A 58913-nucleotide genomic window follows, 5' to 3' on the forward strand; every position below is an offset into this window, starting at 1 on the left:
GAGCTACATGTGGAGCAAAGTTTCAGGGCGAGGCCACCAAGGGGCTCCTGAGGAAGACTGACCCTTGAGGAGGGTCCCTCCCAAGGCCAGAAGGCAGAGGGTCTGGAGAGCAGCAAGTTCCCTTGAAGAAGAGCCAGAGACTGGCGGCTCTGGGTGAGTGTGACGGGAGACTTGGCAGCGAGAGGGGAAGGCCTAGGGGATAAGGGGCTCTTGGGGGGGCACCTGAGAGGAAGTGACAGGCAGAGAGATGACGGGAGGGCGGCTAACAGGAGGGGAGGTGGCAGGAGAGGGGCTGACAGGAGAGGAGGTGACAGATGAGGTGACAGGTGAGGAGGTGACAGGAGGGGAGATGACAGGTTAGGGGTCAGTGTATCTTCAGGGAGGCTGAGTCTAGGGAGGGCTTCACTTGTGGGACTTGGGAGGCTGAGATGCCAAGCACCTGCCAGCCCAGGGGAGGGACCCACATTGGGAGAGCTTGGGCCACTTAGAGGAGACCCAGCAATTTTGGGGTCCCTGGTATAAGTAAAGGTGGAAGGCCTGAACTCTATGGGAAGGGAAAGAAAGTTGGAGACCCTGCTTATAGGACTGGGGTTGGGATTGGGGGGCAGGTAAAGTGGTCAAAGGGTGTGCAGCAGGAACCAGGGACTCAGCGGAGTTGGAGGAAACAGTGTGGACATTGAGGTCCTGAAAGTGGCTCTCCAGAAACCCACAGACAGCCTCATATCTTCATCTTCCACAGAAGCCCTGACATCAGGTCACAGCTTTCCCAGTCAGGTGAGTGTTTTTGTATCAATCCCTTGAGTCCTATCCCCATGCCAGGAACCCAAGGAAGCCAGAGAGAAAGAGGGGCTTGCAAAGGAAAACACATGTACATCTTCCCCCTAGTGGAATATCAGGCTGTTAGATGGTCAGTAAAGGACACTTAACTCTACCTAGCCTAGTTCAGAAACCAATGAAGAAGATACAGCAATAAGATGAATATATAGCAAATACCAGCCTTGCTACAGAAAAAAGGCTAGTCTGGAGGATGTGGTTTAGATGGACAATCAAGAGCACTAGTTACTTCCACCCATAAATCAGACACCGATACTTCCTAGTCTCTGCCCCAGGGGTAAAACTGCAGCCTCCACAGAGCTGCTGCATCAAGCACGCGCAGCCAAGTGCAAATGGGAACACGCCTGTCAGCCTGCTGACCCCAGAGAGTGTACCAAGAGGAGACTGAGCACACTTGACCTTGTCTGTTCTCCAAAATTCACCAATTCACACTTCCCTGGGAGTGTAAAAAAGGCTGGAAATTTTTCTCCAGGGATGTCCCACCATGTGGAAACACAAAGCGTAGGAGTAACGGTTCCACGTGGACATCTCAAACTCTTGACTCTGGCAGAGCTAAGGAAGGAAAGAGGTTTCAACTGAAGCAGAGTTTGAGTTTGGGTATTTTACTGGACTGGACTTTTATGAGCAAAATGATGATTCTCTTTTTTTAATTTCTGAGAAGAAAAGGGAAAAACTGTAAGATCTATCTGAGAAGTCACAGATAAGATTTTCTGGGGACAGTCATGAGAAAAAACAATGCTTCTCTCTACTTGCACCCTACCAATTCCAACTTGTTCAATAAACAGGACACAGAAGACTCTGAGGTTCTTGGCATGGACAACTGGGCATATTTACTAAAATAGAGGTTTGGAGGAAATTGTCAACTTAGGTTAGGAACATGTTAAGACAGAGATACCCATAAAACATTTAAGTAGACAGGTTGAGTGGGCTGGTGTTCAAGAGAGAGGACAAGACTAGAGAGAGGAATTTGAGAGTCATCTGTTTTCAGGTGATGTTTGAAAACAGTATTGGATGAACTCAACTAGGGAGTGAATATTCCAAACAGAAGAATTTCCAGGATGAGCCTTGGGACACCAACCATTTCCAGTCTAGAGAGGAAGGAGTGGCCAGAGCGAAGAGAAAAAGTAGGGGAATGTGGAGTTAGGGAAGCCAGTGAAGACAAAGGTGATCTGTGCAGAGGTTTTAAAAGGATTGTAAAATGAGGTCAGAGAATTGGTGACTAGATGTGGAAAGACAGTTTACTAGTGACTGACAAGAGCATCTCAGGAGATGTGAGGAGAAAATCCTAGTGGCAGTTAAAAAGGGTGGAGAGGATTTCCAGTTAAACATGTTAGACTGAGCACAGGCATTGACTTCTATTTCCCACCTAAACTAGACTTACGTAAAGTAATAAAAGAGATAAAAACACACAGTGAAAGAATGGGAGTGGAAGCACCAGTAAACAAGAGAGGTCAACAAAATATAGAGGCTGGAAATGTAAGGAGGAGTGATAACTGACTTAACAAGCCAGAGAAAGCTGAAACCCATGTGTAGGGGTGAAGCGATTAAGAAAAGAGACCCCTCTTGCAAGTGAACCCCAGGAAGGTGCAGAAATTAGAACTGGTGAAAAGTTTGAATAAGAAGCAGTGTGACAACAGATCCCTTCCCCTACCTGCATGGAAGCCTACAACAGTTGAGTAGAGCAGGTGTGAACTCAGGCACAAGACACAGCTGAGGGCCACTGAAAGCAGGGGAGTTGAGTGAAAGTCTACATTCATGTGGGAGTCCCACTTCTCCCACTCAGCTATATATCTTCAGGCAATAGAAGGAGGATTTCTCTGGTGAAAATGGCTCCCACAAAAGACCTGCAAACATTGGCAACTGGGACCCAGCAGAAAAGCAGAAAAGCCTATCAGCCGGCAGGCTGTATCTGTTAGCATAGAGCATCCAGCAAGCTCTTCAGAGCCCCATCATCAACAGGAGCCAGACATTTGAGGAAAATCTCTACCATGAAAGACAAGAAAACATAGAGAAAAAGGAAATTTTTTTAAAATGGAGGCGATTGAAAGTTATGGAAGACGATTTTGGCGAAACATGTCCTCACGTTTTGGATGTTATACACATGAAACAAGAACCATCTGACATACTCTTTCCCTCCCTGCCTTATTTTTCTGCTTATCATCAATTAGCATGCCAAGTGTTTTGCATATTTATCTTGTTTATTGACTATCGCTCCATTAAAATATAAGCGCTATTCATTTGTTGTCATATCCCCAATACTTGGAATAATGCCTGGCACATAGTGAATACTCCAAAATTATATACTGAGTGAATGAATGAATGAATGAATAGGGTTCTCTAAATAAGAAACATTATGGGAAAAAACTCAAAAATTAAAAATATGGCATCAGTTTTTTAAAAAAAATTTTTAACTTTTTAAATTGAAATATAGTTGGTGTACAATATTATATAAGTTACAGGTGTACAATATAGTGATTCATAATGTGGCAGCAGTTTTAAAGTCACTAGAGCAGGGAGATAAAATAGAGGAATTTTAGGACAGTAGAATAAAAAGATAAAGATATTAAAAATTGAAAAGAGAAGGGTCAGGATGGCTGAGTAGAAGGATGCTCATACCTTACCCTCTCCCACCAATACACCAAGACTGACATCCACAGACCCACCCATCCAATCAGAACACCTGCTGAACTTTGACAGAACATTGCCTTCTTCAAAAGACAAAATATGCCACTCATCTGATAGGACAAAAGTAAAAAAGAAGGAAGAAAAAGGAAAATAGTGCAGGTCTGGTCCCATGGAGAGGGAGCGGCAAAGGAAGAATAGCTCTCATTCACTGGGTCTCCCCTTCTCCAATGAAGAGTCAGCAGGATGGCAGGGGAATCTCCTAGGCTTGGATCTGTACAGAATAGCCCTTGACAAACAGAACTAAGTTAAATGGGCACTAAGGATCCCCGCAGCTCCCAGCCCTAGATGCGAACTGGCAGGTGTGGGAGGAGACAGACTGCTCGAGCCTGGCGGAGGACTCCAGCAGTCTGTACAGAGGCAACCTTGGGGGACTGCAGTGTGCTGTGCGCCATTGCTGGGAGGGTATACAGATCAGAACAACCTGGGTCCCTCATAAAATATGAAAGAAAAAAAAGCAAAGCGACATTGCTGGTGTGCTTGTGAGGGGAATAGTACTAAAGCCTTTGTCTCTTCAGACCTGTGGCACCATTACTGGCGTGTTCTCGGGAGAAAAGAGGTGGAGCTCAGCTACAGCAACCATATCCTCTGGTGCGTGCCACCCAGGCAGAGGCGGGGTTGAAACCTGAATGTAGGGGCTCCTGTACCCAGGGGGGTCTGCAACGTCATAGGCTGGACTGATTTGTTTATAGCCCCAGGCAGATAGGAATGTTCTGCCCCGGTGCCTCTGTGAACTCATGTCTCTAAGACAAATGAACAAGGAGCAGAGTTCTGGCACAGAGCAAGGGCAAGGGCTGGTGCAGCCGTTTTCTGAGTCCACCTATGAAGCACGGACCTGACATGGTGCAGGGAGCTGCTTGGAGCGGGGGAGCAACCCGCCTGCCTACCATGCACTAGTTCAGCGAAGGGAGATGTGACCCACCTGCCTACCAACACTGGGAGCGGCACAGACCAGGGGCACAACCAGAGGGCCTCTGGGACCAGTGAGTGAAGTTCTCACAGCAGGGAAAAGGCAGGATCGACAACAACCACAAAACACAAAGGAGGCCCCGTTCAATAGCCAGGGCACGCTCTGGCTACCAGATCACCAGCTACACCCCCAACCAAAGGGATAAAAGGCAAAAGGCAGGGAAGGAAGACTTGGCAACCACCCAAACTTAAGAAGGACCCCTCAACAAAATGATTAAGAGTGAACAATCTCCATGGGAATACATCCACTTTTTTTCTTTTCTTTTTTCTTTTACTTTTTAAATTTTTACTTTTTAAAATTTTTTTCTATTTTTTAATCCCTTTAAATTTTTCTTTTAAAAACATTTTTATTATTTTTTTAATTTGTCTCAATTTGATCTTTATTTTTGTTTTGTTCTTCTGTTACTGTTTACACTGTTTTCACATTTTTTTCCTCCTTTAAGTTTTATAAAATTTGCTCTCAACTCGATTTTTATTTCTCTTCAATTTCTTCTTCTGTTATTGATTATACTGGTTTTAAATATTTTTTCTTTCTTTAAATTTTTTTTTTTAGTTTTATTTCTGCATCCACTTTAGATAAATAAATAAATAAACCCCTTAAGGACCACAGTAGATAACTGATACTCCCATAAGCCATAGTATCAGAGAGATATAAGTAAAATGAAGCAGAGGAGCCACTCCCAATTAAAAGAACAAGAGAAATTCCCTCAAAGAATGATCAATTAAGTAGACCTTGACAGCCTACTAGATCATGATTTCAAAAAAGCAGTGATCAAAATACTGAAGGAACTAAAAGAGACTGTATATAGAGACAGATAATATGTCAAAAAGGAAATTGAAACTATAAAGAGGACCAATTAAAATTGGAAAACTTATTTGCTGAGATGACAGCTGAGCTAAAGGCTGTAAATTGTAGGCTAGATAATGCAGAGGAACAAATAAGTGACTTAGAAGACAGGACAACAGAAATCACCCAATCAGAACAGCTGAGAGGAAAACAAAAACCAATGAAAACAATATAAGGGACCTATGGGGTAATATAAAGTGTGCCAACCTAGGCATAATAGGGGTCCCAAAAGGATAAGAAAGAGCCAAACGGGACTGAAAAGGTATTTGAAGAAATCATGACTGAAAACTTCCCAAACCTAAAGAAGGAATCAGATATCCATGTACAGGAATCACAGAGGGTCCCAAACAAGAAGAACCCAAACAAACCCATACCAACACATATTATACTCAGGATTGCCAGGGTTAAGGATAAAGAAATGATTCTAAAGGCAGCAAGAGAAAAACAAAGACTTAATTACAAAAGAACCCTCATAAGGCTTTCAGGTGATTTCTCTACACAAATACTGCAGGCCAGAAGGGAGTGGCAAGATACATTCAAAGACCTGAATGAAAAAAAAGATGCAACCTAGGATACTTTATCCAGCAAGACTATCCTTTAGAATAGAAGGAGAGATAAAGCATTTCACAAAGAAAAACTAAAAGAATTTAGCAACACTAAACCTATGCTAAAGGAAATATTGAAAGTTCTACTCTAAACAGAAAAGAAGCAGGATGCTACAGAAAGGAGAAAACCATGATTGGAAAGGCGATGACTACAATAAATTACAACAGAATAAATATGAAATTGTAAAAGAAGACATCGAAATCACTAAGGGTGGGAGAGGGGAGCAAGAAAATATAATGGAGTTTTTTTTTCTTTTTTTCTTTTTTCTTTTTGTTCTTGGTCGGTTGGGTTTGAGTTTATATTACTATCTGTTTAAAACAAACAGATATAGTAATGGGTTAATATATGTACAAAACAGGGTAACCACAAACCGAAAGCTTACAATACAGTTACAAGCACTAAAAATAAGCCACGATAATACAGAGGAAAATTATGAAGCCACAAAAAGAAAATGAAAGGAACAAAGAAGAAATACCAAATCAACTGCAAAACCAAGTTCAAAATGAAAATAAACACACATCTATCAATAGTTACTGTAAATGCCAATGAACTAAATGCTCCAACCAAAAGACATAGAGTGGAAGACTGGATAATAAAACAAGAACCTACAATGTGCTGCATACAAGAAACCCACTTTAGGAAGAAGGACACACACAGATTTAGAGTAAGATGATGGAAAAAGATATTCCACACAAATGGAAATGACAAGAAAGCAGGAGTAGCAATACTGATTTCAAACAAAGTAGACTTTAAAATATAGGCCATAAAGAGAGAGAAAGAAGGCCATTTTATAATGATTAAAGTAGCAATACAAGATGAGGATATTACACTCATTAACATATGCACCCAATATAGGAGCAGCTAAACAAATACATAAAGCAAATACTAACAGATATAAAGGGAGAAACTGATGGGAATACAATCATTGTAGGAGACTTTTAACACCCCATTAACATCGCTGGACAGATCTTCCAGACAAAATTAATAAGACAACAGAGAAATTAAATGATACAATAGAACAATTAGATTTTGTTGATATTTTCAGAACACTACATCCTCCCACAATAGAATATACATTTTTTTCAAGTGCACATGGAATATTTTCTAAGATAGATCATGTAGTCAGGCACAAAAGAAGCCTCAACAATTTTAAGAAGATAGAAATTATTTCAAACATTTTTTCTGACCACAATGCCATGAAACTAGAAATCAAGTATAGAAAAACAAAGGAGAAAAAAATGACAGCATGGAGGTTAAACAACATGCTACTAGAAGTCAATGATGAAATCAAAGAAATTAAAAAATACTTTGAGACAAATGACAATGAAAACACAACCACACACAGTCTATGGGGTGCAGCAAAGGCAGTGCTAAGGAAGTTTATAGTGATACAGGCTTTCCTCAAAAAAAGAACAATCTCAAATAAACAATCTAACCTACCAGCTAAAAGAATTAGAAAAAGAGGAGCAAAACAAAAAAAAAGTCGTCAGCAGAAGGAAGGAAATAATAAAGATCAGGGAGGAAATAAATAAAATAGAGAGTAAAAAAACAATAGAAAAAATCAATCAAACCAAGAGCTGGTTTTTTGAAAGAGTAAACAAAATTGACAAACCTCTGGCCAAGCCCACAAGGAAGAGAAAAGAGAGAGAAAAAATAAACAAAATAAGAAAGGAAAATGGATTTCCAGTCAAGATGCTGGAGTGGTAGGATGACGAGCTTGCCTCTCCTTGTGACTACAACAAAACCACAACTGAATGCTAAACAACCATCAAAAAAAGACTGGAACCTAGCAAAAAACATCTTTGCAACTGGAAACAAAAAGGCAACCACAGCAGGATGATAGGAGGGGCATGCTCGCGATATAATTGGGCCGCATACCCCTCAGGTGGGCAACCCACAAGCTGAAGGTTTGTTAAGTCGCAGAGGCCCTTCCACAGGAGTGAGAGCTGTAAGCCCCATGTCAGGCTCCCAAACCCGGGTTCCAGCATTGGGAAGAGGAGACCCCCCCAGGACATCTGGTTTTGAAGTCCAGGGGGGGCTTGGCTCTGGGAGCCTCACGGGACTGGGGGAAATGGAGACTCTATTTGCTTGGGAAACATACACAGAAACTCACGTGCACCAGGTCCAAGGGCAGAGGCAGTGATTTCATAGGAACCTGAGCCAGGCCGGCCTGCTGGATTTGGAGGGTCTCTTGGGGATGTGGGGGATGGCTGCGGCTCACTCAGGGGACATAAAAGCTGGTGGTGGACATTCCGGGAGTGTTAATCTACATGAACTTTCCTGGAGGCTGACATCTTGATTGGATCATCAGCACCAAGACCTAGCCCCACCCAACAGCCTATAGGGAAGCCTCAGGCCAAACACAGCCCCACCCATCAGCAGACTTCCCAAGCCACAAAGGCCTCTAGACTCGGCCCTACCCACAAGAGGTCCAGGACCAAGCTTCACCCAGCAGTGGGCAGGCACTGGTTCCTCCTGTCAGGAAACCTGCATAAGCCTCTAGTCCAGCCTCATCCACCAGGGGCAGATACTAGAAATAAGAAAACAATAATCCCAAAGCCAGTGGAAGGAAATCCACAAATACACAGAAAGATAGACAATATGAGGTGGCAAAGGAATATCTCACAGGCCAAGGCACAAGATAAAATCCCAGAAGAAGAAATAAGTGATGAGGAGATAGGTAATTTATCTGAGAAAGAGTTTAATGATGGCCAAGATGTTCAGAGAACTCAAGAGGAGTATAGATGCACAAAGTTTTAGCAAAGAGTTGGAAAATAAAAAGAATATCCAGAGTTGAAGAATAAAATCACTGAAATGGACAATACACCAGAAGGAACCAAGAACAGACTAAATGAGGCAGAAGAACAGATCAGTGAGCTAGAAGACAGATTAGTGGAAATCACTACTTCAGAACAGAAAAAAGAAAAAAGAATAAAAAGGAATGAAGGTAACTCTGGGACAACATGAAGCACACTAATATTCGCATTATAGGTGTTCCAGGAAGAAGAGAGAGAAAGGGCCTGAGAAAATTTTTGGAGAGATAATCACTGGAAAATTCCCCAACTTGGGAAAGGAAACAGTCACCCAAGTCCAGGATGCACAGAGAGTTCCACACTGGATCAGCTCAAAGAGGAGCACACCAAAGCACACAGTCATCAAATTGACAACAATTAAGGATAAGGAGAAAATATTTAAAATTAGCAAGAGAAAAGCAACGAACAACATAGAAGGAAACTCCCACAAGGTTATCAGCTGATTTTCCAGCAGAAACTCTGCAGGCCAGAAGGGAGTGGCACGGTATATTTAAAGTGATGAAAGGGGGAAACCTACAGCCAAGAACACTCTGTCCAGCAAGGCTCTCCTTCAGACTTGAGGGAGAAATCAAAAGCTTCACAGATAAACAAAAGCTACAAGACTTCAGCACCACCAAGCCAGCTTTACAACAAATGTTGAAGGACCTTCTCTAAGTCATCAAACCACAAGAAAAGAGAACAGAAAGAAGAAAGAGAAAAAAAAAGAGATCAACATAAGATTGCTTTGGCTGTTGGGGGTTTTTTGTGGTTCCTTTTAAATTCTGGAATTGTTTGTTCTAGTTCTGCAAGGAGTGTCGTGAGTATTTTGGTGGGGGTTGTGTTGGATCTGTGGATTGCTTTGGGTAGTGTGGCCATTTTGATAGTATTGATTCTTCCAATCCAAGAGCACAAGAAAGCTTTCCATTTCTTTGTGTCATTCCAGTTTTCAGAGTATAGGTAGCCTCCTTGTTTAAGTTTATATCTACACATTTTGTTGTTTTTGATGTAATGGAAATGTCTCTGCAAGTTATAAAATTCTGCTTTTTGAAGTGAAAAAAAAAAGTGAAGGGCCACGAATGGCAAAATATCTTTCTTTTTTATGAGTGAGTTGTATTCCATTACACACACACACACACACACACACACACTCTGCATCTTCATTATCTATTCAACAATTGATGTGCACTTAGGATGCTTACATATCTTGGCAATTATAAATAGTTAATAATTAATAGCTGTTAATAGCAGGGTGTGTGTATCTTTTTGAATTCTTATTTTGTGGTTGGCTTTATTCCTTTGATAACTATGTAAGTTTAAAAAGCTAAAGCTCTAAATTTTCTTAGAAACAATAAACAGTACATATACATAAATTTAAAAATATATGTGCAGTTAAAAAAAAAAAAAAGATCTAGCAAGCCATGAAAGACATGGAAGAAACTTAAAAAACGTATTACTAAACGAAAGAAGCCAGTCTGGAAAGGCTACAAACTGTACAATTCCAGCCAAATGACATACTGGAAAAGGCACAGTTACAGAAACAATAAAAAGATCGTGGTTTTCAAGGGTTTGGGGAGATGGAGGGAGGCAGGAATGAACAGATGGGGCACAAGGGATTTTTAGGGCAATGAAATTATTGTTTGATACTATAGTAGTGGATACATGTCATTACGCATTTGTCAAAAGCCACAGAATGTACAACATCAAGAGTGAACCCTAATGTAAACTATGGACTTTGGTTGATAATAATGTGCCAAATGTTGGTTCATCAACTGTACCAAATATGCCACACTGATGAGGGATATTGAGGGTAGGGCAGTACGTATGTGTGGGTGGGGAGGGTTATGGGTGAACTCTCTGTATTTTCTACTCAATTCTGCTGTGAACCTGAAACTGATCTAAAAGAATAGTCTATTTTTAAAAAAAGAAAGAAAGGAAAATGGAGAAATTATAACCAATACCACAGAAATACAAATTATCATATGAGAATACTACCAACAACTATATGAAAACAAAATGGATAACCTAGAAGAAATGGACAAGTTTCTGGAAACATACAGTCCACCAAGACTAAATCAAGAAGAAACTGACCACATGAACAAACCAATCATTAGAAATGAAATCAAATTAGCAGTAAAACACCTCCCTACAAACAAAAAGTCCAGGACCAAATGGCTTCACTGGGGAATTCTTTCAAGCATACAAAGAATAAATCATACCAGTCCTTCTCAAATTCTTCCAGAAGACTGAAAAGGAGGGAGTACTCAGAAACTCATTCTATGGAACCACCATCACCCTGATACCAAAATCAGACAAAGACACTACCAAAAAAGAAAATTACAGACCAGTATCACTGATGAACACAGATGCAAAAATCCTCAACAAAATATTAGCAAACATAATCCAACAGCACATAAAAAAGATCATACATCATGATCAAGTTGGGTTCATCCCAGGAACATGGGATGGTTCAACACATGCAAATCTATCAATGTAATACACCACGTCAACAAGAGAAAGGACAAAAACCATATGATCAACTCAAAAGATGCAGAAAAAGCATCTGATAAAATTCAACACCCATTTAGGATTTAAAAAACCCTCACCAAAGTGGGTATAGAGGGAACATATCTCAATATAATAAAAGCTATCTATGACAAACCTACAGCCAGCATAGTACTCAGCAGTGAAAAACTGAAAACCTTGCCACTAAAATCCGGGACAAGACAAGGTTGTCCACTCTCACCATTTCTATTCAACATAGTCTTGGAAGTCCTAGCCACAGCAATCAGGCAAGAAAAAGAAATAAAAGGGATCTAAATTGGAAAAGAAGAGGTGACATTATCACTATATGCAGATGATATGATATTATATATAGAAAACCCTAAAAGCTCCACGCAAAAACTACTAGAACTAATAAAAAAAATTCAGCAAGGCAGCAGGTATACAAGATTGATGTATAAAAATCAGCTGCATTTCTATACACTAACAATGAATCAACAGGAAAAGAAAGCAAAGAAACAATCCCTTTTAAAATAGCACCCAAAGTAATAAAATAACTAGGAATAATTCTGACCAAGAAGGTGAAAGACTTATACATGGAGAACTACAAAAGATTAAGGAAATTAAAGAAGACTAAAAAATGGAGAGATATCCCATGCTCCTGGATTGGAAGAATCAATATTGTTAAAATGCCCAAGACAATCTACAGATTTAATGTGATCCCTATCAAATTACCCAGGACATATTTCACAGAACTAAATGAAATCACAATTTCTTTATATGGAACCACAAAAGACCAGAGTTGCCAAAGCATTACTGAGGAAAAAGAAAGAGGCTGGAGGAATAACCCTCCCAGACTTCAGACAATACTACAGAGCTACAGTAATCAAAACAGCATGGTATTGGTATAAAAACAAACATATTGATCAATGGAACAGAATACACGAGCCCAGAAATGAACTCACAAACTTCTGGTCAATTAATCTTTGACAAAGGAGGCAGGAAGATACAATGGAATAAAGATAGTCTCTTCAGCAAATGGTGTTAGGAAAACTGGACAGCAGCATGTAAATCAATGAAGTTAGAATACTCCCTCACACCATACACAAAAATAAACTCAAAATGGATCAAAGACTTAAACATAAGACAAGATACAATAAACCTCCTAGAGGAAAATATAGGCAAAACATTATCTGACATACATCTCAAAAATTTTCTCCTAGAAGAAATAAAAGCAAGAATAAACAAATGGGACCTAATGAAACTTACAAGCTTCTACACAGCAAAGGAAACCATAAGCAAAACAAAAAGACAACCTACAGAATGGGAGAAAATATTTGCAAAAGATGAGACTGACAAGAGCTTGATCTCCAGAATATATAAACAGCTTATACCACTTAGTAAGAAAAAAACAAACCCAATTCAAAAATGGGTAGAAGACCTAAACGAGCAATTCTCCAGTGAAGACATATAAATGGCCAATAGGCACATGAAAAAATGCTCAATATCACTAATTATCAGAGAAGTACAAAATAAAACTACAATGAGGTTATCACCTCACACCAGTCAGAATGACCATCATTCAGAAGTCGACAAATGATAAATGCTCGAGAGAATGTGGAGAAAAGGGAACCCTCTTACCCTGCTGGCGGGAAGGCAGTTTAGTGCAGCCATTATGGAGAACAGTATGGAGATTCCTCAAAAGACTAAAAATAGACACCATATGACCCAGCAATCCCACTTCTGGACATATATCCAGAAGGAACCCTAATTCAAAAAGACACCTGCACCCCAATGTTCATAGCAGCACTATTTCCAATAGCCAAGACATGGAAACAACCTAAATGTCCATCAACAGATGACTGGACAAAAAGTTGTGGTATATTTATACAATGGAATACTATTCAGCCATAAAAATGACAACATAATGCCATTTGCAGCAATATGGATGTCCCTGGAAAATGTCATTCTAAGTGAAGCCAGAAAGAGAAAGAAAAATACCATATGAGATCGCTAATATGTGGAATCTAAAAAAAAAAAAGACGACAAATGAACTTATATATAAAAAAAAAAAAAAAAAAAACAGAAACACTCACAGACATAGAATACAGACTTGTGGTTGCCAGGGGAGAGGGGGGTGGGAAGGGATAAACTGGGAGTTCAAGATTTGCAGATACTGACAGGTATATATAAAATAGATAAACAAGTTTACACTGTATAGCACAGGGAAATATATTCAGTATCTTGTAGTAGCTTGCAGTGAAAACGAATTTGAAAATGAATATATGTATATTCATGCATGACTGAAGGATTGTGCTGTACACCAGAAACTGACAACACTGTAAACTGACTATAACTCAAAAATAAATAAATAAATGTTACACACAGAAACACGAGTTGGCAGACATCAGTCAGAAGAGGTCATGACAACAGGTAAGAGTATCAAAGACATTACACAGTAGGAAACAGCCTTTCATTCTGGAAACTGAGGAAGATCTCACTAGATATTCCAGTGGTTTATTTTGCATGATTAATAATCGTATTTCCAACATGCATCAAGCATCTGAGAATAACATTATTTTGAGTAAAAGAAAATCTTCTGGGGAGACCCTCCCTCTCTCACAGCAGCTCAAATGTCCACCATATCCAGCAGTGCCGAGAGATGGAGCTCAGAGGCAACTTCCTCTTCCCTTGACCTCCGGATCAGCCCTTCTAGGTGCTTCAGCCGTTCAGTCAGAGATGCGCCTGTTACCTCTGACAACTGCAGTTGCTCCCCTGTCCTTTTATTCTATTTGAACAAAAGAGAAACTAAAAATAGTTTGGGGATATGCATAAACCAAGATAAATTCTCTTTAAAGGCACTAAATCTGGCTCATGTCAGAAACCTCTGCTGGGAACTGCTAGGCTCAACAAACCCCTCTCTTGGCATCTATCATACATCCTGCCAGTGTCTTCCAGGACATATACATACAGCTGGTATCATCTGTGCATGGAATGCCTATCTTCTGATTCTACCATGAACAACTTCCAGTCATTTTTGTAAAATATCATTCTCAAAGGCTAGGAACTATTACATCATATATATTGTAACTGCTGAACCAAACTTCCCTCTTTGGATATTTAGTTTCCACTTTCATGCAAAATTACTCTACAGTGAACAAAAATACAGTAATTTTTGTCATATATAGTATTTTCTTTAGGGTAGAACTGTTAAGTCAAAGCATACAAATATTTTTAAGGTACCTGCCCAACTAAGAATTGGAAACAGTATGTCATCTTAATGTGTTTTTCTCCCCAATGAAGGGCTTCCTAAAAGCCACTCCAGGAGCACACATTTGACCTGTCCAGAGCTGTACACGTACCTATGAGTGAAACTCTGCTTTTGCTTCTTTTACCAGTGAAGGAAGGGTGCTGAGGTAGAAAGACCTCGAGCTTTGGAGCCAGTCGGGTCTGGCTTTGAAAAGTAGCTTTGCCACTGACCCACTGAACACTCATGGGTGAGGCCCTTGACTTCGATAAGCGTACCCTCCTCACTCATTAATTTTCCTCAGGGAACGTTAACCCCAGAAAAGGAGAGATGTGTGATGCCCCAGCTTGGACAGTAGTGCTCCGGAAACTGGATTGCTGTGGTCACCTCTGTTGCTCTCCTCAGTGCTTTGCTGCATGTCAGCACAGGGCTATGGGTTTTGTTCAATTCTTAAACATGTTTCAATTCGTTCTTCATTCATTTCATAAGCAGAAACTCAGAGTTCGTTGAGCCACCTCAACATTGACAGATTAAGTTTAAGAAAAAATCTAATTTAAGATAATAATTTATTGGTCATCATAGCATACGATGAATCAAGACATGACATTTTCCCCAGCCATTCTCTCAGTCTTTAACTCGAATACAAATGCCAAATGCACTTCCTTCTCACCTGAGGGCTGGTGGTCGTAGACGCTCTCATCACAGGTTCAGCAGTCTGAGGCAGAGACACCAGAGTCTGAGGAAGGTAGAGCGGAAGGGACACTGAACCTGTAAATGCTCCTGAGTCTTCCGACAAACACTGCTGAAGCTGATCTTCAAACCTGAAACATTTGAGCATTAGGAAGCAAAAATTTAACTATCACTCCCTTTTCTCCTATGTATACTTCAAATTTTTAAAGCTTTGCTTTATACTAAGGATGGAACTAAGTTATGACATCAACTGAGAAGCAGAAACGTCCTCTTAAAAAATTAATGTCTTCTCTTTAACTTATAAATCTTATTTGTATTTAATGAGAAAGGTGGCATTTATCCAAAACAACTGCTTTTACGTGTTACTTAACATTACTTGTAATACTCTCATTTGGTTTATCTTCTCCAGCTTATTTTGGTATTGTGTGTCTATAATTAATTTGTGTCTCTTTGGATTATCCAAGTGTATGGATTGATCTTTACAGTTTAAAATTAACTCAAAGTAACATCTCACTGCCACCCCACACACTCCAGAGCTGTCCATTCCAAATACTAGTCTTTTCAAGAAAAGCAATCTGATCCAAACTGCTAAAATGATACAGACCTAGGAAAATCTACTTGTAGAAATCATGACACATTCATTCACTCTTTCAACATGTATTTATCAAGCCCTACCAAACACTAGGCGCCATTCTGCATACCAGGGATTCAGCACTGAAAACAAAAACAGAAACAGACAAGGCCCAGCTGTAGGCAGCTTACACTTTAGTGAGGGAGACAGACAAGGAACATACAACAAGGGAGATGTCTGAAGACGAGAGAGACCAAGCAGACGTGGAGACAGGCGGGACTACAGGGACAATAAGGAAGTCCTCGCTGAGGAGATATGACTAGAGACCAGAAGTGGGTGCAAGGTGAGCCAAGGGGATACTGGGGTGGCTGGGGAGTCCCAGGCAAAAGGAAAAGCTAATCCTAAGGCCTGCTTGGGCACCACCTGGTGGCTGCAGGGAGCAGAGATCAGAAAGGAAACGCGAGGCGGACCACACAGGGCCTTGCCCACTTGTGAGGATTCTGCCTTTGACCTGGTGAGAGTAAGCCACCGGGAGGTTGTGAGCAAAGGAGAACCACGACCTCTGCCTTACACTTGAAAGGCTTACACCAGTCTGCTGCGACTAGACTACAGACTACTGCAAAAATGGTCCAATTCTGAATACATTTTGAATAGAGCCAACAGGGTTTGTGGGTGGACTGGATGTAGAGGGATGGTCCCAAGGCATTTGGCCTGGGGAGATGAAAGGGTGAAGCCACCATCAACTGAGAAGACCGCTGTAGGAGGAGCTGGTTGGGGGAAACTGGCAATCAGATTTGGATATGTTAGCTCTGAGATGGCTGCCAGGCATCTAATAGACGTCTAATGACGATTTTAAGGGAGGACTAGGATACTGAGATCTGGGGTTCAGAAGCGATCTTAGGATCTGAGATATAAATTTGGGGTTGTCAGAATATTGATGTTACTTAAAAATCCATCAAACTGGATGAAATCACTGGGGACCGGGTACAGATAACACACTTAGCCAAGGGAGGTGGGGGGTGGGAGAGGACATGTGGGGCTGCTGGACCCTTGGGTTCATGGTCGGTTCAGCTGCAGGTTGCAGTGACCCTGACCGGAGGAGACATGAGCAGCAGGGACAGGCTGCAGGAGACTAGGAAAGAGGACCGAAGAAGTGAGAATCAGACTGTTTTTGAATTGACTATTGAGGGAGCAGAAACATGGGGGTGGTGACTACGGAGGGAGATGGGGCCAAGACAGGGAGACATGGCAGCATGTTTTCACGTCTGTGTGCTGAAGGGGACATGAAGGACTCTCACTGGACGAGTGTCCTTGAGCAGGTGCAGATGAGATTCCAGCCAAGGGGAGAGACGGACTTTGCCCACAGGCTGGACACAGGGAGGCTGGGGGAGGGGAGGGGAGGGGCAAGGGGGCATGGGACCCAGCAAACTCCCTTCTGGCCGGTTCTTTCTCAGTAAAACCATAAATAAGGGTGGAAGAAGAGGCAGGGAGGGTCTGGCCTGCTGTTCGGGGTGGCATCGAGGCCCTCAGGCTAGCCTAGAGGGGGAGCGGGAGCGTGCCAGCACTCCCCGCCCACCTAGGGGCTTAGCCAGCCAGCCGCACTCACTTCTCTCTAGGAAACTTAAAACTTTCAGGAATAAACCATCAATGAAACTGATTTCAAATAACAACAGTTTAAGCCATACCACTGAGGGCACTGCGTCTGTCCTCCGAGAGCTTACACTTCACGTGTCTGACTTGCCTTTTTTAAAGTCTTGTCCTTGCTAACCCAGCATGAAGCAGCCCAAATGACACAACGAACCCCAGGGAACGGGCTTCACCTCTTGCTCTCCTCTTTCTCCAGCAGCAGACCACTAGACAGACACTGGGCCAGGAGCTCCTGGGCAGAGGCTCCCCGCGTCAGCTCCTCCGCGCTGGGAAGCCGCCCCTCTCGACCACGCTCCACGCTCCTCTTCGCTTGGCGGGGCATGTGAAGAGACGGGGTGGGAAGCTTGTTTGCAGAAGGATGAAGAGGCCTTATCCCGAAACTGTAAGAACAGGAGAGGGAGGAAGGGTTCCTCTGGCATCAGGTAGAGTGGGGTGCTTTGGGGTCAGGCACGGGCGCAGAGGGTGGGCAGCCTCTGCTTTTCCAAGACTTTCTGCTCTCCGGGCAGCTGGGCTCTCAGAGCTTCTCTGTGCTGAGTTTTGCTTCCCATTCCAGGGTCATCAGCAGGTTGTTTTCCCCTAACGTTGGCATGGTTCTTAAATTTGCATCTAGCTCCTAAATCCATCTAGAAGTAAAGTTTACAGCAGCAGGAGACAGGGGTCCAATATTTTTTTAAACAGGCACCAATGTCTGTCCTCCCTCCACCAATTAATTTGGAGTGGCACTGCTGTCACATACGGTTCTATTCCTATTCTGACCCATTTGGCTACAGTAACTATTATAGAACAGACCTTTCTTGTCAAAATTTTCTCAGCAACTGCTACACATTTTCTCATCCTGATGAATTTTAGAATTAACTTGTCCAGATCAGGATAAAACATTCTTTTGGGTTTTTAAGCAGAAATACCCTGACTTTATAGTTTGAGAACTGACATTTTTATAGCATTGTGTTCTCCCATCAACAAAGCCTAGCCTGCCCCTCATTTATTCTGGTTTCCTTTGCACCTTCAGGGCCCTGAGAATCGCTTTCACAGGGGTTGAGCACCTCCCCTGGTCAGTCTGCGTCCATATGTTCTAGTTTTATTGCTGCTGTAAATGAGAATTTTTGTACATTGTAGGTTGATCTGTCTGCTCATCTTGCTGAATGCTGAATAGTTCTAAGGGTGTGACTGTTGATTATCTTGAACTGACAATTTTACTGTCTGGAAATGACAGTTTGTCCTTCCTCTTGATAATTTATGCCACTGTATCTGTGTCTCTACACTGGGCAGGGTCTCCAGGACAACAGTGAACAGCAGTGATGTCAGGGAGCTCAAGTTAGAATTTTAGTGTTTCTCCTGTTTTACCAAGAAGCATGTTTTGTTGGGTGGTTGTTTGGTGTTTTTTTTTTTTTTTTTTTGGTAGTTTTACAGTAGATAGCCCTATCAAGCTAAGGAATTTTTTACTCAAATTTGATAAGAAATTTTATCAGGAAAGGGTGTCCAATTTTCTTCTCGGGGAGAGGGGGCAGGAATGTGTATAAATTTCAAGGAAAGCATTTCAACACCTACTGAAATGATCACTTATTTTTCTCTTACAGCAGCAAATTACACGAACACATTTCTATTCTTGACATTGTTTAGTGTGGTGTAAACCGAGCTTGTGAGTTTTTTTAAGTGAGCTTGTGAATTTTTTTATGTACTGCACGACTGCATGTGCTAACATTTTACTTGGTATTTCTGACCCAGGTTTATAAGTGAGATAAGATGTCAACTTTCTGCAGTCTGTGGTTATATTATGAATTTCAGGGTCAGGTTCATCTGATAAACAAAATGAGATGCTTGCTTTTCCTAGCTCTAGATCCGTTTCTACTACATGGGAATGATCTGTTCTTTGAGCATCTGTGGGAACTGTCCCACAATGGGTTGGATTCTGTGTATAGAAAGTGAATTTCGGTTGTGAACTCTGGAAGAGAATATAGTTCACTGTCTTGGCTGAGGGATGACAGAAACACACAATGAACACAGATCTCACCGGCCGTGACTCAACTGTAGCTCCTTCTGCGTCTGCATTCTGGCTTGTTCCCACGACAAAGGAATGTCATATTTTTTCAAGTCGTCTTTAAAAAAATACACACATATCTGACCATCTTCACTCAGTGCCTCTGAGAAAACAATAACAAAAATAAGAAGAGAAAAGAATGTCAAAAGAGCAGTAAGTGAGCACTTGACGTTTGCTTAAATTCACCGACTTAAGGACAAGCCCTTCTGATTAATTAAGTCACACAATTCTGTTTCTCCCACACTTGAGCTAAATATGCTCCAAGTGTCCATGGTCATTCAAGGTCCCGAGAGGCTCAAGTCCAGATGGGCACAGCCGGTGTGACTGCTCAGAGCTTCAGAAGTTGCTCTAACTTAAAATCAACCCAGGGGGCCCATTTCAAGGAGATGAGTCCAGGCTCTCCCAGAACCTTCTCAGCTCTTCCCAATGTTTGTAAGTCACCTGGAAGTCACTGGCCTGAAGAAGCAGTCCTAAGGAAAGGAAGGGTGGGATCCATAGGAAAGAAACAAACATCAAGTAAACATCTTTCTTAGCTAAAACTGGACCAGGAAAGTCTCACGAGGAGCCAGCCCTGCAGTGCCAAGCGCTAAGCACCTGATGTGACGGGAAGCCTGGGGGGCGTCCAGTCCCTCAGCCTGTGGTTGATGCACAAGGCAACGATGTCATCCCATGGGATCTCGGCAACGGAGGGCCCTGGCCCCGGGCCTGGCGAGGGGCTCTTGCTCTTCCACCTGCGGTACGTGCTGCGAAGCAGGCTCTCCACCTGGGACTGGAGGACGGGCTGCGTATGGCGAGAACTGGGGATCTGGGAGGCATACTGGACAACCATGGAGCACACAGGGAGCCAGGGAGCTGGAGAGAAAGCACCTGGTTGAGTCACACTTTGGCCAAAGTACAAGTGGAAACCTGTGTAAAATGTTCTTCACCCTCTGTCTTCCTAGGAAAAAGCAACTGTGAAATTGAGAAGTTTGCCTTCAACTTTGAATACAACAAACTACAGCTGTTGAGGAAAAACATCTCCCGCTCCCTTACCATCCAGGTAAGGGATGCAAACAGTCACCCAGGTCAGAATTCACAACAGAGGGTCCATCCCAGAGGCTCTGACTGCACAGTCCTGTGGTTGCACCCAAGAATCTGTATTTGACCGAGTATCCAGGGAGGTCTGGTCCCAGAGGCACTGGGGAGCCCTAACCCAGCTCACAGCCGAGGATGTGCATGTTGTGGTCTGTTTCCCTTTGTGCTCCTTCAGTTAACAAATGTCTGTCAGAACTATAGGAGACTGCCCCTTAAAATTCAGAAGGATGCCCGAGGCCTCTGTTCTACGCAGTCTGAAGGAGAATGGCCCTGCCAAGGCCACATGCCATGCCAGGTGAGTATGAACATCCCTGTTTCCTCCTAACAGCATCAGCAATGGGAGGGGCAGCCTCCTCATGGCACAGAGATCCACAGAGTCTGCATCAGAACAGCCCAAAGGCCTGACTCAGGCACAGCCAGAGCCACAGAACGAGCTGCTGACGGAGAAGGAAACCCAGTGTTAAGGCAGCACTGAGTGCCGTGGCCCTACCGGAGCCAGCAGCGTGAGGACAGCGCTGCCCCGTCCCCATGCTTTTTGCTCCCAAACCCTGTGGTGCAGACCAGATGGGAACTGCTGTTAATTCAGAAACCCCAGGCCTTGGATTCGGCACTCTTCCTGACACCACTTGCCACCTCCCCGCCGAGGCTGAGCAGATACCCACAGACCGTGGTGGGTGGTGAAGGGCCAACAGCTTCCACTCCACAAGCCCAGCCCCTGAACCCCAAGGCCAGTGTGAACGGTGTAGTGTGGGCGGGGTGCACAGTGGTGGGGGGGGCTACAAACTTCATGCTGGTGCCCAGCACCCACCAGACTGTCTTTCCAGCAAGAAAGGAGATGGGGAACTCGGCTGCCCCTCCACTCCTTCCCACCCGGTAGCCCTCGGCACGAGCACGCACCCCCGGGGGGCGGAAGGTCCATCTGCGGAAGCTGGAAGCCAAGGACGGCCTGCTTCAGCCAGGCCAGATGCTCCGGGGTGTTCCAGTGGAGGTGAGGAAGCAGCTGGCTGCCCCCTGCCTCGGCAAACTCGGGGACAGGCCAGGACAGGTCACAGAGCTGCTCGGAGGATGCTACAGAGGCCAGGAAGTGCAGCACGCTGTTAAACAGCTCGATGACCGCGCTGGGCTCCTGCGAGGCCAGGCCGCCCTGCCGCCTCTCTCGTCTGTCGTGGAAAAACCGGCCACTAAACTCCCGACTAACCCCGTCTTCCACGTACTGAACAAGGGTCTGGCAGCAAAGGTCAAGAGCACAGGGGCAGTGGGAGACCAGCCATTCCACAGCCTGCAAAACCTGAGAAACAGAGAGAGTTGGAAAGATCTGGGTGAACAAATCATGCTGTTTTCCAGGAGTGCCTCCCTCACCCCACTGCTGCCACAGCAGCGCCACCGGAGCACCAGCATCTCAACCGCTCCAGGAAGCTGGGCAGAACCGTCTGCTGCAGTTGCCTTTGGTCTCCCAGAGCCCTAGAGACACACATGGGGTGGGGGGGGGCCCAGCTGGGGCTCACGTTCCCCCATCCCTGAGGAGTGTGGCCTGCAGGATCCCCCCGGAAGGGCCGGGGACGTAAGGGAAAGCAGCCCTGCACATCCCCTTCACCACAACAGAAAGGGAAACCACATCTCCCCGTTCTTAGTAGGATCAATAGCTTCGCTACGTGCCTGGCTGCTCACACCCTGTAGTTATCTTTCCTCTTTCAGTGACTTTTAATTTTAATTCCCAGGACTTTTTTCCCTAAATGTAATTGTCAGCACAGACTTCCTTTTTTAAAGAAAACTTCCGATAACGTAATTTTTTCGTATTCCAAGAACAACCACCCTACAAAAATAATTACATATCTGACCTTCAGATATAAGACAAAAATCGTCATATTTTAAATCCATAACAACAAAGCGGCTAAAAGATAATGTACATGAACAATTTAATTTGTTGCAGATAGCAGGACTATGGGCAAATTTTATCTTTTATTTTGATTTCTGCTTATGTTTTTAGAAAGTTACCTATCAAAATATAAAATTAAAAATGCAAGCAGTAACATACACTAAATTCAAGATAAAGCAAAAGAGGAAAAACTAAAATACCTTGTTGGACCTTTAAAAATGATGAAATCTTCTACAAAACAGAAACAGACTCGCAGACATAGTAAACAATCTTATGGTTACCAGAGAGAGAGGGTGGGAAGGGATAAATTTGGGAGTTTGAGATTTACAAATGTTAGCCACTATATATAAAAATAGATTTTAATAGTTTCTTCTGTACAGCACAGGGAACTATGTTCAGTATCTTGTAATACCTTTAACGAAAAAGAGTATGAAAACGAATATATGTACGTATACGCATGCCTGGGACACTGCTGTACACCAGAAATTGACACATTGTAACTGACTGTACTTCAATTTAAAAAAACGAACCATTTATTTAAAAAAAAAAAAAAAAACGAAATCTTACCTTAGTTGTGCCTTGCAAATCATTAATGGAATCAGGGATCTCGATAATACTATAATCTGAAATCAGCTTAGCTGAAACCAAATCCTGTAGCATTAGACCTTTAAGAGAAACAGATGGAGGTCACCTATCTTCTGCTCGCAAGCCTGTACACACGCCGAGGCATCTCACTGCCCTGACCCCGCCCTGCCCAGCTCCCGTCACTGCAGTGGCTGCTGTCATGAGACTCCCGACACCTCACTTTCTCAGACCCCGGGCTCCACCCACTTAGTAAACATGCCGGTCCATAAACGGGGCGGCTTTCACAAACCATCTTCCCCTTCCTTCTCCACGGCGGCCCCTCCCGGACTAGGCACAAGAACCACCAGCGGAAGCGCAGGCTGGAAGGGCTTGGCCTGCAGGAGCTGCTTGATCTGCAGCAGTGCCGACAGCCAGTACACGTCTTCCTCCGCCATGTCCTCGCTCTTCACTTTGGGCGGAAGCAGCAGCATGAGCCCACTGGCTCCCAGGAGCTCCTTCTGTGTCTCTGCCGCATCGAGGACACAGTCTCTAAGAGCGCCATGGGCCACCTGGAACATCAAGATAGACACACCCAGGGACAGGTCAACAGTGGCCATCAGGCGGGGCTTCGGGACAGTGGAATAGAAGGATGTGGAGCTCACCTCCTCCCACAAATATATCAAAAACAACTACACAGGGAACAATTTTAGCAGAAAATCCACTGCACTCTGGCAGAGGATCTTATACTAGCAGGGAGACAAGAGGAATCCCCATGGAAAGAACTGGGACGGGACCTGCACCCCGGGGAAAGAGTGATGAAGGAGGGAACAATCCCTCAAGCTGGGAAGCTGCTTCACCAGCGGGTAGACCAGCCAGGACGGAAAGGGAGCTTCAGAGGCTCAGAGGAGAGCACAGCAAAACAGAAAGGACCCCAGACGGCCCGCTGTGCTCCCAGCCCGAGCCGCGAGCCTGCCGATGAGCAACAAGGCCGCCTGCAGAGCACAGGGGCCCACGCTCAACACCTGCGGCGAGAAAGAACACACACACATGTGTATAACTGAATCACTGTGCTGTACACCACGTACACCAGAGACAAACATAACATTGTAGATCAACTATGTTTCAATAAAAAATAAATTAATTAAAACAAAAAGACAGTGAACCTCAGCCCCAGAGCGCACACAGCCAAATGCTCACTGCACTCTGGGCCAGCCTCCCCCCAGGAGGCCAAGAAGTAGTACAAGAAACTGTTGGGTCCACAGGTAATTCAGCCCCTGGCTGGAATTGTGTTTGAGCAACTTAATTTAACCGTTATGTTAAACAAGAGTACAAACAGGTAAGCCCATAATGACAGGGAAGCGGAGAGGCAAGCCAGCAGCTGAGAAGGGGTTCCTACCCACCCCTGGAGAGCTGTGCAGAGACAGAACGATCACGCTGGGGCAAGGACGCCGAGGAAGCCACACTGACTGGTTGCAGCCACAGTGAGGAAGGACCAGGCTGGCTAGGGCTGCAGAAGGCCTCGTGCCCAGGACTGCGGCTCCAGGAGCCGGGGCAAGGCTCCCGGCCCGGAGGAAGAGTCAGACATGGTGCAGTGGCCCACAGGTCGTCCACCCACCTGCAGGTGGCCTGTAAGCACAGCCTTGCCCCTGGGCCCTGGGCCGGCATCCCGTCCTGAGGCTCCAGACACTAGGGCGTTGTCAGGCACAGAGGAGGGGACTTGACAGCAGGCATCCTGAGAGTGCCAGCAGCCGCCTGAGGAAGAGAAGAGTCCTTCCAGAGAAACCAAATAACCCAGGGAATAGACACCCAGATCCTGACATTTGGGGGTCCCCCCAAAAAGGCTGGCCAGCCATTTCAGTTACCTGGCCTCAAACAAGAGCTTACGACCAGCCTTTGAGGGCCTCACTCAGGTATTGGCAGCCTCAGATAAGGTGTCTGAGGAGAGCCTCCAGCATAAAAGAGAGACTAGAATAACAAAGAAATAGAAACCCAAAGTAAACAGATAACGCACGAAACATAAGAAAACTCACGCAAAAATCCTAGTGTCCAGAAATAGTCACAAGATGATATGAAAAAGTCAAGTAAGGGTAAGAAAAACGGACTCTATGTGGAATAAAAGGCCCACAGAACATCTGGAATATAAAGTCAAGGAAGTCTCCCAGAACACGGTATGAAAAACAATTAGAAAGCGGGACAGAAAGGATGAAGAGGAGCAGAGGCTCAACTGATGTGGTCAACAACAGTCTAACAGGAGTCGAAGAGAGAACAGAAAAAAGCAGAAGGACGGCAGGTATCATCACAAAGCCAGCACGTCCCTGAGGTGGAGCGAGTCTCCAGCCTGCGGGTACCCACCACGCCCAGGTGACGAGGGAGGGAGTCGGCGCCAGCGCACACTCAAGCAGACTCCAGGGACAGAGAGCCGCCTCCAGAGAGACAAGCCCAGGCCACAGAGAAAGGAACAGGCCCAGTCTGACATCTCAACAGCAATGCTGGACGCCAGGTGACAGCGGAGCAAAACATATTCAGACAGGCAAGGACTCAGAAAATTTGCCTCCGGTGCAATCTTTCTTACGAGGAAAGTGGAAAACATACTCCATCAAACAAAAGACTAAACCAAGAAAAAAATCTCACTGCTGCCGCCACCAGCAGCAGCACTGTCAGGCATCACTCTGAGGCCGTACGTAAAACTCAGTTCATCCTCAAGGGGACCTCTGCCTGGTGCCACCACAGCGCAACTGTGTGGCCTGAGGGAATTTACTGTAACTCCTCTGAGCCTCAGTTTCCTCCTCAGTAAAAGTGCCCATGCCCAGAAGACACTCCAAAACACAAGAAACTCGCCCAAGGTCAGAGTGGGAGGTGGAGGAGCCACACTGTGCTACTGGCATGGAGGCCTCAGCGGCAGCCACACCCCGGGACACGCTATCAGCTTGAGGAGAGCAGGAGGATGGCACCTTCTGAGAGGGAGGGGTAAATGAAGCAGCAGAACACCTGGAAAGCTCTAAGACGCATACAGCCCACCCGCCGCACACTTAGGGGAATGTTAATGAGAGATGAAGGTAAAACTACCAAGGTGAGGTAATGAGGCAACCCCTACCTGCAAAAGATGAAGACACGTAGCCACAGGACACTTGCTGGTTCTGGGACAAACAGCTTTCACCCAGCCACCAACGTGTGACCCCACTTACTGAGACAATATGAAGTGGGGCCACCCTGGGGAGCACCCTGGGGAGACGGGGCAGGCTGCATGGGACCGTGGTGTCAGAGTTCACGCCTCACCCGGGAGTGTGCAGCCCCACGGCGGCGCCCACGGTCCCACCTCCTGGTGCTGAGGTCCTTGCGCAACCACCTGCCCGGAGCATGGGCTGGGTCCAGGGACACACTGCTGACATACAGAGTCAAACAAAAGCGATGGGAAGCCCCTTCTAAGACGAGGTTACAGAGGGACTATGACACTTGTTCAGCTCGTGGAGGTCGGCTGCCCTGTCGTGAGCCACCTCACGGAGAGGCCCACGCGGCAGGCAACCAAGGAAGCCCCTGGCCACGGCCGGCCCGCAGTGAGAGCGACCTCTCCGAGGAGACTGGAGCCGCAGCCTACATCCTGAACTCTACCTGGTGGCAAGTGCTGAGCCAGAGGCCTCACCTAAGCCGCACCTGGACTCCTGCCCCAGGAAACCATGAGTGACAAATGTTTGTTATCTAAAGCTGCTACATGTGGAGGTAATTTGTTATGTGGCAATAGATAACTAACACGCTGATTTTAATGAGAAGTCAGCAGAGAACATCTCAAGTGGATAGAAAAATGGCAGTGTCAGCATGTGACATCCTGGGGAAAGGGCCAGGAGGGGGCAGGGGCCGCGATTTCTCATCATAAATCATGTGGTGCTATCTGACTTTTCAACAACATCAAAGTATTACTTTGGCTTAACATTTTAAGGATAAAGGCAAAAAGAACAAATTACTTGTCCTGTAGGTAAAGTCTGACTTTATCATCATAGTAAAAAGGGAAAAATATGCCTCAAGATGTTTCTGCTCTCCCTGAATGGTGAGAGCACAGATGGCTCTTAACTCTATACTTCCTCTATGTTTCCTCATATGTTTGAAGTTTTACACATGTATTACTTTCACATTTAGGAAACATGATAAATAGTATTAACACGGAAAAAAAATGAAACAAAATCCCTATAATCAAACTACACTTTGAAGAAGTTCCGAGGACAGAGGATGTGGACTGCAGTGTCGCATGCAGATGTCCGGGTATGCCACGAAGGGGAGGGACTCTGTTAGGAAGGGGAGAGGCCTGAAGCGGAGGCCTGCCAGTCAGGGCATGGCAGGAGGGGCGACTTCCGCCGAGCCCTGCTCTGAGCCTGCAGCCCAGACGGCCCTCACGAGCCTCTGACGCAGTGGTCAGCACACTGTGGAAGGCACAGGCCCAGCTCAAAGAGCTGGCAGGAGCAGCAGCTATTAACAGCAGATCTGTTCAACCCTGAAGCCCACACTTCCTACCTCACTGCTCTTTTTTCTAAGTCAATAAAATACAAATCTGGTTTCATTTCTGAACACACACAGTAAAACCTAAAATTCACTTATGCAGGTTTGAATCTAATGAGGAAACAGGTTCTCATTAAACAAGAATCTCTCAGGGAATCAGTTAAGCTCAGTGTTGTACAAACACCTGTAAAGAACAAAAATAAGACCTTATAATCCAAACCTGTGGACAACTGAGGAATGTAAAACAAAACAACTAACCTGAAATGCCCAATACTGAACCTATGTACTAGCTGGGACCAAGGCAGAGAAAACTGCACAGGATTAAAACCCATCCGTCTTTTGGTATGACCTAATGTGCCAAGAAGCCATTGAAGCAAAGATGTCAGCAGCTGGCAAACCACGTGAGCTGTAAAGTCACTGCATTTTTGTGTAATGTTGTCTCTCATCCCTCCTGGGTTAATTTCCAGAGGCCCATGTGGGTCAGAGCTTCTGAATTATGTGCAGAACGCATTTTTCAGGAAGGTTCTGGGTTTTCATCAACTTCTCAAAGAGGTCCATGACTCAAGAGAGTTAGGACTCACTGCACTCCTGAGAATCTAGTTTGGTCTCACACCAAGCAGGCGTCCATGAGATGCTGACAAGATGTGAGGAGGAACAGACATGACACTTGCTTCTGAGCCTCCCACACTGTTTCAAAACCACTTCAGGGCAGTTACATGATTGCAGTGGTATGTGGGAATGAGTGCAAATAAGAAAATCAAGGGAATAAATACACAAAGTGACTGTCACTCACCTTTATACACACACTGACGGAAACTGTCCGATCCCCTTTGCTGCTGAGCGTGTTAAAGAGTGTGAGTGTCTGGATCCCACCAGCATCGTGGTCTGTGTCATCCACTGAGCCATCACCTCCCATGAACTTGACTTTTAACCAATTTGCTAGAATTCTGTGAATAAAGAAAATAACACGTGAAGAAGAGTCTAATCTGAATGTGAACTACGAAGAGAAGAACCACACAGATGCAGATCCGCCAACAACAAACCTGACTGTGAAGCTGAGGCACCTGGAAAAAACAGGGTGTGATTTAAATGGAGTTAGGAGTGCTACTGGGTTGTGTATTTGGGGACGAGGAGAGGGCACTTATTCTATAGTGATTTAAGTTTCTGGAGCACTAGAAAAGGTCTTCAGAGTTTACCATACAACCTAGCAATCCCACTCCTAGGTATATAACCAAGAACTGCAGACCCGTGTGCACGCACTTACACACGAATGTTCACAGAAACACTGTTCATGATAACCAAAAAGTGGAAACAACACAAATGCCCATCAAGTGATTAACAGAGAAATAAAACGTGGTATGTTCACATAATCAAGTACTCAGCCACAAAAACAATGCAGGACAACACATGCAACAACATGAAAGAACCTAGAAAATTTAGGCTAAGTGAAAGACGCCAGTCATAGAAGACCACATATTTTTGGGTTCCATTTATGTGAAATGTCCAGAATAGGCAAAGGCACAGAGACAGAAAACAGATCAGTGCCTGCCGGGACCAAGGGTAGGAAGGAAAGGAGAGTGACTGCTAGTGGGCGTGGGGTTTCTTTTTAGGTGAAACAATATCCTGCAGATAGACAGTGGTGGTGGTTATACAACTGCCCAACTACCCTAAAACCAATGAACGTGCATGTTATGTGGGTGAAATTGATGACGTGTGAATTACATCTGAAGAAAAGTAACATGTCCTGTAGTTGACTTAAAAGTACGGTTTCTGGAAGCAATTTGGTTACAGGAAATAATGCCATGTCAACTTTTTGGATTTTTTTTTTTAATGCCAAAAGCTAAACTATAACAAACAAACTAAACTGTCTTCCCCATGAGTACGAATTACAGCACTCAAACCAGTGAACCTTAGCATAGCTTTACACAAAAATCAAGTCTTAAATGTTTTTGCACAAAGACTGTTGCCAAGTATACAGAACAAAAATGTGAACAATCCAAAGCATCAACTTCAAACCACAAAAAAACAGCCTGCAAGACTAAGCAGCAAAATGAAAGCACGTGTCAGGGCACCCAGCGTGTGAGGGGAACGCGGGTCCCACACCCACACCCTTGTGCACGCCGCCCTGCTGCCCCTCGCTCTAGAAGTCGCCCCACCGCCCAGGCCGCTTGCTCGACAGCACGCCCCTCAGAGGGACCCCGTCCTGACCTGCCAGGGCTCCTTGGGGGCTGCTCTTCTCCATCCGGCAACATCAGCACCAGCTTCCAAAACACACGCTCCCGTCTCCCAGGGAGGTGCTTGGCCACGAGGGACGGCAGGTCCAGGGGCGCCCACGCTGCGTCACTAGAAGGGACAGAGCACCACAGGTGAGCCACTGTGCCAGGCCCCAGGCAGGGCGGCACACACAGCGGGGGAGCGCACACGGCGGGGGCAGGTCAGACCTCAGCAGGCGCTGGTGGAAGTGCTGGACCTTCATCTGGCGCTCCACCTTGTTCCTGAGCCACCGTAACCTACAAAGAAAGGGCAGCACTAAGCCTGCTGAGCCTGCTCAGTGCCTGTGGGATGAACCTGAGAAGCATTCACTGATATTCTGAGTGCAAAGTAATTGGCTAGTGAGCGTCTCCTAGTGGGAACACTTCGGAGACCAAGAGGACTTTTTCTGACAAAGAAACAGTGTAGTCAGAGGACTCATTCATTCCACAGATACTAAGCAGTCTTTCCGAGATCCCCCAAGCACGGGAGATCAGCACTCAACAGACAGAAACCCTCCCTTCCATGAGGCACACTCTCAGAGAAGGGCCTGTCAGGGAGCGGCCTGGCAGGCGCCGGGGCACGCCGTGGACTGACACGGGGTGGCCAGAGGTGATACGTGACAAAGACCTGAAGGAAGGAAGGGGAGCCAGCGTGATGGTTCTGGGGCCGTTCCAAGTCAGCAGTGGGCCTGGCGTGTACACAGAACGAGCCCAGGCTCGGGGGCAGCCAGAGGGTGGCTGTGGGCCACCACAAGGAACTCAGGGAGCAGCACACAGGGACCTCAGCTAGAGACGTGAGGTGATCCCACCCTGTTGTGGGGTGAGGACGCCGAGGTGTATGGCCGAGGGCAGGAGCCAGCAGACAGACAGGTGGCTATGAGAGAAGAGCTGGTAGCAGACGTGGTGAGCACAGGTGGGTGAGTCTGGGGTGGCCAGCCTAGCGAGGGCAGCTGGTACCCTGTGAGCCACAGGAGGCACTGAGCATGGCAGATGGAGATGGTTAAGTTCCCACGTTGAGTTGGGGACAAGGGCAGAAGCCTCGGCTGAAAGGAGCTGTCAGCATGCAGGGTGGAAAGAGGGAGGGGTGGACGGGAGACTAGGGGGCAGGGGATACGCTGGAGGGGCAGGGAGGGGGCAGAGAGCCGTCCTGATGCAGGTGAAGCAGCACTGTCTGCAAGGAGGCCAGGCAGAGGCCACCATGGCTCAGAGAGAACCCTGAACGCCCTGATTACCCTGCTTACAGATGCCAAGAACAGGCAACCACATGAAGTTTGTTGTTAGAGCCAAACGAAACCCATGGAGATGGCTGAGAGACTGTCCTGTGACAGCCCAGGGGAGGACGAGGTGTACCTGGAGACCCCAGCATGGGGGCTGCTGCAGCCCCTTCCTCAGGCCCCCACTGGGAGGCCCCCCCCTTGAGAGGTGACAGTGGTGTGGCCTGAAGAGAGAGGCCACACCCGGCACGACCAGGGTTAGGCAGCTGAAGCAAGAGCCCAAGCAGGGAGCCGGGTGTGCTCAGGGTGATGGGAGGAGAGGAAGGGAGGGCCATGCCTGGGGGACGCAAGGCGGGAGCCCTGCGAGTGGAGTGACCAGAGGGTGCGAGCAGGAGTTGCTAAAATGCTGCCGCAGAAGACAGAGGGCAGCGTGAGCGAGGCAGCAGCGGGAACGACAGAGAAGCAGAGGGGACCGGTGGGGAGGAGCAAGGTCCCTGGGGGCCTCTGGCTCCACCACCGAGTGTGCACGGAATGGTGTCCTTCAGCCAGGGAGGCGAGGAGAAAGGTAAGTACAGGGAAAACTTGATGAGCAGGACCATGAGTGTTTTAGGGGAAAATGCGTGTGAACTCACGGCGGAGAGAGCAAGTCGGACGTCCACACTAACCTGCATCCGTCTCCACCTTCCCAGACTCCACCTGCCTTCCTCACAAACACACAAGGTAATCCCCGCTCTTTCTAAAGCCGGCTGGGGCAACTAGGGCAACTGGAGGCCCTGGGCAGGCTGGGCACTGACCTAGTGCAGGAGATGCCCACTTTCCCCGCATGGCCCAGGTCCAGGAGGCCCTTGGCCAGGTTCTCCGCAGCAATGGGGCACTCTGCGCTGGGCGCCAGAGCCTTCAGCCGGTCGTTCACATCCACACAGCAGGGCGCCGCCGGGAAGGCCCGCATCTGGCGCCTCAGTTTCTTCCGGGCGGCAACAGCTTCCCTCCACCTGGAGTACAAACCAAAGCGTCATCACTGGGTGTTTTCACGGTTCAAACACCTCCAGCTTAACACGCAAAAAACAGTTTCTGGCAATACGTTCAGGTCTTTTTCAGCTAGAGAGAAAGCCACGTGAAAGTCTACCAGTGGGGTCACTCGTGGTGCATTCTGGCAACGCCACACCTCAGTGCAGGAGGGCCACGGGGCTGCCGCAGTCAGGCCTCCGCCTCCTGCCAAAGGGAGTCCGGAAAAGCTCAGCACAGGGGAGGGAACGCATGCCCACTGTGCCGAGCACCACACAGAGGGCAGAGGTTTCTGGCCGGGCACACAAGCAGCTGCTGCTTCCGAGGAGGGAGACGGGGTCTCGGTGGAAGGGGAACTCATTCCTCACGGAACTCCCTTGTATACAGTTGCAGCTGCCAAGTGCACTGCTCCTTATTTTAAACGTTATTGTGAAATTAATCACAACATACATAACACACGTGCACCCATCTTAAAGATTCACGACAAAGCGAACACCCACACCTTCCTGTCCAGCTGAGGAGCGGTGGCCAGACCAGCGCTTGCCGCCCACAGCCCCGGTCAGTCACGTGCCCTCTCGCCCCACAGGAAACCGTTACGCTGGGTTCATGTCACTGTTCTCCGTCCTTCCTTGAGGGTCAGACTACTGTACACAAATCCAAAAGAGCCTACTGAGTGTGACATTCACTGTCTGTTGCACATATTTCCCAAAGAACTGCTGCTTGGCATCACACATTATGTTTCTGAAATTCATCCACATGCGTGTGTGCAGACGTAAGCTGGCTTGTTCACAGCCATCTCCCTGCGTCAGCACACAGGGTAAACAACAGAAAGCTGCCTATGAGTATCTGTTGAAACACAGACCCGCCCCCTTCCCAGTCTAATTCCTCATTTATCCCTAGTTTATACCCTTCAGGAAGGAACCTGTTATGTGTGGATGATTAACTGTTTCTGAAAGTATAATCTTTGTAAAAGATTCTCCTCGTGTACACTGAGTTCATCCGTAAGGACATGGCGCTCACCGCTGGAGATACTTGCAGAAGCACTGAAGTTCCTGGAGGGTCTCTTTTGCAGTCTGGAAAATTTCCTCCCCGAGAAACAAGCCCACCAGGCTGGCACAGACATCCTCACAGCAGCGGGCCATGCGGACTCTCTGGTCTGTCTCCACCGCGCTCCTAGGGAAGAGAGCAAGTGCATGGGAGATGCTGTACCCAAGACCCCAAGCCGAGGGCTTGCCTCAGGAGTGCAGGAGTCCACGTCCTTAATACTGAAATGTAACGATGTCTTTGCTGCAAGAAAAGCTTTAAGATTTTCACTTTATATAATGCACAGACATCTGGCAAGACAGAGGAAAAAGAACTAAATGGCACAGGATGCCAGGTTACAGCTCCAGTAGGGCCCTTATAAATAGGCAAGAAGCAAACGTTTACCTTAAAAAAGTAGTTAGAAATTCTAATTTTTAAATAACCATTAAGATAATGAAGTATCTTCTCGTCGGCAACATCTGACGTTTGCAGTTAGATGAGTCTCCAGCACTTCATGGGGCAACCGCTGAGGCGGACAGACTAAGGTCATGTTACAGCGGTCGGCAGGTAAACCAGCGTCTGAGAGTCCTATCCGCCAAGGGAGCACAGAGGCCTTTACCCAGGATGTTTAGGCACAGGGGGCACAGCTCAGTGGTGGAGCGTGTGCTGAGCATGCACGAGGTCCTGGGTTCAATCCCCAGTCGCCCCACTGAAAAAATAGAGATGGACAGACGGATGGATGGATGGATAGATAGGTAGGTAGATAGATATCCAAAATTAAAGACACTTGAACAGGCAAGACCCACTTCCAACAGCCATCCGCTGTGGTGGGTGGGACAGCCCTGGGGTTCCCTGCATGTCAGTGAGTCCTGGGTCTTACTCATCTCCTAATGCCTCTCCCCAGGATTAAGAACAAATACCCATCACTGTGAGGTCTCTCGCTTAGACTCCCAGTTAATGGAAATGGAAAGAAACTAATTCAACAGCACGCCCGCCTCCTGTGTTCCCCACCCGCACCACAGGCGGCAGGGCTCTCAGGGGAGCTTAAGCCCAAGGACAGATCTCCCAGCACAGCCGAACTTGCTTCTTCCCTGAAGCCTGGCACTGAAACTAATGATGTCTTAAGTGAGATGATACAAGCAAATCTTCTGACGTTCAGAATAAGTGAAAGGATCTTCTACTTGAGAAATACCAACAGCCAGCAACCTGAGTGGACAAGACCACCAGCGCGTTCTCCCACTAACAGACACGTCCTCACGCCCCGGGCAGGGTCCATGGGAGGATGAGCGGGAAAGAGGGGCCCTCTCTGGAAGCAGGGACCGCATTTCAGTGTTTGGAAAAGCAGAAGATACGCTCTTGTCAAGACCGCGCTTCGACAGCCCTCCCGTTCCCTCCAGCCCAGACCGGCGCTGCGCTCACTTCAACTCCTGGGTGCAGGTCTCCCTCACACACTCCGTCACCACGAGTTCCGTCAGCTCTGCGGCCAGGCCCTGGCCCAGCTCAGTCAACAGCAGTTCCCTCTCTTGTTTCAGCCTAAGGGCAGGATGAAAAGGGCAGGAGAGCTGAGTGCTGCACACTCTGGGAGCTCGCACGCGGGGTCTGCGCTGTGCCGCCAGAGTGGCAGGCCTGACCCCCTGGGCGTGCCACACGGCCACACGGCCACCCCGCTCCAGCTCCCGCGGCCACAGTGCCTGAGGCGCGGGCTGAGCACAGGCCTGACCCCAGCGCAGGGGAGCAGGCGGGAGTGGCCAAGCTAGGGCGGGCTCCCCCACGTCCACACCCCGAGCCCTGTGTGCCGCGCAGGCACAACGCACTCACCTCTCCTCTTCGGCCCGCCGCCTCTCCTCCTCCTTCCGCTCCCGTTCCTTGGTCACTTCTTCGGTTGCAACGTGCCTCAAAATGCCCGTGGTTGCAGCTGTTAACAGCTCCTCCATAGCAGCACTGGCAACCCTAATGGAGCAAATGGATATTGTTCTGAATTTTAGAATAAATAAAAGCTAAGCAAATCGTATCACTAAACCTCTGACACCAGCAAGGAAAAAAGCACTTATTAGGCTTTTAATATAAAAATCAAGCACATAGTTACACACAGTCTATCAAAAATGACTCGGAAAGAAACAAAATCTGAACAGACCCACGATTAGTAGAGTTTGGGTGTTAAAACCCTTCCCAGCAAAGAAAAGACCACATTCTACCACACACTTCAAGAATAACACCAGTCCTTCTCAAACTTTTCTTAAAAACGAGGAACAAGGAACACTTCCTAACGAATCTGCAAGGCCAGCATTCCTTGGCCCGATACCAAAGCCAGACACAAACACCACAAGAAAACTACACACCAGTATCCCTTATGGATACTGAAGTAAGAATCTTCAACAAAACACTAACAAACCAAAATTAAGCAATTATATTTAAAGGATTATACAACACGACGAAGTGGTATTCATCCATGGAATGCAACAGTGGTTCAACAAGTGAAAATGGCTATAATACAATCACATTAATAAAATGATCACCTCCATTAATGAAGAGCACCTGACAAACTCAACACCATTTCATGACAGAAGCACTCCATAATTAGAAAAAGAGGGGCATTTCCTCAAAATGATGAAGACCATACATGACACATCCACAGCCAACACCGCCTTCCGCGGTGGAAGCCAGGAAGCTTTCCCTCTAAGACCAGGAACAAGGCAGAGCGCCCTACTCGCCATTTCTATTCAACACCATATTGAAAATTATAGCCAGAGCAATTCGACAGAAAAAATAAAAAACATCCAGACTGGCGAGGAAGAAGAAAACTATGTGTATTCACAGATGACATGCTCATATATAGAAAATCCGAAGGAATACACTCAAAACCTATTATAAAAAAAAATTCAGCTATGTTGGATCAATACACAAAACTCAATGCCATTTCTGTATGCTAGCAACAAATGTTCTGAAAGTGAAACTGAGAAAAAATGTCATTTACAAAAGCAACAAAAAGAATAAAATAATTAGGAATAAATTTTACTAAGGAAATGAAAGACTTGTACAATGAAAATTATAAAACACCACTGAAAGAAGTTAAGGAAGACATAAGCAAATGAAAAGACATCCGTGTTCATGGATTGAAAGACTTAACACTGTTAAGATGTCAGCACTACCCAAAGCAATCTACAGATGCAACGCAATCACCAATAAAACCCCGACGTAACTTTTTGCAGAAACAGAAAAACCCATCCTAAAATTCCCAGGGAACTTCAAGGGCCTCCAAGTAGGGAAACGGTCTTGAAAAAGAGAAACAAAGTCGAAACAAGGCTGAAGGAGTCACACTTTGTCATTTCAAAACTCCGTAACAACTTACTACAAAGCCACAGTGATCAAGTGAAAAATGTGGCACTAACATGAAAACAGACATGCAGATCAAAGGAATAGAACAGAGAGCCCCGAAATCCTCATGCGTATGGTCAAGTGCTTTCCAACAGGGTGCCAAGGACGTTCAAAAAGGGAAAAACGGTCCTTTCAGCGTTGGTGCTGGGAAAACTGGATGCCCCTACACAAAAGGAAAATGCTGGATCCTTATCTTACACGATACATAAAAATGCAGTAACAATGGATCAAAGACCTAGACTTAAGAGCTAAAATTATAAGACTCTTAGGGAAAAAATAGGGAAAATCTCCGCAACACTGAATTTGGCAATGGTTTCCTGACTATAATACAAAAAGCACAGGCAACAAAAGAAAAAAATAGATAAATTGGATTATATAAAAATTGAAAACTTTTGTTCATCAAAGAGCACCATCCAGAGAGTGAAAAGACAACCCACAAAATGGGAAGAAAAACTGCAAATCATGTGTCTGACAAGGGACTAATGCCCAGAATGCGAAAAACGCCCCGCAATTCAACAACCAAAAATACTCAAAAACGGGCAAAAGACCTAAGCAGACATTTCTGCAAAGATACACAAGTGGCCCAAATGTAATTACATAAAAAGACACTCAACATCACCAGTCATTAAAGAAATGCAAATTAAAACTACAGTGCACTACTATTTCACACATTATGATGGTTACTATTTAAAAAAAGAAAAAAAGTATAGCGTGTGTTGGCAAGAACGCAGAGAAACTGGAACCTTGTGTACTGCTGGTGGCGATGCAAAAATGGTGCTGCCACTATGGAAAACAGTCTGATGATTTTCCTCCCAAATTTTAAATAGAAAATATGATCCAGCAACTCCACTCCCAGGCAGACGCCCTTGAGATCTGAAAGCAGGGACTCGGCCACCCGTGCCCCAGCGTCCACAGCAGTGTTACTCACAACAGCCGAGTGGCGGAAACAACGCGAGCCCAGGCAAATAAACGGAACGTGGTCTGTGTACATGCGTACGCGTGTGCACACGTTTAACAGGGTGCCACTCAGAAACAGACGCGGAAATAGTGGTGAAAGACACAACTGTGTTAACATGCGTAATGCTGTTGGGTTGTGCACTTAAAAATGGTTAAAATGGTAAATTTTATTATACATATCTTACGCAGATTTAAAAAAATTATTAAGCCCATGAAAATCCTATTTATTTTTAGCTCCGTCACATACAGTATGTACCTATCTCTAGCATTAAAAAAATGAACAAGAGTATGAACAAGATCAAGCCTTCTGTATAAACTACATTTGTATGGGTGAAATAATGCCCTTCCATATCTTTGTGTCATTTTACGTCTACTAGGATTTTTAAAAGTCGTTTGAAATCCTTAGGGAAAGTCTGATTTAGTAAATTTACCAGATTTTAATTAACTATTAACTACAAAAGTTACTTGATTTTGGAAAGATTTTTGATTATTAAATTTAACAAGACTAGATGTTTGAAGTATTAGACAAAATCGGATATATAAAATTTATAAATGAAGATTGAAATGCCTAAGGAAATTTCATCATGGTGCAAAATACAAATGGTATAAGATGTTTCAAGGAATTTAATCTGTCAAATTTATAAAGTGAAATTTAATCCAAGATCAAGTGAGGGTTTTTATTTTTTAACAGAATGAACTAATCATTACTAGATTTTTAAGTCATATTTAACCTTTAAAGAAAAATAGGTTTTTAATTTACAACGTTAATAAATCCAGTGCTTCTCAAAAAACACAGACAGAAACTACCCACCAGTGACAGTCAGGAGGTCAAGAACCTGGGGATTTCCACCCACCTAGTCGGCAAGACCAACATGTACACCTGTGCCAGTGGGTAGCGGCAGCTTCCTGTTGAAGACTGAGCGCAGCTTTAGGAGGAAGCATCCAGAGGCAGAGAGTGGCCCCCGAGAGTGTAGACGCTCAAGAGCTCTTACCCCAGGGCTGTGGCTGCGAAGGCCGCCCCGGCGGCACCAACTTCCTCGCAGTCCATCTGGAGAACCTCCTGGATGAGCTCGTCCACCACCTGGGCCAGGTCCTAAGGAGAGGTCAGATGGGGTCAGTAGCGCAGGCCATGAGAAACACTGACTCAATCCAGACTCAGCTTACAGCCAAACACTCTGACTCTGCAGTCGAGGGCACAGAGCCACAGAGACGCTACGGAATGTCCCGCCTGGACGCCAGCTTGACGGCCCCAGTGCCACCCCCACATCCAACATCCACAGCTGCTGTGGTCCAGATTCACTCTCCTCCTCAGGCCTCCTTGACGCCCAGGGGGGTGGTGTCCAGTGTCTGCCCAAGCAACAGGGTGGCGAGATTGAGTCACATGACCTGTGTAGTGAACAGGCCCTGCTTGGCCCCAGGACCACCCGTCAGGGGCATGCTGACCCCAGGAACGTGCCCACAAGTGGGCACGCAGTGCTGTCTGTGATCTCACATGTCCCCAGTCGATGTGTCTCCCAGCTCACCCAAGCATCATTTAAGGCAGACACGTAAGGGGCGCAGGACGGCGCTGGGGCAGGGAGCACTTAAGAGATACTGCTCTGATGGCGTCGATGAAGACAAGGGTTCTTTGGTGAACCTGGTGGGGTGGCCTCAGCTCTGCCACTTGAGGCTAAGTGACTGTGGGCAAGGCCCTCCATGGACCAGCAACACAGCCCACACTACAGGAGTGTACAGGGGTCCACAGAGACAGGCACGTGCACAGAGCTCTCTGCTCCAGAAGCCCACGGCACAAGGCAGTGCTGGTTTAATAGCATCAGGTCGATGAAAACCCTTCGGTTTATCCTCCAAAGCTTTACCACAGCCCTTCAGAACAGGGGACCTGCCTCAGGCTCCTCGTCTGAGAGGCAGAGGCCTGGGCCTGTGGGCCAGGGTCCTGTGATCCACCATGCTGGGCCACACACACAACCAGCTCGGTGGGTTCAGTCCACAGACAATGGTCAGACCGGACATCAGACACTGCGGGGTGTTCGTGCGCAACAGGCTCCTCAGAGCCCCGCCTGAAGGCTCCTTACCGCATCGGAGTACCCAGGCCCAGGCTTCGCAGGCAGGATTTCCGGCTGCACGGGGGCCTGGAAGAGGCTGGGCGCGGCACCTGGGGCCAGTGCCGGGAGGTGAGGCAGAGGTGCTGGTGTTGACGTGGGAAGAGGCTGCGGGGGGAGAGCCGGCCGGGGTGCGTCCGCCTCTGCACCGCACTCCTCTCCTCCCCCACCACCTGCAAGGAGACAGGCCAAAATGGGCAGTGAGGACCCCCTAGGCCACCCTCCCTGAGCAGACCGCCACGGGCACCCCCTGGGGAGTGACAGCGCAGGGTACACTCCACCAGTGGGAACCAAGCCCTGTGGCCCTGGGAGCCATCAGGCCGCTCCTGCACAGAGCTGGTGTCCACCCGAGCCCACACGAGGGGCAGCAGAGGGACATACGACCGGCCCCTCCCAACCGCAGCCTCACTTACCCACTGCGTCCATGCCAGGTCTCTGAGTGCCCGCGGGCAGCTCCGCGGCCAGGCTGTCTCCAACATACTTGTTCTGGGAATTGAAGCTGCACACGGGGGTGTGACGAGGGACGGGGGGCAATGGCCCTCCGTTCACAATTTCCCCAACTGACACCATCAGCTTCCTGGTGATGAACACCGACTTCCTGGCCTTGGATAAGCCCTCTGGTTCCAGGAACGAGGACCGGTTCAGCTCGACACAGCTACGGAGACCACAAAGAACCACACAGAGGCGCCACACAGTGAGAAGCCAGCCTCCACCCTCTCGGTGCCCACAGTCACTGTGTCACCAGACGGCCACATGGAAACGAGGGGGACAACAAAGGCTGATCCCACGGCCTGGCCCACAGCACCCACTCTGCCAGCCCGCCACCTCCTTGACTTGGGGCCGCCTGGACGAGCTGCAAGCAGCCCCGCAGGGGTGACACTCGCCTGCGAGCTCCTGGCTCATCCCGACAGCAGGTCTGCAGGCAGCAGGCAAGGGTGGGGTAAGGAGTGAGAGGGGGACGGGCCAGAAAACCCACTCCGGACACAAGCGGCCACTTCCTGGGGGCACTGGGGGCAGGGGGGTGTCCAGTCTCACCAGGTTCTCTGACTGCCCTGACCGCAGCAGAGTCCCAGCCTGGCCTGCCGACACCGGTCGGCCGGCGAGGCATCTAAGGGATGGAGTGAGAAAGGCCCCAGCCTCTGCCGTCAGGTCCTTCAGCAGCTTGTGAAAGGCCGGCTAGCGCGCTCCCCTGCTCCCCTGCCCTGACCAGAAAAGGGAAAGAAGGTGACGGCTCAGCAGTTCCACCCTTGGCTCTTACCCGTCGGAAACAGTGAGGCCGTGGCAGTTGAGGAAGTCCGTGGCCTCTTCACTGTCCCTGAAGAGCAGCATACGCACCACACTGTCCAGGGGGAAGACGGTGGACCGCTGCGTGCTCACCGTGTACGCGACATTGAGTGCCCGGAGCGCATCCTTGCGGATCTGAAAGGAGAAGCCAAGTCGCTGCGGTCTCATGGGTCAAGTGCCCCATGACCACAGACCTGCCGGTGCAGGGACCAGCTCCTGCGGTGGCTCAGGCCCCCAGGAAGCCACTTGGGTCCCAGGTTGAGTGCTCATCAGGCCGTCTGCTCAGTGGAATATGCCAGAATGATGTGAAGCAAAGTTTCACACACAGAAAAGGCTGGGCCATGAAGGCTTTATTTATAAGAAAACTAGGAAACAAACCACCCAGAAGCAGGGCCGGGCAGAGCACTGTGTGTTATCCACGCAACGAAAAGCTGTGTAGCTGCTAAAACCACCACGGGGACGGCAGCATGGTGTGCAAAGTGAAACTTAACAAAAGCCAGAGACAAAGCTGCTTCACCCTCATAATAAGTGCTTTAAAACTAGACGGGAAACATGAAAATAGCGGACAAGTGGTCTGGTCCAGGACTCGGTAACTTTTGAGACCCCTCTTCAGTGCTCTGTAACCAACCCAACCAGCACTCACAGGGCTCACTCCGTGGCTGGCGTTGTTCGTGCTGAGAGCACAGCCGTGAACAGACAAGGTCCCTGTGTTTACAGAGCTGACGTCTGGAGAGACCAACACTGAACAAGATGGATATACCAAATGCAGTGCGTTTAACAGTGACAGCATAAGAGGGGAAGCACAGGAGGAGGGCAGGGCGTTGACAGGCTGGGTGGCCAAGACGGTCCTGCCCAGGGGTGCAGCACTGCACGGCTCTGCAGGAGAAAGAACAGCAGTAAGAACAGCAAGTGCAAAGGTCCTGCGGCAGGAGTGCACCGGGGGCTAGAGGGGCGGAAGGTGTCACTGCAGGTGCAGCTGAGGACAGAGGAAGCAGGATAGCAGGTCCAGGAGACACTGGGCCCATGGGCCACTGCTATGAAATGCTTTGCTTTTCTAAAGAAAAAACACTTAAATTTCTCTTCAGTTTAATTATTAAGATGGGCACAAATGGTCAACATTCCAGTAACGTTAAGTAATCATTGTAAAAATATGAACCATCAGCTGTATGTATCAACTTTACAGAATGCCCTCGTGGCACATCGTTTGTTCCAGAATTTCAGTCCTGCTGGAAACGGTCAGGTCTGACAATGAGCAACAGGCAGAGAGTCTCTGCCTGCGGAGTGCTGGTGCTCTAGTCACCGTTCACTGGAGGACTTGTGGCCGAAGAAGGAAGACGACCCGGAGTCACAACAGCAGCCCCAGGCGGGCTCCTGAGGTCTCCCAGGCAGGCCCTCCCCACCCAGGGGCCCCCAGGGGCTCCCAGAGAGGACTCCAGGTGGCAGCCCTGCACCCCCGCAGCTACGGCGGCAGAACCAGGCATGCTGTGAGGCGGGCCTGGGGGCTGCCTTGTTATCGTCCCCAGGAGCCCGACTGGAAGTCTGAGCCCAGGTGAGAGACGAGTCTTCCCGTCTTTGCAACCCCCGTGCGCAGCACAGCAGGCAACAACAAGCAGCCGCTTCAGACATCTGTTGACATGAACTCTGCGCCCGCCAGGCTTGCTCCAAGTGCTAAGGCTGATCATCACTAAGGAGCTTAGCTCAGGTGTTTGTGCTGCAACGGCTGCTTTTCGGTTTCTTTGTCTCCACGTCAGATGACAGCACTGAACTCAAGTTAGGTCATTCTAAAGAAATTTCTCGTTTGAACCATGAGAACAGTATTTTCCATTGGATAGTCTCGTCCACTGGTGATCGGCAGCGCCAACCCTGTGAACGGGGTGCCACCAGAATCCACTCAGGGCCGCTGCAAAGACTTAGGCCAGGACCTGCGGAGACGCTCCAGTCCCAGGTCTGAAGAGCAACCTGCGATCTTCCCTTCTACAGCAACAGCAACAGAACTCACCTGATTAAAGTAGCAGTGTAAGAGACACGCGTTCAGGTAAGATGCTGACTGGACCAGCTTGAAAAACCGCACAAAGTTATTACTGCTCAACGCAGCGAAAGCCTGAACAGCGAATTTCACCTCAGAGGAGTTTCTGACGGCAGGATGGAACTGCTGCACTTCTCTGTTAATTAAAGGAGATGACAGGAGTTAAAAATTCATCTTAATTAGACACAATTTCCATGAAAATAGATCTAATAATAAAACAGATTTCAGCCTCACTGAGATGGTCACGTGTGCCAATACCTTCACGGTTCACGAACGTCAAAGCCACCAGCCTTGGGCTGGATCGGTAAAAGGCTTTCTTTGAAGTGATGATGCATAAAGTAAACAAATTTAAGCAACACTTTAAGAACTGATGATCGAAGAGCTACTTCAGTGCCAACTGCCTGCCAGCTGTGTTTAATGACAACATTTAAGAGAGAGTTTAGCTTTGTTTTGTTTAAAAATAAACTGATTCGACTGAATTTTTCAAGAAAGGGGACAAATGCCTATCACATATGAAGACTACAAAGCCTTTTTTCCATAACTAGTTTATCTCTGAGGCTTAATTTTAAAACTTAAAATCAATCCCACATCTAGATATTCTGCAGCCAGGTTCTCAGAGAAAATGCCAAGTGGAAAGAGTTTCGGCACAAATAGGGAATCAGTTTCCCCAAACCAGGAACAGGGGCCCAGGGGACTCGGACGTATTTCTCCTATGAATGCCTAAGGACATATCAGAGCAAGGTCTAAATTCATTCTTAACCACGCTGAGCACTTCTCCCCCAGTTTTCTCCTCCTACCGCTCAGATCTTTGCCGAGGTGTGTGCACACCAGCAGCTCTGACAGGGACGCTCAGCGCTCCTGCCCTGCTCCCCTCGCCTGCTCTTCCCACTGAGCCAATTCCGCCTCACTTTCTCCTGCTGACAGGAGGGAGGGCTCTACGGCAGTGCCTGGGGTCCCCTCTGGGATGGCGCACACCCCGACCCTTCCACCCCTGGTGACTCAGCTCAAGGGACTGCCCAGCCTTCCCACTGACGTCCTAGCGCTGGACACCAGAGAAAGCATGCGACCGGCACCACTCGTCCTGGCAGCGCTTCCCCCGTGAGAGCCTGCCCTTCCCCACAGCCCAGGCGAGCTCCTGCGTCTGGTGGTTCACCTGAGGATGTCCCCCTTGTTGAGACTGAGCAGAACGTTGTAGCCCTGGAACTCTGCTTCGCGAGCACACAAGACGCCCCTGTTCCTCAGGTCCTGATACATCTCCTTCAGACTCTGCAGGCACTTGGTCATGTTCTCATTGTTGATCTTGGCATCGAAGGAGGACATGGGCTCCTCACACATGAAGTGAGCGCAGTGGATGTGAAACCGGGTGCACTTCTCAATCAGGGACACAGTCACCGGGTCACACAGGTGCTGCTGCGTGATGTCCTGGGCACAGCGGGGCGGAGCGTTACACATGCACACGGTTCACACGCACGCAGGCAGCCCTGCATGCACGCGTTCACACACACACACACACACACAAACCTTGTATACATCGTATACACACAGATCTCATGAACATATTCCCATTGTAAGAATCAATTATTAGAAAAATCATGCTTAGTACCTGAATTTCTCAGATTTTAAATTGAAGCAAAGCCCCTGAAGCACATTTTAACAGGGCTTTGTACTGTTTTTAAATAATAGCGTATTTCTGCTTACAGATGAAACGTAACTGAGTAAAGAAACAAGAACTCTCGCCCTCACTCTGGAATCACGTGTTTTCCAGCTCCCTCTCGGAAGTGGCCGGTACCTTCCGTACGCCCCGTGTGCGGTTCCACACGAAGTCGTACCAGTCCCGCAGGCTGCCCTCCTTCTGGTCCATGATCTGGGTCACCAGGTAGTCCATGGTCCTGCTGAGCACTGCGGAGGGACGCAGCTCGTGCGGCAGCGGCTCCTCCTGGTCGGCCGAGGAGCGGCTGTACTCCTTCACGGCCGCTGCATGGTCCACCTGAGGGCACAAATAGGGACAAGCCGCTAGTTGGCAGGTGCTGGGCCAGTCTCCCAGCCACTGTGCCCTAAAATGAGGGGGGAAATCTCACACACTCCAATTTAGTCAGTACTGCAGAATACAAGTTTAAAACGTAAAATTTCTCTTTGGAGGTGACAAAATTCAAAAATAAAACAAACTGAGGAACTTGTATTTGGCAAACATGACAAGAAGTGACGATAAGAGGCTGTTACATCAAAAAGCAGAACGAATGTAAGTGAAGATACACCTGCTTGGCTCCAAGGACAGAGGTGTGACAGGCAGAGGATGCTAAAGATTTTAAACAGTCTCAGCCATGTTCAAACGCCAGATTAAGTCTACACAGATATAAAGAGTAAGAAGGGCCTCGGGGCAGGGCGCAGCAGGGCGTGGGGGAGCTGCACCTTCCACCTGCAGAAAGAGGCTGAAGACATGTCTGAGGGTAGAAGCAAGTCTGGGCCCCGGGCATCCACCAGCTGTCTTCAGTTTCCGGGGGCAGGAGCCCTGGCCTTTGCCGGGACAAGTGCTGGGGACCCCGAGTCAGGCAGCCGTAAAACCACCGGCCAGGAAAGAAGACACAAGCCAAGTTCACAGACAGCAAAAGAACCTAAAACAGTGCAGAGTTCTGGGGAAACAATCTGGGCGCACGCACTGACGCGCTCAGGAGCCTTAAGGAAGTCGCAGCTCTGCTGCTGCTCTTCGTCCTCAGGTTCATCAGAACCTCAGACACATCACACACAGCATGCCCAACAGAACCATTCACAACACTGAAAAACTAGAAGCATCCTATCAAATGGCTGCAAAATGGGGAGCTTTACAGAGCAAAGCAATCAAATCATATGCCTACATTTAAAATTTTAAGTGCTTATGAAGACTTTACCGTAACAAAAGAAAATGCTCACAATAAAATCTTAAGAGAAAAGAGTCACACCAGATCACTTCTAGAGCATAGTCTCAAGCGCACAAAACATAAACATAAAAAAAGGATAGGGATAAAATTGAAAGGAAAAAAGAACTGTAAAAAAAAGTTTAATTAATGAAACAAATCTGTGTCTACTTCTACACCTTAGGGAGCCACGTGGTCCAGCCACACACACACACCTCACAGCATGAACAATGTGACACGGTTGTTAACAGCACATCCGCACCACCCCCAGAGAAGGAAACACCCGAATCAAGGATCAACGTGTACAGAAATTACAAAGCAAGCCTTCCGTCCCCAGCGCATCCCACCTCCACCCTGAAGACCCAACGGGGACAGCAGCCTGGAGAGGGGCCCCCGGGGACGCGGGACTCCACCTGGTCAGTCCCGGGGACCACTTCAAACATGCTCAGCTGGCTCCGGGTCTCTCGCATGTACCGCTCCTTCTCAGGACACATATCCGGGCACGTCCCAACAAAAGTCCTCGCTTTATCCAGGTCGGTTCTTTTCACTCGTGCTGAACAACATCAAGTAAAAAGTAAGACTGCACCACACAGTTATGAGGACGCCAGAGCGGTGCATTTCCATGATGATAAAAGGAAAAATAAAAATAAACACCACACAAACTACAAAAGAAAGGAAAGAAAACGTTAAAAAAAAAACCAGGCTTTAGAGAAAGGAAAGCACAGCCTATCACACCGGGCGACAGGACACCAAGGTCACGAAGATCCTCACGGCCTGCCCTCCCGGCACTGGCAGAGGGGCCCACGTGGGCGTCTGCTGCCCCCAGCGCCGCCTCAGGGCTCACACACTTGCTGTGGTGTACTCTAACAGGGTCCATTTGGTAAACGCCAGTATTCTAAACATGCCAGTATTTCATCACGTTTTTAATACAACAGGAATCACATAATGGAAGTTACCTGGGTCCTGACCTGAATAAACCACTATTAATACCCACAGAATGAAATAGTTGTAAGAGTATCTTAAATGAAATGGAATGCAATGACCTCACAATTCAACACATTCACATCTTACTTTTTTTTTTTAAATTCCGGTATCTAGTAATAATTTTATTTCTGGAATATGAAAATCACCATGTCAACGCCATAACGTATTATTCTTATTATTTTCAGGTTTTATTACTGTGTTAAGGAGGCACTGTGATTATTCCACTTATCCAAGCTTCTACAAAGAAGAAAATCCTAAAGGTAAAATTTAATTCTAAAAACACTTTGCAGAGAAGAGCACGTGTGCTGTCCCCTTTTATTTTTGGTCGCTGCACATAGTATCCACTGTTAATAGGGTGCCTACCCTTTGAATAGGTTTTAAATACATCCACACGGTTCAATGTGCCAAAGGTACAAAAATGTGCAAGATGGCCCCCCACCTGCCTCCTCTGCCCCATCACCACGAGCAACCCTTCCGCATGTCCTGACCTTCATGCAGGCTCACTCACATATATATGGGCACACGCACACCTCCCCCCTTTCCGTACACGACTGGTAGGCACTTCCAACACTTGCTTTTCCCACTTCACAATAAATATTGACCATTTTCATAAAGAAACCCCAGTCTTCTTTCTGTTTAGAATCCCTTTGTGTGGACCGTTTCCAATCTTTGTCATCACAAACCACCTTGCAAGTGAACTACACTCACATGGGGAATGCTTGTGGGAAACACTCCTACAGGGAATGCTGGTCAAAGGCATGAGTCCTCAGAGCCTGAGAGATACTGCCAACCTGCGTCCTCTGGAACAGCCCGCCCACGGCCAGCACCTGGCCGCCGGGGACACGCCACCGCCCGGGGTGTGATCTGCCTCTCCCACCGTGTGACAGGGACACTTTCCACACACTTAAGAGCCAACTCCTGAGACTTCCTTCTCAGACCTCTTGCTCATTTTTCGACTGGATTTGGTCTTTTTCACACTGACTCTACAGTACTTTCTATATCTGGGAAATCAGCCCTTTGTGTGTGATGAGTTCAAGACCTTCCCCTGGATTGACATCTTTCATAGTTTATTTTGTAGGTGATTTCTGTTAAATGGAAAATTTTTATCTTTTCTATGTGTGCTTTCTCAATGTCTAAAAATTACCCTTCAAATTATTTTGATTTAGCAAGGATCAATGGCTTATCAACTTTCTTCCAAAAATAAGACGAAATTATAAGCATTTCTGCATTGTGTACACGTCTACACTCACCCCCTCGGGAGACCAGTGAGCAAGAGATCGTGTGTGAGCATCACAGGCCCAGAGACCCAGTGACAGCAGAGCCCCGCAGACGGGAGCATGGCTCCCGGGAAGACCCCCTCTGCCGCACCCATACCTTGCCTCATGATTCTGTCCCTCTGGTCCAACAGGCGGTACTTCTCCTCGGATGTCTCAGCCACGGTACCTATCAGGGCACTGAGGGATGGCACACACGGCCCGAGACCCTCGGAGCCCTCGGAGCCCAAGTCGAAAGGGTCTCCCTCAAACTGATGGACCTTCAGGAGGCTCGGCTTCTTCACCGGGGAGCTGCGGAGAGGACGACACACTGAGGGCCGCGCACCCGCCAGGCACGGGTATCACCTCCACACCCAACACGCCCTTCCTTGTTTAAGACGCTATGCGGCTCTAGCTGGCAAGCTGCACGCCCAGAGATGAACGTCCGGAGCGCTGGTGGTGAGCACAAAGGCTCCGTTATTCACTGTGATGTAAAAACCCTGAACGACTCCATACTCTTTAAAAGTGAGATGCGCCCACTTAAACAGCTGAAATGAATTATCTGCAGACTTCTGAAAGAAATGAAACTAAGACTGAAAATACACCATTTTAGCACATGAGGAAAGACCACGCCTGCACGTTTTCACACACAGCGCCACCTAGGGGCAGGGTGCACTAGAGAGAACTGGGCATCCTCTCTCAGCTTCCCCTTTTCTAGCTGGCTTTCAACACTGTGGACTTGAGCGTTGAAGAAGATGTAAAGAAAGGAAAAAGCAAAAGCAAATCAGCAACTAAACTGTTAGCTACAAAACGAAAGTGAGGGAAACTATACACGGGCCAAACCATGCGAAGGATTAAACAGAAGCAGGCCTGCTGTGGGACTAAGGTGGGGGTCACTCAGGAGCCTCAGGCCAGAAGCCAAGGGGAGGGCAGGAGGGGCAAGAGGCTGCTGGGAGCAAGGACTCCCATTCGGACACCAAGGGCCTGTGAGGCGTACACAACATCAGACCCGCCTGAGGGCTGTGCAGTCGCAGCGCAGGGAGGGGTGAGCCGGGCCTACGGGAAGTCACACCACAGTGCTAGAAGTGGCCACTGGGGACACGCAGGTCTTACGGTCAGTCCGATGCTCTAGGGGAAAGCTGCTGCCTGTTTGTCCATCAGACGGAACTGTAGGACAGCAACTGACGGGCCGTGGGGCTGAGGGGGACAGTGCAGAGCCCACGGCCTCTTCATGGCGCATCTCCCTCTTGGCCTCCCCCAGGGCGTCCCCCCACCCCTCAGCCCCCACTCGGGGGCCAGCACATCCCCCACCCGCTTTCCTGCCCCGCCAGGACAGCTGTGAAGCCCTCTAGGTCAGTGATAGCAGAAGTCCAAGAACCACAGGCACCGGGAAGGAGCAGCCGCACCTTTTACTCAGGAGGCCAGCGGTCTTGCCCAGAGGGGAGTGCTGAAAGGGCAAGTCCTCCATGCTCGGGGCAGCTCCACCCTCGCCGGGCTGCTTCTCCTTGAGGGAAAAGGGTTTCTTGTTGGGACCTGAGGACACAACAGTCAGAACAGAGTTTATGATACCACAAGTCACTGGGCTTTTTAACTTCTTCCTCAGAAAGTATTATGATAATTGTTACAGGAAGGTAAAAGGAGCCCAAGGAAACCCTGTGAGACAGCACCCCACCCAGCACTGAGGAAAGGGCTCAGACTCCAAGCTTAAAGGCCTTGCACACAGAGCATTCGAGACTGTGCAAAGAACAACTGAAAACTCACTTATTTTTTTTCTGTGCCAAAATATAGCCATGTCTTTATGCAAACCTTTCCCCTTCTTCCTAGCGAGGGCTGCAGATGCCTGGAAAAGAGTCCACAACACAAAGTATGAGGACATCAGGAGGCCAGTGGAAATGAGATTAAACTGTCAAACGCAATTAGCAGAATTCTGTGCAACAGGGCTGTGCCTCTGCCGGCCACACGTTCCCACCCCGTTCCCACCCCACCGTCTGCCTCTAGCCACAGCAGCCACAGTCCTCACCTCCCTGACCTGTCTCACAAGCATGTATTTGCCCTTCTCCTTTTTAAAATTAATGACTTCACTGCGCTGGACCCCATAAGCTTGGCCTCATAGGCATTTGGTGAGATGGTTCTCACCATCTGATTACCTGTGCAACAATGGAAAGACTGCCAAGTCACACTTAACACAAAAGGAAGCCGCAAAATGACACACACGGGGTACAACTTACCATAAAATATACAAACACAAAACCAACTACACGTTAGTATACCTACAGCTGTACCTACGAAACGTCCAGAAAAACATATACCACACCGGGTAACTGTGCTTGCCGAAACAGGAGAGATGGGGTGAGGAGGGGACCTAACTTTGCAGGTATCAATGAACTAACTACAACGACAATGTATTTATATAGTACGTATTTTTCTATATTTTTAGGGTTCAACTGAAGAATGAGCACATTGTGACAGTCAGAAAATAACTAAAAAAAACAAAAAAAACAAAAAACAGGATTGTTGTATGACCCGGCAATTACACTCCTAAGTAAATACCCAACAGAACCGAATTCAAGCAGGGTGTTGAAGAGACATCTGCACACCATATTCACAATGGCAGTATTATTCATAATATCCAAAAGGTGGAAACAACCCACGTCCCTGGACAGATGAATAAACAAAATGTGGTCCATCCGTACAACAGAATAAAGGAATGCAGCACAACCGCGTGGATGAACCTCAGAGACATAAAATTAATCAGACACAAAAGAACAAGTATTTTGTCATCCACTGCAGAACCATAGGAGATTTTGTGCCCCCTCCCACAGGACTTTCTGGGGTTTTCTTCCCCTATGTCGAAAGGTAATACTTCTATTATTTTAGAAAGTATGAAAACATACTTCCTACTTTATAAATTCCAAATGAACTCAATTTTCCCCACAAGAACATTCAGAAATATAACAAAGGTGTACAGGACACAAGGTGAGCAGCCCCTGTACACGCACACCCTGCAGCCAACGTGTCACGTACACACACGCAGATGCAGGTATTTAAGTCGGGGATACGCCGAACAGTTAGAGCATGAGATTATAGGGGATTTTACTTTTCTGCATTGTTTTGGATGTTTACAGTGAGCAAGATGTACTACAACCAAACAAATAAAATCAAAAGCAAAGCAAGCAAACTCAAGTTTGAAAAAGTGCTGTGTGGTTACAGAGCCACTCCCGTATGCTTGAGGAAACTGACTTCATGGGACTCGCTCACCCGGCATTTCCAGAACACTGTGTTTAGTGGGGACTGCAAGCTTTCCACAAATGACTCCCAGTTATGAAATAAGCAGTGCTGTTCCAGCCTCTTCAAGTTAAGAGTGCTTTTTTACATTCTAGCAAGCAAATAACTGATAGATTTTTTTTAAAGTAGGTTTTAAAGTGGCAAATTTCACCCTAACTCTGCCACTTTGAAACCTATGTTTTTCACTCATGAACTTCATTAGAGTACTCACATGATCAAAAAAATACACCACTGCAAGCTTTTTGCTGCGCTTGGTGTAGATGCGTTGGACTTTGGCAATTTTGCCAAAGTGGTTCTCCAGAGTGGTTCTGTCATTGAGGTAGTCAGGGATGTTCTTGCACTGGATTGCCGTGACCTCAGCGGGAGACACGCCCCTAAGGCTGTCTGTGCTCTCACTTCTTTTACTCTGACGGCCAGGTGTTCCTCTCAGAGAATCTAGGGAATTCGAGAATGGGCACAAAAATGTATCAGATGTGACATTTTCAAGCAACAGGAGACACCAACTAAGTGAGCAAACGAAATTTTCATGGCTGTAAGACCTGCGCCGAGATCCTATGGGCCCCAACGTTTACTAGGGGTTGACCAGGAAGTTCAGACACACACCCAGGGAAATTTTACCAGAACCTGTCAGCAGGGTTCACTGCACATTGCACGTCTGCAGAGCTCACCTTCTTTTTTATCTCTGCCTTCAGTTTCTTCCTCTTTATTCACACCTGGAAGCCGGGAAGTTGCCAGGACAGACTGACTCCCTCCTGGGATGGCCACGTGATCATTTTCCCCAGACTCAGCACAGCCAATTTCTTTTTTAGATTCCTTGCTTCCCAGACGACCTACTTCTTTATTACTCTTGAAGACATCCTGTATCGTCCGACCAAACAAAGTGCTTGCCCGGGGTCGATTCAAGCGAACAGGTCGTTTATCTGGAGGGTGATCATCCCTCGACAAAGGGTCCAAATCTTCTGCTGCATCATGACCGTGCCTCCTTGGGGACCTGTCCTGGTCCTCCTTCCTCTTCAGTCCTTTCATGAGGCTGGGAAGTGGCTCCATTTGGGAAACAGCTTCTTCGCATCCTTGCCTGACACCTGTTTTGGGGAAGGGTTCACCCAAGGACCCTGAAGAAGATACGGGGAAGCTAGTGAAGCTGCTACTGGAACTTCCAAATAGTGATCTGGGGCCTCTCTTCTCCTCCTCAACATTTTGATTTGACAAAGCGGGGGTAAAGGCAGATGGTGAATTATTATTACCTGATTTTGAAAAGGTAAAATTTGAATTGGTGGCCGAACTACTTGTCACCTGAGAAAAAGAAAACTGGGCCAGTCCGCCAGGTCCACCACTGACTGGGTGGGAAAACGTAAAAAATCCAGAAGTAATTTGGCTCTGAGTTTTCTCTGGCTCAGACTCGGCCCCCAATATTGGTCTGAACACTGAACTTTCCAGAGGTTTGAAGCTAAATTCTGTTTTCCCAAAACCAGAGCTTGCTACTTCTCCAGTTTCTGGTCCAAAAGCAGAAGTACTTGGGAATGCCCCAAGGTTGGGGGATTTAAAACTAAATCCTGGGTTTCCAGACACACATGAACTTGAAGGCCCGGAAGCAGCTACAAAGGCCGGAGTGTGTTCAAGTCCAGAAAATAGCCCAACGGATGAGGTTTGGGAGAACCCTAATGTTTGCGCCGAAGAATGACTTTGTCCAGAAGATGCTGGGAAGCTGGACACCTGTGAAAATCCTGAGCTTTTCCCAGACAACGTATTGTTTTGTCCAAAAAGAGAGGGCTGTCCAAACCGAAATGGTGGCTTAGTCTGAAATGTTCCTATGGAACTACTGGAAGATGTTGGAAAACCACTAGGCTGCTGCCCACTGAAAGGATTAGTCGGATTCATCTTCTGACCCAATCACTGAAAGGTAATAAATACTATCCGTACAAAAGCAGTCGTCTTCCTCAAACAGTCTGTTCAACTAGGGAGCTCCCCCTCATCTTCACAATAAGCTGAAAGACAAAAACGCAGACTATCCATCACAGCGATGTCCTGCTGGAAGACTAAGAAAAGAATTTTAAATCACATGTAAGGCAAAACAAAGGGTTAAGTATTCTCGTTTTCTGAAGAGCCGATTGGTTCCTTTTTTTTCTTTCTTTTTTTTTTTTGGAGTTGGGGGTAGAAGTTAGTACAAACAATTATTTTGTTATAGAGATTTAAAGCATGATCCTTTAAGACTAAAACAAAACAAAACAAAACACTTTACCGAATCGGTAAATTCACAGGAGACCTCAAACAGGACTTAAGAAAACGAATGGCGTACAATTTTCGACTGAACGAGGAGTGTCTTCTGAGTTCTTCGACCTCCACAGCCAGAGAACTACAATGTAACACTGTTAAAACGTCAGTGTTTCAGTGTTTCCGCCCCTCTAATTTTTCTCCCGGTAACCAGGGCACGGAACACTCTTGCCAGACAAAGAAATCACTACCGTTTCAACACGGCGGCGATGACCCCCCCCAAACTGGCTCAGAGGACAAGCGCGCTCACGCAGAGAGGCCGCCCCCCAGGCCGCAGGGCGGCAGGGACGCGGGCGCAGCGCCGCCCAAACCGTGGGCCGCCCGCGCGCGCCGCGGCCGCCCGCGCCCCCGCCCAGCTCCGCTAGCGACACGGGCGCCGAGGCGGGGAAGGCCCCGCGCCGTGCTCACCGTTCGGCTCAGAGACGCCGCCGCCCGCCAGGCCCGGGCCCGAGCCGCACGCAAGGACCGCGGTAGCCGGAGGCAGCGCTGAGCAGCGCGCCGCGGGCAGAAAACTCGGCGGACGCACTGCCGGCCCGTCCCGCCTGGGCCCCTCGCGCGCGAGTTCCGCTCTCCAGCCGAGCGGCGGCGCGGCGGCGGGGCTTCCGGTGCGCGGCGGCGGGGCTTCCGGTGCGCAGCGCCCAGTTCCGCGTCCGCCCGCTTCCGGCCGGGCCGCCCCGCCCGTGCCCGTCCGCGCGCCCGACTCTGGCCGCTCCCCCTCCCTTCGTCCCTACGTCTCCCGGGGTGACGGGCAAAGCCGTCTGTTTGCAGCGGGCCCCGCCGGGCGGGCGACGGCCGTCGTCGCGCGGCCACAGGGTTCGTCGCCGCGCCGGGCCGACGAGGCCCGTGCGGGGCGGGCCGCCCGGGCGGAATGAGCCTGGTGCTGAGGGACCTGCAGCGGGCCGTGCCGCTCCGCCGGGCGCCGCTGCGCGGGCGGCTGCAGGCGCTCAGGAGCGTCCTGGGCGTGCGGCGCTTCGACCTGGGCGTCGTCTGCGTGGACAACGAGCGCATGCGGCGGGTTAACCGGCTGTACCGGCGGAAGGACGTCCCGACCGACGTGCTCGCGTTCCCGTTTCACGAGGTGAGGAGCGCGCTCCTCGCCCTGCCTGCCTGCCGACCTCCTGTGGAGGTCCTGTGTCGACGGTTTTATTCTGACAGAAGTAGAGGGCACGCTGTGACGGCCCCCGACGAGCTGTCGGTGCTTCTGCAGCTTGCCTGACCCACTGGGTGTGTGTGGATCGAAATTACTAAATCACTTTGAAAGTAAAGGGCAGACACACAACTGTATGATCTCCGCTTTTTCCCCTTTTGTTACATTTTGCGGGGAGGTAATTAGGTTCACTGAAGTTTTTTTAAGTGGAGACCCTGGGGATTGAACCCAGGACCTTGTGCATGCTAAGCACGCGCTCTGCCGCTGAGGGTCCTCCCCTCGAACGTGTTACGCGTCAAGTTACTCCCTGTTCCGTGAATGTTTCGTTGGAGGTTTCCAACGTTGTTAATAGCAGCATAGATTGGAGTGGGCTTTTCGGAAAGCAATCTGTCCAGTTAGTTGAAGTGAATATGGATTTTTAATCCACTAGTGCTACATCTAAGGAAATAAATCAAAAGAAGAGTGAAAATAACGTGTTTAATGTGCAATACAAAAATGTATTAGAGCGTCCACTTACTATATTCCCTAGTAGGATGTAAAATGTTGACACCCTAAACACCAAACCACAGGTCACTGGCTTAGTGTGAATAGTCCTGAGCTGAACGGACTGATCTTTTTGTGGAAAAATGTGAAAGACTGTTTAGGACAAAAAAACAAGCAGAAAGAACAGAAGTAGGAAATGGCATCGATGTCGTGATTTAGCTCCATCGAAGTTGTGCATCTGGGTGTTGGTGCATTGGATGGGATGAAAGAAATGGAAAGGAATTCACGTGACAGGGTGGAGACGTCTCAAGTCCCCGATTTCTCTGCCTTGGGACTGGCGACACGAGGTCTTTCAGGATGAAGTCCACAGGCCTGTGGTCAGTTCGTGTTTCTGAGGTCATGTTCTCCAAATGTGTGTTTTCCCATTTTCAGAATCTGAAAGCAGGGGAAATTCCCCAGCCTGAATTTCCAGATGACTACAATTTGGGAGATATTTTCCTGGGAGTGGAGTATATATTCCAGCAGTGCAAGGAGGACGAGGATTACTATGACATCCTGACTGTAAGTGGGATGCTGAAATCACAGACCCTGACTGGCAAAACGACAGTCTGTGTCCTTCATCCAGGCCCTGGGAAGAGGTTGGGGCGGTGACACCGGCGGCCACAGTGTCATCCTCATGTAGGACAGGTTGGCGGGGAGACCTACAAGCCCGAGCAGCGCCCTTTCTCTTCATCCCTTGGAGAAAGGAGAGGCTTGGCGGGGGTCAGTATGTCCCTTGGCAGTGGGTGAGGGGAGAGGACAGGGAATATCTGTATGAACTATTGGAAAGTGGAAGCTCCCAGAGTGGCCTTGTTTTTGGCTTTTACATCTGGAGATCAGCAGACTATGTTTGGCCAGCTCAGGCCTGCTAATAAACACGCTTCTCACTAACTGCCCAAAGCGGACAGGATTCCAGCCTCCGGAGCTTTCAGACCTGTCTCCTCAGCTTGGTGAGGAAGTGAGGGGGTGGGGTTCTGAAAAGTAGCACACAACTGAATTATGTTTTCACTCCCTGATGGATTCAATTGAGGTGTCCTTGTTCGGCTGACAGCCGCACCCTGACTTATCACCTGAGGGTCTCAGTGCTCCTGAGGCTTGCAGCAGAGCTCCCCTGTGAGGCCCCGTGAGCACAGGCATTGGGTTTGCTGGCAGGGGGATGTGCTTTCTTCTTGAGACTGGTGGGACCCCTGCACAGGTGGGACTGCTCAGCATGGGTCTTGGCTCTGGGATCTCTGTGGCCAGCAGCTGTGCACCCTTGGGAGGTCTGGGGCAGTTTTGTGGGCATCTGCTCCCCCCCCACGCCTCCTGAAGATTCCGTAACCTGCGGTGAAGGGCCAGCCCACAAGCCATAGGACCATCCTCCCCCAGTGCAGGGCCCGGCCAGGCCACTCTCATCCCAGCTGGTGCCCAACTGCACTTGGGCACCTTCTAATGGCCCCGGGTACCTCCCCCGGCCCCTGCCCTGGACCTCCGTGTGTCTACAGCTTCCCACCCAACTGCAGAGGAGCTCCTGATCTCCACCCTTGCAATGGGGGGGGTCTGGCCTGCCTGCTGCTCCTCATACCCAACCCATGACCTCACTGCTGGCCCGCAGCCCTGGGCCCAGGGGAGGGTTCCTATCCTCTCACCAGGTGTTCCCTGACCTTTGCCTGACTTCCCTCCTCCTCCTTCTCCTCCTCCTCCTCCTCCCTGGCTTATAGCTTAGTCATGACCACCCCCTGAGGCGGCTTTTTAATTGTTCTGACAGGTGACTGCCACCCACGGGCTCTGTCACCTGCTGGGCTTCACACACAGCACGGAGGCCGAGTGGCAGAAGGTAGGAGCCATCCCGTCCCCAACACATGCACGTGGGGGTACACTGCAGTGTGCACCGGACCCCAGGGACAGGGCTGCCTGGCCTGCCCCTTGCAGTCATGTACAAAAACCAAATGGGGAGAAACAGTGAAATAAGGAATTTTATAAATGCCTGCTTTATAGAAAAAGTCTCACAGTGTTTGTTTTAAATATTGGACTCCCCAAATGCTGTTGACTGCGTATTTATTCTCTATTGAAAGGAAGGTCTGAGGAGAGAGACTACGTTGTATAAATTCTATAAAATTCTAATGGCTTAAAGCTGAAAAGTCTTTACAGGAGACATTGTGATGATACTTGTCAGTTAGAAACAGGGTTTAGAATGTGCAGGTGTCTGATACAGACCCATCATGTAAAGCTACGTGGTGGTTTATTTCCCCAAAACGTATGAATGTTTACTCTGCTTATAAAGGTCTGTGTTGGTATGTTCACCACATTGTGTTTTATAAACTCAAATTGTATTTCTAATCAAACAGTTTCCCTGAAAGGAATAGGAAAACTTCATTAACAAAAAGAGTCTCGGGGGGGGATGGGTGTAGCTCAAGTGGTAGAGCGCACGCTCAGCACCCACGAGGTCCCGGGTTCCATCCCCAATACCTCCTCCATGTGGAAATCAGCCAAGAAACCTGATTACCTCCTCCTCGTTAAAAAAAAAAAAAGAGTCTTGATGCAGTTGGCGTCTCCCCAGGCCTTCCTAGGTTGCTGAGTCCACACTGGTCACAGCCTGTCTGCCTCCCCACCCCCATCAGATGCTGACCTTACAGCGGCCCCCTCACTCCCCTCCTCAGCCCCACCGCCGCCCCCACCCACAGACGGGCAGCACCTCCAGGAAAGCCTCAAGCGTGGCGGGCCCCCCGGGACCCCAGCCCTCCCAGGTTTCCCCACCCACCTGCCCTTTCTCCCAGGAGGGGCCGTCCTCACACACACACACACCCACGTGCCTCCTGGGCCGGGCCACTTTGTCCAGCTGGCTCTCTTCGCAGCCATGACCACCACCTCAGCCCCCGCCCAGCCCTGGCCAGCTCCACCTTTCACACCACGAGCAGCACACGGCTGGAGAGCAGAACCAGGACCGTGGCCTCAGGCTGTAGGGGGGTTCCAAGCGGTTGCCCAGGGAGGCTGGGCCTCAGGGCAGGTCTGCAGCTGGTTTCCGCTCTGTCCTCTCAGATGTACCAGAAGGAGAAGCAGGTTCTCGAGGAGCTAAGCCGGCGCACGGGGACCAGGCTCCAGCCCCTGAGCAGGGGCCACTTCTGACGACAGTGACACAGTATGAATGGAAGGTGAACCCCACCTTGGGCCCCAGGGATTGGGGGCTCCCCCAGACGGAGGCCCTGCTGGTCACTGCTGTCCGGGGGAGCCGCAGAAGTGCTGAACTCCATGAGTGGAACCTGACTGTTAAAGTGTAAGAGAAACGTCCACTCTTTCTTTGTTCAGAACACAACGAGTGCGTCATTTTCAGTATCGTAAATAAAGTAGCTCTGAACTCTCAGAAGGGAGTGATGCGGCCTGCGAGCCTCCTCCCTGGGCTCTGCCTTTGGTGAAGAGGAGTCTCTCTCCCACCCACGCAGCTGCTCAGAACAAAACAAGCAGCCAGGTGGGTGACCCCTCTCCAGTGCTGGAACCCTGTCAGAGTCCGTGCCTTCCAACTCTCAGGAGCGCTCAGACCTGGAGCCTTTGCTTGGTGCCTCTACAAGGGGGGGGACGCTACGGACCCCAGGAGGCGGCCAGGCCAGGCCGAGCCCACACCCGGTGACCCTCCGCAGTTGTCCTGCCGTGGCCCTGGCCCCGGCATGGCGGACCTCCCGCGCCCAGTTCCCCCTCCCACCCGCTGAGCTCCGACTGCACATCCTGACCTGACATGTAGGAGAGCCCCCCTCCCGTCAGCATGTTCTGCCTTCTGAATGTTAAACCCCGGATTTGTCACAGAGCTTTCCCCAGACCTGTGCGCGGCTCAGGGCCTCGTGGGTCGGGGCAGGCCGTGGAGGAGGCGGGTGCTGAGCCTGGACCCCCAGGTGCTGGTTTTGACCACAGTGCACAGATTCGTCAAGGA

General features: G+C 48.2%; 2 protein-coding genes and 1 long non-coding RNA gene across 5 annotated transcripts; 2 read left to right on the forward strand and 1 right to left on the reverse strand.

Moving 5' to 3' along the window:
- Positions 1–13715: 13715 nt before the first annotated feature.
- MCM3AP (minichromosome maintenance complex component 3 associated protein) lies at positions 13716–53909 on the reverse strand. 3 transcript variants are annotated; one of them, XM_072970597.1, is made up of 30 exons: positions 53752–53907; positions 53312–53438; positions 51741–53057; positions 51284–51507; positions 49549–49627; positions 49194–49320; positions 47909–48099; positions 45964–46103; positions 44449–44646; positions 43813–44081; positions 42633–42795; positions 40608–40768; positions 39763–40004; positions 39323–39522; positions 38243–38343; positions 34737–34868; positions 34338–34451; positions 32916–33068; positions 31685–31882; positions 29866–29934; positions 29633–29767; positions 28218–28371; positions 23247–23505; positions 22940–23037; positions 21394–21784; positions 20017–20274; positions 19396–19525; positions 17558–17764; positions 15147–15297; positions 13716–14017 (listed from the first exon to the last, which is right to left on the reverse strand). In XM_072970597.1, exons 3-30 carry the CDS (start codon positions 52948–52950, stop codon positions 13859–13861), a joined length of 5913 nt encoding a protein of 1970 aa, XP_072826698.1. In that variant the 5' UTR covers positions 52951–53057; positions 53312–53438; positions 53752–53907; the 3' UTR covers positions 13716–13858. The 3 variants fall into 3 exon arrangements, with proteins under 3 accessions (XP_072826698.1, XP_072826715.1, XP_072826707.1); XM_072970614.1 differs by having other exon boundaries at positions 53312–53425; positions 53752–53906; XM_072970606.1 differs by lacking the exon at positions 53312–53438 and having other exon boundaries at positions 53752–53909.
- LOC140698863 (uncharacterized) lies at positions 46669–48412 on the forward strand. Its single transcript, XR_012076885.1, has 2 exons — positions 46669–46794; positions 47943–48412. It is a non-coding gene; the product is annotated as an uncharacterized lncRNA (long non-coding RNA).
- A 114-nt stretch (positions 53910–54023) lies between the features above and the next one.
- Positions 54024–58359, forward strand: YBEY (ybeY metalloendoribonuclease). The gene is made up of 4 exons (XM_006205015.4): positions 54024–54421; positions 55406–55534; positions 56760–56828; positions 58031–58359. Exons 1-4 carry the CDS (start codon positions 54212–54214, stop codon positions 58115–58117), a joined length of 495 nt encoding a protein of 164 aa, XP_006205077.3. The 5' UTR covers positions 54024–54211; the 3' UTR covers positions 58118–58359.
- Positions 58360–58913: the final 554 nt, after the last annotated feature.

Source organism: Vicugna pacos, chromosome 1 (assembly GCF_048564905.1).
Source record: "Vicugna pacos chromosome 1, VicPac4, whole genome shotgun sequence".
Classification (NCBI taxonomy): domain Eukaryota; kingdom Metazoa; phylum Chordata; class Mammalia; order Artiodactyla; family Camelidae; genus Vicugna; species Vicugna pacos.

Excerpts from the sequence above, each read along its gene's own strand:
- MCM3AP (XM_072970606.1), bottom strand. The coding sequence starts at position 52,950 with ATGAATCCGACTAATCCTTTCAGTGGGCAGCAGCCTAGTGGTTTTCCA. Across the intron at positions 34,869-38,242 it reads TTCGCAGCCACAGCCCTGGG|GGTTGCCAGTGCTGCTATGG; the intron begins GTAAGAGCTCTT and ends TTGCTCCATTAG. Across the intron at positions 34,452-34,736 it reads CGGCGGGCCGAAGAGGAGAG|GCTGAAACAAGAGAGGGAAC; the intron begins GTGAGTGCGTTG and ends TCCTGCCCTTAG.
- YBEY (XM_006205015.4), top strand. The coding sequence starts at position 54,212 with ATGAGCCTGGTGCTGAGGGACCTGCAGCGGGCCGTGCCGCTCCGCCGG. Across the intron at positions 54,422-55,405 it reads TCGCGTTCCCGTTTCACGAG|AATCTGAAAGCAGGGGAAAT; the intron begins GTGAGGAGCGCG and ends TCCCATTTTCAG. Across the intron at positions 55,535-56,759 it reads ATTACTATGACATCCTGACT|GTGACTGCCACCCACGGGCT; the intron begins GTAAGTGGGATG and ends TTGTTCTGACAG.